The sequence below is a fragment of the Cibotium barometz genome, chromosome 11 (assembly GCF_041138505.1).
Source record: "Cibotium barometz isolate CiBa-2024 chromosome 11, ASM4113850v1, whole genome shotgun sequence".
NCBI lineage: Eukaryota > Viridiplantae > Streptophyta > Polypodiopsida > Cyatheales > Cibotiaceae > Cibotium > Cibotium barometz.
In genome coordinates, this window is record NC_141056.1 from 16,426,492 (window position 1) to 16,498,580 (window position 72,089).

The 72,089-nt window shown below is 42.2% G+C and overlaps 1 protein-coding gene across 2 annotated transcripts; it reads left to right on the forward strand.

Moving 5' to 3' along the window:
- Window positions 1-10,640: 10,640 nt before the first annotated feature.
- LOC147633830 (ATP-dependent DNA helicase Q-like 4A) lies at window positions 10,641-48,509 on the forward strand. 2 transcript variants are annotated; one of them, XM_086804885.1, is made up of 25 exons: window positions 10,641-11,409; window positions 11,542-11,721; window positions 40,981-41,035; window positions 41,167-41,733; window positions 41,894-42,085; window positions 42,183-42,313; window positions 42,394-42,811; window positions 42,905-43,036; window positions 43,889-43,975; window positions 44,096-44,223; window positions 44,365-44,485; window positions 44,589-44,740; window positions 44,812-44,947; window positions 45,056-45,179; window positions 45,268-45,338; window positions 45,436-45,504; window positions 45,614-45,751; window positions 45,859-46,017; window positions 46,153-46,233; window positions 46,331-46,492; window positions 46,589-46,641; window positions 46,901-47,030; window positions 47,133-47,227; window positions 47,329-47,406; window positions 47,552-48,509. In XM_086804885.1, exons 1-25 carry the CDS (start codon window positions 11,387-11,389, stop codon window positions 48,084-48,086), a joined length of 4,017 nt encoding a protein of 1,338 aa, XP_086661011.1. In that variant the 5' UTR covers window positions 10,641-11,386; the 3' UTR covers window positions 48,087-48,509. The 2 variants fall into 2 exon arrangements, with proteins under 2 accessions (XP_086661011.1, XP_086661012.1); XM_086804886.1 differs by lacking the exons at window positions 10,641-11,409; window positions 40,981-41,035 and having other exon boundaries at window positions 11,592-11,721.
- The last annotated feature ends 23,580 nt before the right edge of the window (window positions 48,510-72,089 follow it).

Below are 72,089 nucleotides of genomic sequence, written 5' to 3' on the forward strand. Positions count from 1 at the left end.
AGGAGAAGGGTGAGGTGTTCACTCACTTTCAGAATTTCAGAGTTATGGTTGAAAAGCAAACAAGGAAGTATGTAAAGTGCCTAAGGTCAGATGGAGTGGGAGAGTACTTCTCCAATGAGTTCTCTAAATTTTTGAAGAAGAATGGTATTCGAAGCCCAAGGACTTAGTGAGTCTCATCCAACACAAGAGCACTCACATACGGCCTCAATGACTCATACAAAAATACGACAGTACAAATTCTTAAAATTATGGTTAATATGACGAAACAACAGACCCTGTTTAATTCATTCAAATGTTTGAACAGAGATGTGAAGCCTTTAGAAATCCCAAGTGTCCCACCAAGGTACATGTATTGAACCTATGCTTAGAGGGAAAAGCTAGTCGAGGGTTCATCACATTGATGCCTGCGCGATCAAGACCAACTTCAAAACCTTGAAATCAACCTTTATACATGGCTTTTCCAGACAAGGTGATCGATGGAGTGCAGCAATAGAACTCTATTCAATTGAGTGTCAACCAAATGAATCCATTATAGATTTTATCCTTAGAATAAAAGTCTTAAATGATGTTCAATTGAAGAGATGTTTCATGATGGGCTTGAAGAATAACAGCTTACACAACTTGATCATTGTATCCAATCTGGAAACATTCGATCAATGTTGTAAAGAAGCAATATGTTTAGATGACAACATGCTAGAAGATGATCATGCTATGAGGTGTTCCTCATCTAAACACCAAGTGAAGAAATGGCAAAAGAAAGATCGATCTTGGAATTGACATTTCCAGAATTTTATGCAGCTTTGCTTAAAACCTTACAGCCAACATCTTTAAGAGAGGATGAAAACCTTCAAAACCAGACATCCTTAATGCCTCTAAAAGAGAGGAATGAAATGCCTTGTGATGAGTGCAATCACTACGACCATCCTAATCCTCATTGTACATACAAGGCACATGTTCTTCTATACTGCATTAATTGTAAAACCTTTGACCATGATACTAAAAAGTGTCCTACTTCATCCACAATGGACTCAAAATCTCCATCTCCCGTGCACCAAACAGAAACAGTTCGAAGGGTAGAAACTGCTCAAGAAGTAGTTAATCGAACACTTCAGTGTTTCTATTGTCGTGGACCTCACAAGGTGGTAGACTACACAGTTTGGAATACTTCCATGCCCATAGTCACTGACACCTTGCAACTAATGTGTGAACAATGTGGCATTGAACATATGTTCCAAGATTGCCCAAGACGAGATGCGTCAATGCAATTCGTCTCACAAAATACAACTCTTAACATCTTAAGTGTACAAAATGGGCAATTGTCCACGGTGCCCTTGAATATGCTTACACGCTTACAAGCCAAGGCACGAGAAACAATAAAAAAAGAATGTAAAAGACGACACCTCAACATGGGTAGAAGAACATGCTTTAAAACAGAACCCAAAAGAGAAAACAAAACCTTCTAAACCCAAGAAAGACAAGGGACAACAAACTATCGAAACCAATGTCGAATTAAAAGTCAAGGAAAAGGAGCCTGTAGAGGACATAAACCCAACAGGGGACATAAACACAAAAGAGCCAAAAGCTATACATGATGCAGAAACATCAACCTCAAAGACCACCACACAAACCTCAACGCCCATATGTGTGACACAGGATACAAAAACCCAAAAGAAAATTTGATCTCGTTGCATGGGTAAACATAATGAAAAACTAACAAACCAAAGAAAGTCAGAGAATGAAACAAATTCTAGTACATCACTAAGTGAAAATGAAACAAGTTTACTCTTCGCTTAGTGCACCTCATAGACCAATCAAGAAACTAGAACCCACCCAACCACCCCAAATGGATAATAATGATCACATGACATATGGAGAACGCAAAAAGCAATGCTTAGCTTGGTTGAATGTCTTACAGGGTCACCGGTTGTGATTGAGCCTCATAATGCCAATCCTAAAACAGCAACCAAAATACAAAGCCTAGAGGAGAGTACCGCTTCCCCTTTTAAGAGGAAGACATACTCTCTACAAAAGAGTCATTTGGAACAGATTGTACAAACTATACGCTTGAGAAAGCACGTGAGGAATTCGATAATTCCCTTATAAGATTAAAACAGTCTCTCAAAACCTCATTCGGAGGAATGCTCTTCTCTCATGATAAAGCCAGCATCACATCAGCACTTGCACCTTTAAGGGCTCGACTTGAGTTATACCAAGACATAAAGAACTCCATAAAACAAGACTGTAAGGATTCGCAAGTTTCCAAACTGACCTTATTAAGAATTGTCAGAGGGCCAAGTGTGCTAGTGTACGCATCAATTGGGTACTCTTGCAAAAGTTGAAAGCCAAAACGAGAATGAAAGTGAATAGGAGTATGAAACAGAAACGAGATCTAAAGCCAAAACAATAACTGAAAAACCCATGGTTCCTTTGGAAGATTCTATCATGGTATGGTTAGATTTCCCTACAGGCAATGATGTTAAGCACAAACGCGCATTGATTAGCCCTCAAGCTAGTCATAACATCATGAGACAATAGACACTTAGGTGTCATTGGGACAACTTAAACTCATCCCTACAAGCAATAGGAGGGCCCCAAACCTTCCACATCAACCCAAAAGAAAACTCCACCAAGACTACCACAATCACGATATCTTAATAGTATCAAAATGTGGGTGGAGAAGCAGCTACTTGTAGCTTAAGGCTACTATGAAGGTGCCAATCAAATTTGGATGCCTCGACAGTCAAAACCTCTTCCTCAATGTAGCACTCGGAGGCAAAGGAAAAAGAAAAGTACTCCACAACACAGTCCACAAAAGCCTATGCGAGTTTCTCAAAAATCTCCACCAAGTCATCAAGTGTGGGTACCAAAAACACTGCTCTACAGGCACAAGGGTAATACCAAAGAAAAACCAACGCTTGGGTCCCCAAGCGCATCACAAAGTCCCCTAAGCTTACACATAGAAGGAAGCCTCAGTCCCAAGCACATCACCCACACCAGTTTACAATGTTCATCAAATATGGGTGCCTGTGCATGTGCTTCAACAACAAGGATACTATGATGGTAATTCCATCATATGGTTGCCAAAATCGAACAATGTGAAGAAAACCTCACCATCGACTTCAACCCGAACAACTTCACCTGAAGTTCGACAAGAATGGAGGCCCAAGCAACGACAAGCAAATCACTCAACAGCTCTCGTGCATTCAGCACCAACACAAGAGCTTGTGTGTTCAAGCAAACAATCAACATTTTTCCTTACTACCTCGACAACATCCGAGCAACAAACTCAAGAATCAATACCCACATCTGCAACAACAGAGACTTATGAGCACATCGAGGACAAAATAACAATGCTCTTGTCACCCCTCTCGATGTGAGAAATAAGTGCATAAGATGCTGTTGCTCAAGTCATGACCTAGCTGACCCATAATTTTTTTAAAAAAAACTATCGAGGTCAAAACCTGTAACTTCATCGAATTAGGCCATCTCACAGAATAACCCTTCACGGTCAAAAAACATGCAATCTCACGAGTTCAGGTTCTCACAAATTATAGTCTCACGGCTTAAGAGCCTGCACTTTCACGATTAAGCCACATCTCACGGATTAAGCCATATCACGCATTAACACTTTCCCAACGATCTTCAATAGCCATTATATATATGTTAAGCTTATTGCTTACTATTCTTTTGGCTAAATTAATGTAGCAGCTACTCCATGAGTACATATCCATACTCATGCAGTGGAGAACATTTGCACCAAAGCCTCACCCTCAACAACTTCTAGGTACCGCTGTGGGTGGGGGGGCTATGGTGGCCGAAAGCGTGGTCAATGGTACAACCCATCGCCTGAAATTTCCCTTCAAATTACCAACCTCTCCAAACGACGCCCCCATCTTCACAAATCAATGATCTTCAATCCTTAGTGAAGATATCTATATTAGCCTCACAAGTCGACGTAATTCTTCCAATCCTCACCAACAAATGGCTACTTCAACACAGAGCAATTCAATAAGAGTCTATATAGCTCAATTCTTGTACTTCATGTAAATATGCTTTATAAGAGCACTTAAATATACATAAAAACATAAAAAGCACATGGCAGGAACAAGTCCTACTCAACAACATTTGACAAGAATCCTGCCACACAAAGGGTCATCATCGAAGGCCAATTTCTTCAAATGATGAATGTCGCTTCAAATGAATCAAATGAGGAATTGAGAATCACCATCTTGTTCTGATGATTACGTCTACGTTCCTTCGGATCCTTCCCTCTCTTCTCTCCCATTATTAACATCTCTTAGTGTCCCCACTAACAAAAATCACATGTAACCTTACCGATGATTGGCAAAAATAAATTGAGCAACAAAAAAGGGCTCACACAAATATAAAAATGTAATCATTCATAAAAAAAACCCCACCCCCACCCCGTTAGGAATTACTAATACACTACTAACCTCTTCATTTATTAACTACCTTTTCTTATTTCTTCTGGAGGAATAAAGACCATTGAATGTCACTCAACATTAAAGCCATCAACAAACTTATTCATTCTCTCTACATAAAGGTCTTCAACGCGATTACGAGGACGTGATTGCCATCAAGAAGGGGGGATGTTAATCCAATTCTAGGATTAACAAGAGCTACTGCCATTATCTTACATCAAAGATTCATGGTAGATACACCAAAGGGTCATACATTCAAGATATGAAGCAATAGTGTCCAAAGCTACAACTTGGACGGGCGCCCGTATGGTGTGACATAATATTTATGGCGATTCCTACTTTAAGAGCATGTGGTAGCAAGCAAGGATTAAGTCCTAAGTGATGTATTTCATGGATATATTATGAGAGTAGTCACTATAATTGCATTAGGCCTCTTATGAGCCTAAAGTGCCCGGCCGGCCATAGTTAAAGTGAGTGTGAACACTTATGGCTATGTTTATAAGTGAATATCTCTCATAATACAACAGACTCTCCCATTGTGCAATTGAGTCTTGCTCTTGCTAATCCTCTTACTAATCTCTCTCCCTAATGCATGCTAGTGAGTGTGTGTGAGTGAAGTGAGGTGAGAGGAGGGACGAGTACCCATAGTGCAACGTGGCGGTGTGACAACGCTCATGGGAGGCGCTGGGATCGCTTCTCAAGGAGTTGTAGAGCTTTGAGACCTCAAGGGTTATGAGTTCGGCCATTGGAAAGATCCTCACGACAGTTGCGGTTCACTAGGTAATCTCTTTTTAGATATGTTTCAAGGAGGGTTACGGTGAGCCATAACATTAAGTCAAGTTAGTTTTATTCTAGCTAGTCTTATAAGTGTAGTTAGACTAGTTAGCATTAGTTTAGTTTTAGCTAGGTTAAGTCAAGTTAGTTTTAGCTAGTTTAAGTTTTTGTTTTAGTTAGTGTTTAGCAGTTGACTAACCTGACTAAAAGTAGTTTTTGTTACCTAGTTTAGTTTTAGTTAATGTTTAGCAATTAACTAACCTTGCTATGACGAACTTTACTAAAACTAGTGTTTAGAAGTTAGTTTAAGTTTTTGTCCATTTTAAATTTTTAGTTTAGTTTAAGTTGATGTTAGCTATCAATTACTAGTTACTATGTAGTTAAATTTTAGTCTAGAGTGGAAGTCAAGTAGTTTAGTTATATCCTCATAAATGTAGTCAATCTAGTTAGCATGTAGCTAGTGCAAGTCAAGTTAATCTAACTATATCCTCATAAGTGTAGTTAGTCTAGCTAGCATGTAGCAAGTGGAAGTCACGTAGTCTAGTTATTCTTGTAAGTGTAGTTAGTTTAGTTAGTATTAATTAGGTTGGTTTTACTATTAGTTAGAAAGTTTTACAATTGGTCTAGTTAGACTAGTTAGTTATTTAGTTAGAGTAGTTAGACTAGTTAGTTAGGTTTTATTTAGCTTTAGTCTTAATATTCATCTTATATTAGTTTAGTTAGTCTACTTATGCTTAGTATTTTTGCTTAACAATTCTATTTTTATCTTATTATTGGTGTTTCAATTAGTATTATGCAATCAATACAAAGAATAATATTTAATGAGGCTGACCTTACATGGAAAGGAGATATTGCACATAAGGACTTTTTAATTGAGTTTTAACTATTGATCGCCGTGATGCTAGGCAGCTGAGCAATGTGTCAATGGATTCAGATTCAAGGTAATTTTCCTGCTTATTCTTTATGGTCTTTTTTTTGTGAAACATACCATTACCTATGTTCATTAGTGTTAACCACTTCATAGGTCAACATGATTTTGCTCAACCTACCGTAAGGTGCTTTGCTATCTTACAGGCACCTATCTTTTATAACACGGCATTGGAACTTATAAAGATCCTTACTATAAGCTTTAAATGCCAAATAAGGAAGTCACTAACTTTGTGTACATATTTGCTTTTGACGACTCGAACTAGTGGCCCGATACTATTTTTCAGTTTTATTCGGCCTAGTGTGAAAGTTAGTCACTTGTATATAAGTCATTTTTGCCATTAACATAAAATTATTCCCTTGCAATAGAATACGTGTGAGCTCTCCTTCTCCTCCCAATCCTGTTGCTTATGTTCTATTGAATCTTGCTTGTTTGTAGGCTTCTCCCTCTCATTATCTTCTTCTCCACCCACCTTTTATGAGAGAGAACCACCACAAAGGATATCGCCTTCTTGCATGCATCTAGTTGAAGGAAGCTCTACCCTCACTCCCTTAGCAAAGCAGCACCCGTGTGTGTTGACAATGGTGTGAGGATATAACAGATGAGCTTGTGCACCCACACAAGAAGTTGCATATTTGTGGCTCTATTGTAAATTACCAAAAAACACTTGATTCAACAAGGCTAAGGTAAGCTCTTGACATGAACATATTTGGCATTTATCAACAGGGAAATTCATAGGGCTTAGCTCCATTTTTCCATCCATTCTAAGGTATTAGAATCACCCAACATTGCTTGATGTTTATTAGGAGATAAAACTTTGAAAAAAAATATAGTTTTTTAGAGTCTTGGATGTGTTTAGTTTGCTGTTTTTTATTTTGTTTTTACATTAGGGTATTCTACTTGCATTACGGCATACCTTGCAAGGGGAAAACCCTAATTTCTTGGTGTTTACATGATTTTGAAGCCAACAAGACTTAGAATTCATTGCATTGAATCAAGAAATAGCTTAGCATGTGATTGTAAGTGGAATAAAAAACAAAAGCATTCAGCTCCCTTAGGTGTGGATTACTCAATGTGGACAGCACTGCTTTATTTGGTAAACAAGCCCTACACCACAGGAGACATCACTAGATGGTTGCTCATTCTGTTGAAATTTGATTTCACCATCACCATGCGAAAGGGATAAGTGCATGGATGGATATGCATTGATCATTTTTCTAAAATTCCAAATAGAGGACCCCCTCTAGCAGTGGAAGATGATAATCTTCCTGATGCTCCATTATTCCACATTGATCATTTCGCTGGAATGAAGTGAAGACATCACCCACTTCTTGGCCAATAGATTCCCAATTGTCTGTCCCATCAAGAAGGACAGAGCCAGATTCCTCATCAAGAAGTCAACCCCCTATCAATTGATTCAACGGGAATACTTCACAAGAAGAATCAAGACGGCGTCATGAGGAAATGTGTTCATGAAGATGACTGTTGTCATTCTTGATAGCAAGTCCATCATGGCATTGGTGGTGGACACTTTACTAAGGACACAACAACTCGCAAGGTTCTCTGGGCCGGACTATGGTGGCTACACTCTTTGGAAACGTAGTAGACTTTGTCAAATGCTACGATGAATGGTAAAGGTTTACCATGGTCCAAGAGAAGGATCGTATGCTCCTAACCCCCATAATTTTGGAACAACCATTTGAAAAAAGGGGCTTAGATTTTTTGGATCCCATTAGCCTAATGTGAAGGGAACCTAGGCATGTTTTAGCATAGTCACCAACCGAGTACTTCATGAATTGGGCTAAGGCCAAAGCTATATTACAAAATGCTGACACAAGATTTACTATCTTCATGAAATATTTTTTTAACTCGTTTTGGTTGCCCACTAGAGATACTTGGTACAAATTTTATCAACAAAGTGATGGAGTCCTTACTTAAAGGATTCCTTGTAGTGCACAAAAAGTTAATACCTTATTACCCATTACTTACATTGAAAAAAAGGCCAAAACATGCCCAAGCATAATCCCTTAAAAAGGTTCACCTCACTTATACACATGAACAACACCCTTACCATGTATCCATCCGCTCACATCTTTTTACACGGGACTTTGGGGTTATGTCCCCTACCTAACAAGAAAAGCATAGAATACATCTATGCTTCAAGAACAAAAGCAAACACTACCCTTGAAATTGTAAATTAATTTTAAATAAACGTACATTATGATTAAGTTCTCAACCCTTTAGATTTTTTAAAATTTTAAAGCAATTGAAGATGGTAGACATGCTTTTTGGGGTTGCCCTACTACTAGGGGGCTGTGGGGCACGATTGAAAAATGGGTATTATCTTTCGTAAGGGTCAAGGAGACTTGGGGGGACTAGTTGTTTGGGAGATTGACTGAAGCTGAAGGGGCTATTAATTTAGCCTTTAGTCTTATTAGATATTGATGTCTCTGGGTTATTTGGAACTCCAAGAATTGGCAGGTGTTTCAAAAAGGTTCAAGGCAGGGGCTAGATGTGATAGAGCTGATGTATAGACGTGTGCATCAATGTTGGTATGTATATTACGTAAATAAGACGAATGATAATTCTTATGTTGAGATAGTGCAGGCCTTACATGTTGGGATAGGTTGAGTTGCCTTCAGGTTGTTGAGATGTTGGTGCATACTAGGGCAGCCTAACAAATTATGGCATGTGGCAAGGTTATACAGGGAAAGAATTGAAGAAAAGTTGGCTGAAGTTTGAACCTAAAACTAGAAGATGGTATTTGAAGGAGAAGCAGCCGGTTTACACATTTGTGGCCTTGATAGAGAACCCTATTGGCATAAGATCCAATGTGAAGATATGGACCAAGGAGGACTATATGGAGGATCAGACTCCCAAAGGATGTACTAGTGAGTCCTTGCTTGTGGTATGTATGCAGTTGGGATATCATATCTCTTGGGAACACTCATCTTTTGTTTGGGAGTGAGATCAAATTTGTAACCTTCTTAATAGTGATTGGAAGTTGGATGTGAGTGACAGTTGTAAGAAGAGGACTTTTGTATATGGCTGTACTTATAAGTTAAATATAATTATATTTATGTTCCCAAAATTTTGGCTGTATATGGTTGTTGTAAAAAAACAACTTTTATACATGGTTGTACTTATTATACTTCTATATATGGTTGTACTTATTAGATAAATAGAGGACTTTTGTATATGGCTATACTTATCAGATAAATATAAATATATTTATGTTTCCAAATTTTGTAAAAAACTATCCCTACCTACCTTAGTGATGCAATCTACTAACACATTCACAAATCCACATTAGCTCACATCACATTTCACTTCCTACCATGGATACAAGGAGGAACCATACATCCTCTACATTCTCGAAAAGTTGGGGCTCCTTAATGCTAGTTTGAAAGTGACAAGTCCTACTAGCCAAGGTGGATCACCATGTGGAAAACAACGACCCTTAGTGCCATGTTATTAGATTTCCTATTGACCCTACAAAATCAGAAAGATGAACCTTACAAAATAAAAAAGATGAACCTTACACCAGAAAGTGTTAGGCATTGGTTTCACACAATTGCCATCGCTTCCTTATGGGAATCCATGAACAACGTGGTGTTTAGAAGCACAAGTAGAAAATGTGCTTAAAATTGAGCGGATTTAAGTGAAATTTTAAGAGTTCATGACCCACAATCCAATCATGTTAGCTAGCAAGTTAGATAACTCCACAACGCTCACCTTTAGAATGACACAAACCTTGAGTATGATATCTTTATACTCTCATATAATTTTTGGTAATCAGGAAAAAAAAATCTTATCTTGTTTTCCTAGTAGTATTTATTGTATACATGATTTTTTGTGAATATAGATTTCATTTCCTATATGTGTATATTCTTTTAAGATGGATATATTGAACATCCTTACTTCTTACTTTAAATAAAAGATATTGGTAAATAAATTGAAGTAACTCTCAGCCAAAGCCAGTGAATGAAATAAAGTTTTCCACCCAGATGGTAACAAACGTTCAATTTTCTTGTTGGTAGAACTGTGGGGTTCCATGATGGGGACCTGGGCTCGATGCATGGCAGCTACACGACGAATGGAACAAACGTTCTATTTTCAAGCTACAGGGTAGTATAAGTGAGCAAGAATTAGTGCCCAAGGGGCTCTAAGGTTAACCCTTAGGTTGAACGTTGCATGTCAGCCTCCTGCTCCTGTATTGTGGGTGTGCAACACCATGGCTGTAGCTGAGAGAGAGAGAGAGAGAGAGCAGTCCAGTTTCTTTTTCTTACTAGGAAGCCATTGCTAGTTCTAGAATGGCCTAGCCGAGATAGATATGAGAAGGTATCACAACAATTGCTCATTGAAAAGCCTCAGCAAGCCTGTGATGATCCTGCTGAACAGGAAACAAGAGTGCCTGTGTGTGTGTGTGAGAGAGAGAGAGAGAGAGACACACACACACCTATCTAACTTCAAAAAATTCAAAACCTTGTACGTAGGCGGACGTTTTTATGCAAACCGGCAGCCCTCGTCTGAATCCCCCTAAGTTAGAGACGCCCCAGGCTTACTCTCTACTTTTTTCCCGCCTCGCGCCATTTTGTTTGAGAGCGCAAAGCTAACTCGCTCTCTCGCAAACTACTGTCGAGCTCCTCATCGGGTCGCTTGTTTTAAGAGATTCCTGGCAATGGAAAGGCGCATTTTTGTACATGGATCTGGTCCTCGATGAAGCATGGCATCTCCCATAGAATTTCGGCAACTAAAGGTACACCTGATCTTCGCAGATTAGGGTTAGGGTTTCGCATATCATGTGACAGAAGCTCCTGGTGCCAGTGTCTTATGGTTCAAAGGAGCTTGTTTTTCTCGACAAACAGCTTGTTTTGGAACCATCGCTCGTGCCCATCATACAACAACCATCAACCCATGATACGATAGTGCCCAAAAACCCTTGCGATTCATCTTTTGAGAAATGGCTGTGCATTCCGAAAAGAAGTAGCAATTTTGTGATCGGCGGTCGTCTAAGTCATAAAAAGGAAACTGTGCACCTGGCAGGCATGGGTTATGCAGATACCTGGGAGATAGCCATACAAGTAGGGTTGCATTCTGTCAATAAAAATCGTAGTAAATGATGTTGTGAGCTTGAAGTGCTCAGGAATTTTGGCTTTGTTGCAACCTGCTTTATCATGTTTGGTGGTAGCATCTCGGGCTTAGACTGACCAAGAAAAGTCCTCAAAGGCTATGGTGACCCATGAATAACAGTACTCTCAAAAGGTAATTGGCTATGGCTTCTACCATGTATATGCAAAAATCGAATCTCTTGCTTCTGTCAAAATGCAGTTACCTTGTATTATGACGATCTGTTTTCTCATAAGAGGTGCGAATGCTCTTCTACCTTTTGCACAGAGGTAATGTCTCGATTAAACAGGCCAAGGCAGATGACAAGTCGCCACTTACAAACTGGGACCAGCATATCAAAGTCCTGGAGAGTTTGTCGGAGAAGAAGAAGTTATTGAGTTCAGGCTTCTTGTACTCCCTTACAGGTCAAAATCCTAGTGCTGCCAGCGATACTAGTCCACAAATCAGGTGTGCTATGGAATTTATAATTAATTCTGAAGATAAAACCCTTGTTTTTGCAATTCTGTAGACCTTCTTGCAGGATAGGCAAGTTCACCACTCTTCATTCAGAGCAGAGATAAATGCCAAATTTCTTAATGCTTGAATGTCTGTTAGCACTGGGCTGTGATTGACAATGGCCAGTAGGGCATAGAATGGATGTCGTAATACTATGCCTAATGGAGTTGATAGTTATATAGTCTTGTGGGTTGACTACCATGAGTATATAACATGCACGTTCCTAAAAGGTGAATTTGGGCATGTTCTTGGATTCATCTAGGTATATATATATAGGCTTTAGTTCCATCAGGCAAGTGGCCACATATAGGCAGCTGTCTAGGAATGCACTAGTTGTGGGCGCACTTGTGGGCACCCACAATCTGGACAGCCTGGTTGTTGTAGGAATGACATGTTCACTACAAATGCAAGCCGACCATATGGGCTTTCTTGCATGCCGCCTTTGCCTCGGACCGTTACACTAGATGCTGTGTAACATGCAGTGGAATTATGCGTAGATGAAGGATCTTGTCACACAAAGTCTCACACCGCCTTCTGTATCCTGAGTTTCGTGAGTCCTTACCAATCCACTTTATCACTTCAAACTCTAAGAGAGAAAGAGAGAGAGAGATAGAGATCTCTACACCTTATTGGGTTCCAAATTACCCATTGAAGGGCCCCCCCCCCCTATTGCTAGGAGTATTTGCTTTATTTCTTTGAAGAGAATGACTGTAGGACTAACTTTGGGACTGTAGATAAGCCAAATGCAAGACCTTCGGAGGACCAAACGATGGGCTAATTGCACACTGCTGTAGAAGCACCGATGATGACCAATCTCGATGCCAATGCACTCTTCCAAGGGGCTGTAGGAGGACTGCAATCTATGGCTGAGAGAAGGGCTGAATTGGGGATTATTTCTAGGCGGTGAGATGCTGAATATGCAAGCGATGGCTGGCTGAATATGTAGGTTGGGATGTGCTACATTTTCTGCAAGGAAGGAGCAGAGGGATGATGCGCTTCAGCTTGGATGGTGATCGCTTGACTCGATTATTGAATGCTTGAATGATGAAATCGCTTGGTATTTATATGCGTAAATAGGGCTGGTCGGCTGGCTGAAGTAGGTCGGCTGCTTGGCTAAAGCTACATGACTTGAATAAATATAATATATATGCTGAATATAAAGTTTTAATGCTGGCCGACTGAATGGTATGCTGTCAACTGGACTAATGCTTGGATAATAAAGGCTAAGGCTTATGAAATGGATTAAAGGCTATGGCTAAAGGGTAGAGCATAGTCACAAGGGATGGGGGACGGTGACGGGGGACGGGGACGGGGACGGGACGGGGGACGGCCATAAGTAGGGAACGGGGACGGGGGAGGGAACGACACTCAAAAAATACTTTTTTTTTAAATTTTTCTACTCTACACTTATTCTACTTTGGAAGTACATCAAAATGAGCACAAATTTACACTAAAATGGTAAGCTTTTGAGTCATATTAATAATTAAGTAGATACAAAATGAGTCATGACTCAAGAGTCAGGAGTCAGGACTAAGCCTTAAGGAGGCAGAATACATGGACGGACTCAAATGAGTCAATGAGAAAAAAGTGCTGAAGACTAGAGGCTAGAGGCTAGAGCTAAGTAGTAAGGCCCATGAATCATGATCCATGAATGATCATCCACGTGAAGTGCTCGCCTCATGGTCATGGGTAGCGTGTGTCAAAGAAGCATCAAGCTCATCCTCAGTCTCATCCTCACTGGCATGCTGCTCCTGCACCTCATCCGCTTGTTGCTCTTCTTGTTGACTCATCTCCCACTCGGTGAAGGAATCTGCCTTCTTGGTCACGCTCTTGCAAAGCATTCGCAAGTTCGCGCTGACGAAGACAAGGTCATTGGCATGCTCTACCCCGAGTCGGTTCCTCTTCCTAGAGGCAATGTGGCTGTAAGGTACTCCAAAGTTGCTCCAAGCAAGAGGAGCTGACGGCCTGGCTAAGTATGCGGATGGCAAGCTGCTGTGCAGCTCCGGTCCATCTGAACCAAAGTCCTCCCACCATAGAGCAGCACCAACTTTGGAGCGGTTGTCAGAATACGCAGCGGAGATGATGACCAGATCTGGGAACACAAGAGCAAAAGCAAAAACGCAGGCAGAAAAACAGCACAAGAGAGAGAGAGATGTAGGCGTGTAACTCTGCTCTGATATACACAAGAAGATCCCGAGGAATGATACAAATGAGGTATGGGGGCTGGGGTCCTATATATACCTCCCATAGAGGGCAGTCGGCCAGCAGAAGGAATGCCCACGACTGATGAAAAGACCCACGACTGCATAAATGCAGTCGGCCAGCAAAACAGGTGCCCATGACTGATCAAATCCAGTCGGCCAGCAGCCGTGAAGCCCACGACTGATGTAGATCCAGTCGGCCAGCAATAGGGTGCTCCTGGCATCACCTGGCAGCCCTCCCAAGCCTCAGAAAAATGGAAAAAAATAGGGGAAAAATGCGGAGAGTGGGGAAAAATGAGAAAACACCTCATAAGGGCGGGCACACCCACAACAAAGGCCCTGGTGTATGAAACTAGACAGGAGATGACTTCTAACACCCCCTCTCAGCTCCTGGCTGTGTGACCAACCACTGGGAGCTGGGGTGCCGCCTAAGCAAATCCTGAGAGAGCGACTTCGTGAAGAGGTCCACCGTACTGTCCTCCGTCGAACAGAACTCCAGCAAGATGTCATCAGCAACGATCTGTTCACGAACAAAGTGCCTCGGGATGACCATGGGTTCCTCCAGTGGAAGCCCAACCTGCCATGTAACCTCCTCCTGCTCCGTAAAACTGCTCCTGGGCCATAAGTAGATCTCCTCGTGTCCGGATCTCCTCCCCAAACCGAGTCACTCCAACCGTGGAGTCGGACTCCATCCAACAATCCCCCTCCTGTGTACAAGAGTCCATGATCCTTCGCATGCCGCAGAAACCACAGGAAACGCGATCCTGCCTCACAAAGAGACATCTGCAACCAAGAGCTCAACTGCCTCATTAGGAAGCTCCCGTCCAATCCGGTGTCCATCAACCAGATCAATGAACCATACAGCTTCTGAGTCACAGAGACATCACACTGCTCACAAGGATCAACACCTGTTACGGTGCACAAGCAAGTCCTGGAAACCTTATGAAGACCACGCAAGGCCTTCTGAAACCTGTCAACCACCCCCTCTGAATCCGGAACCACAAAGCCTGGAGAAACCACCTCCTTCTGCAAGTAAGCACCTGCCACCTGCCTGGCTTTCCGAAAGGTCCCCGTGGAAAGAACATCCTTAACTACTGGAAGTTCTATGTCCCGAACACGACGAGACATCAGAGCATAAGTGACCTGTTCAGCTTCCTCTGACTCATGAACACAAGAACTACCAACATCAGTACTGGAAAGTTTCTGCCAACTGCTGCCATCTACTGGCAAGCTATCCACCACCTGGTCTCGGAAAGCCCGCACCTGCAGCGTATCCACACCTGATTAGCCATTACCACACTGCCTCTCATCACAATCCTGAGGACCTGGGAGAGAGAGTGATGAAAGCCTGTAGACTCCATTCTCCACTCCACCTTCCCAAACCACTTGGCCTGTTGCTTTGTCCCGGAGAGCAACAAAATGCTCATCAAACTCCACCCGTATGCCAGTCTTGCAAACCTGATGCACTGACAACAGATGAAAACCAAGTGCTGGAACATAAAACACCTGGGAGGAATGCTTCCCCCCTCTGCCATCGGAAACTATCTCCATCCTGCCCTCACTGTGAACTGGGATAGTGGACGTATCCCCAGTAAGAATATGGCCAAAAAGCCTGCAGAGATCCTGTAAACCGGAACGGGAAGGAGTCATGTGCCTGGAAGCACCACTATCGAGAATCCACTCCCGAGTATCCGTTGTAGAGAGTCCTCCAATCTCCTCCCTGCCTGAAGAAAATGAAGCATCGGTGTCCATCATCTCCAGGTGCACAAAAGCCGGAGTCTTCATGATTGCTGAGGAGTCTTCACCCTTCTCGGTCTTCCGTTTGGGACACTGTCTCAAGTAGTGGCCTTTCTCGCCACAATCATTACAGGTCCTCTCTGCCTTCAGTTTCTCGCGGTCAGCGTCGGACTTCTTCTCAGAAGACTTCTCCGATGAAGCCTTTCCTTTGCCCGAATTACGGCCTTTCGATCGTTGGCCAGTAAAGGCCTCCGAATCTCCACCCTGAGGAGGGTTCGTAAATCGTTCCTCCTGGTCCAGGACCATGGGCACAAGCTCCTCCCACGTGATGGTGCTGAGCCTGCCACCACTGGTAATCAAAGACGAGTAAAATGCTGAGTACGAAGAGGGCAAATGTGACAGCAACGTTATGGCCATGTCCTCTGACGATATCTCCTTCCCAGCCTGAAGAACCTCCTGCTGAAGAGCCTGCAGCTTGTTAATATGCTCCTGCATCGTCGACGACTTTGCAGGGCTCATAACCCGTATCTGTACTTCCAAGGAAATCCTCTTCATGGGCGATACCCTGTTGTAAAGTGAGGCCAAATGCTGCCATATACCTCTGGCCAGCGTCATATGCTTTACATGATTGATTACCTCTGGTGTGCAGTTGAGGAAAATAAACGAACGGACCCTGGCGTTGACACGATCCCACATCTGTGTCTGGGCCTCCCGGTCCTTCTGGATCGACGGTAACTCCCCTTCCTCTACGGCCGTGGAACACCAACAACGACGAAATCGGCGAGATCGTAGGACTCCAGAACGGATTCCATCATCACCTTCCATATGCCGTAGTTGCTCCCGTCCAACTGACGGTCCACCGGGAACGTGGGGAGTGTCGGGATCTTCACATGTCTCTCGGCCATCTCAAACAGATCTGCCATAGCGGGGATGTACTCTGAAAAGGGTGGGTGGGTGGGAACAAAGAAGAACTGATACTTGCAAGTGGCTGTCTAGCAAATCAGCCCGCCTTCCTCTTGCTTCTCCTCTTCCCGAACAGTCCAAAACAGTCCACCAATCAGCCACAAAACAGCCCCCTCTTGCTCACACAAATCCCAAGACCTATCTAGAGCCTAGGGCTCTGATACCATGTCAGAATACGCAGCGGAGATGATGACCAGATCTGGGAACACAAGAGCAAAAGCAAAAACGCAGGCAGAAAAACAGCACAAGAGAGAGAGAGATGTAGGCGTGTAACTCTGCTCTGATATACACAAGAAGATCCCGAGGAATGATACAAATGAGGTATGGGGGCTGGGGTCCTATATATACCTCCCATAGAGGGCAGTCGGCCAGCAGAAGGAATGCCCACGACTGATGAAAAGACCCACGACTGCATAAATGCAGTCTGCCAGCAAAACAGGTGCCCACGACGGATCAAATCTAGTCGGCCAGCAGCCCTGAAGCCCACGACTGATGTAGATCCAGTCGGCCAGCAATAGGGTGCTCCTGGCATCACCTGGCAGCCCTCCCAAGCCTCAGAAAAATGGGAAAAAATAGGGAAAAAATGCGGAGAGTGGGGAAAAATGGGAAAACACCTCATAAGGGCGGGCACACCCACAACAAAGGCCCTGGTGTATGAAACTAGACAGGAGATGACTTCTAACAGCGGTCAATAGTTTCAAGTTGATGAGAAGAAAGGTATATCTGATTCCACTACATGTCTAGAATTAACCCTTCCACTTTCTGGTTATTGTGCCACTTTCTATATTTTTACAGACTGGGAAGCGTAAGGAGGAGACAACCATGGTCTCAGAATCATGGCAAATGGGGGACCTTGAATTTTCAATAGCAAGGTGCATAGCCCTACCAACACATAGTAGGCATGTGGAAGAGCTTGAAGATGAACTAGGTATATGGGAAAATAGCCTCTGTTCTGATGCACGTGAGGGGCAAGAGTTTCAGGATCGAGGTGAAGGCAATGACGAGCTTTCAAGTCAACAAGGAGATGGAGATCAACACGAAGTAAATGTCACAAGAGAGGCAAAAAATGAAGACATTATAACAATTTTAGATTAGATGACATGCTTGTAATTTCATAGCAGGCTCTTTTTTAACCAATCTTTTTTTTAGATGACGTGCTTGTAATTTTATAGCAGGCTCTTTTTTAACCAATCTTTATTTAATTGAAATCTTAATATTTTTGCGAACTGTGATTTTTTCTTAGCGGTCTAGTGTGAGTGAAAAGACCAAACTTTAAATTTTAACTATATAAATAGCCAAAGGTGCCTTCTTTCTCATTTTCACGCGATAGAAACCAAGCACGAGCTCACACTATCATTTTGCATTCACATGGCTACCCACTTTGAAAACTTTTGTGAGTTCCTCTCCACCACCCTGTGGGCGGGTAAGAGCGAGCTCTTTGTCATGTTCGCTCATGAAGTCGACTTTGAAAAGTCGCTCGTCCTTGCGTCCCAAAATTCTCTTATATACATACAAGTGGATACACCCTGACTCAACAAGATTGGAGGACAAAATAATAAAATGCCTGAAAGACAAAATACTAAAGTGTCAACCACCACGTAAGCTGGTGTTCCCACATGAGATGCAATAATTCTAACATCCCCTCTATAGCTCATGGTAGGCATAGATGAGTGGGCTAAGCCGATGTCGATACAACCATGAACACTCCAGCATTGCAAATATTGGATACACCTTAGAAAACGCACCAATCAACCTGTCTCCACGAGATAATGCCATCTAGAGCTTTAACTGCCACATAGAACAATGAACTGTAGACACCTCCATGTCCATGATTCCCCATTCATTGACGAACACATCACGTCCAAAAAATCTTCTAACAATGAACTTGGAATACATCCTGTCCATGGTCTGCTAACAATGAACTGTGAACACATCACGTCCATAGTGTTGTCAAGTTGTTCCGTGCTAGATGCATGTGCCTTGAACTCCAACACACGGGTCCAAATCACCTCATGGGAGCTTAGATTAGTCCCCTCTCACGCTCACGTGCCTCTCTGGTTGAAGCATGTGTAACTGCTCGGGGCTCCCTATAGGAGGCCTACAAATCGGAAGACAAAATACACATTTTTTAGATCACTTAACTAATTCTAACAATGGACATTATTAACAACATTAAAATTGTAAATGACTAAGAACACTTGACACCAACACTGGGGCCGGAAAGGACCGGCCCCCCTCTCAATACAGTTTGAATTTCTTGGAGTATTTGTATGTTAGTAATGCTTTCCCATGGCTGCGAGGGAATAGGCAATGGCCAAAGCAAACCTGGAGACTTTTGCCTATCAAATTTTACCTTTTGGCAAGTAATACATGCGCGTACATATGCCTCAATGTCTTTACGCATGCTTGGCCAAAAGAAATATCTTTCGATCAAGCGTGTCGTAGGTAAAATACCTCTATGACCAGCATAAGGTGGAGCGTGACATTCCTCCATAACCTTTGGACGTATATCCTTCACCACACATTAGCAGTTATCCTTCATAAAATAACCCTCTTTGATCACATAAGAGGCATGCGAGTGACCAATCATCAAATCAGTCCATATATGGGAAAAATCAGCATCCAAATGATACAAATCAGGCATGGCAGATAAGTCCCCATGAGAGGCCACTGAAACTGTAGCTATATAAGGCTTCCTGGACAAAGCATCTACTGTCAAATTCTTTTTTTCCGAAGTGTGTACAATCTGAAAATGAGGAGTAGATGCATGGCGAGAAGTGACTGATACCTCTTCCTTGTGTATAAAAGACCTCAGCCGTTGAGATGCTGGGTCTCCCTGCTTCAAACAAGGTGGATTCTTGAATACTAACTCTCCATCCTCTCCTTCCTTGAGACCACCCTTGCGGATGAGATAAGAGAGTGCCAACTCCCTTGGCTTCTTGTCCACTTCACGAGCCATGGACTCAAAGGTCATATCCACCATAGCATCAACTTTCCTTGCTTCAACGACACTTTGTACATGGGGATCTTCATGCAGAAATTTCAGCTCTTGCTCCTTTGCCTGCAAAAGCTTCTTCATGTGCTCCAATTCAGCCCTCAATGCATTGGGCTCATCCTCATGCATAGGCTCTTTTTCACGGGATGGTTGTCCCATGAATGCACTGTCATAACCTCTCTCAAGAGGTTTGTGCCTTCCAAGCAATGCATCGGAATCACGTGAAGCACTTGATTGACCTCTTGAATTTGGCACTTCCAAAGGATTGCCTTGGTTGTCCATTGAGTCAAGTGTCTGTGTATGCTTCCAATCTCAAAAGACCATGTCTCCTCTTGAGAAAGAGGGATGAACGGGCTTTGATACCAATGTCCTACAAATCGGAAGACAACATACACATTTTTAGATCACTTAACTAATTCCAACAATGGACATTATTAACAACATAAAAATTGTAAATGACCAAGAACACTTGACACCAACACTGGGGCCGGAAAGAGCTGCCCCCTCCCTCAATACAGTTTGTATTTCTTCGAGTATTTGTATGTACAAGTGTGCATGGGCCTCATGGCCAGATTCCTCCATGACATGGAGTGAGAACAATGAAATACAACAAGATTTTTGTCAATGAAGAATCAACTATCGTAGTAGACCAAATCACAGGCAGTCTCCCACCTTCATTGGGTGAATACCTGCCCTCATTGGTCTTCTGGGACTGTGCACCAACAGGCACGCTTGTACTAACGCTTGGCAAGGTGAAACACTGTGGTGGGAGGTGCTCCTAAGTCAGTTTTGCTTCCTGTTTTTCCTCATATCCACATGACCTTCACTGGCTCCTCTAAAGGTGAGGGCGCGGTCAAGGCAATCATGGGAAAATCTTCATCCCAATGGCCTTCTAAGGTGTAGGCAGTTGGAGGTGAAGCTTGCCTACACAAAGCTTGTAATAACAATATTTAACTTTAATTTTAATCGGAATTTGAAATAAAATATAGAAACAAATACCTGGCAAAGGTTTTAATTCAAATCTCAGCAGAGAAGATCATTCCCTTTTTGTTGTACTCCTAATGGGTGCAAACAACAGGTCCAAATAGGTACAGCGGGTACAGCAAGTACAGTTGGTGTTGCTGGTACAGGTGCAGGTATAGCAAGTACAGTTAGTACTGCTAGTATAGATGTAGGTACAAGTATTGCAGGCACAGTTCAGCATGTACAGATGCATGTACAACATGCTGGTACAGCTCTGCAGGCAGGTACAGGTGCAGGTACAATAGGCGTGTACAGCTTTGTAGGCAGGTACAGGTGCAGGTACAGTAGGCGGGTGCAGTACATCAGGTAGGTACAAATGCAGGTACAGTAGGTGGGTGCTGTACAGCAGGCAGGTACATCAGGCGGGTGCAGCACAGGGGGCGGGTACAGATCTGGTACATCAGGCGGGTGCAGCACAGAAGGCGGGTACATATCTGGTACAACAGGCGATTGCAGCACAGGAGGCGAGTACAAAAACAGCTCCCAAAAATCAACTTCTGTCCCAAATTCTGTAGTTGCCTCCCTTTCATCAACCACCCCCTTCAATATCTTCCATGTGTGGGGAAAGAGAAGTTGCCCATGCAATAGATACTTTAAATATTATTAAACTTTAATCAAAGGTTAGCTCATGGGCACCCACACTAGAAAGTGTCTGGACAAAATTTTAAATGTGTGAACATCCCAATGGCCTTCTAAGGTGTAGGCAGCTGGAGGTGAAGCTTGCCTACACAAAGCTTGTAATAACAATATTTAACTTTAATTTTTATCTGAATTTGAAATAAAATATAGAAACAAATACTTGGCAAAGGTTTTAATTCAAATCTCAACAGAGAAGATCATTCCCTTTTTGTTGTACTCCTAATGGGTGCAAACAACAGGTACAAATAGGTACAGCAAGTATAGTTGGTATAGGTGCAGGTACAGCAAGTACAATTAATATTGCTCGTATAGATGCAGGTACAACACGTATTGCAGGTACAGTTCATTATGTAGAGATGCAAGTACAACATGTTGGTAGTACAGCTTTGCAGGTAGGTACAGGTGCAAGTACAGCAGGCGTGTACAGCTTTGCAGGCAGGTACAGGTGCAAGTACAGTAGGCGGGTGCTATACAGCAGGCAGGTACAGTTGCAGGTACAACATGCGGGTGCTGTACAACAGGTGGGTGCAGCACAGGGGACGGGTACAGATCTGGTACAGCAGCCGGGTGCAGCACAGAAGGCGGGTACAGATCTGGTACAGCAGGCGGGTGCAGCACAGGAGGCGGGTACAAAAACAGCTCCCAAAAATCAACTTCTGTCCCAAATTCTGTAGTTGCTTCCCTTTCATCAACCACCCCCCTCAATATCTTCCATGTGTGGGGAAAGAGAAGTTGCCCATGCAATAGATACTTTAAATATTATTAAACTTTAATCAAAGGTTAGCTCATGGGCACCCACACTAGAAAGTGTCTGGACAAAATTTTAAATGTGTGTGAACATCCAACCTTATAAACATTAAGGTTTACAAGACTTTATGAATTTTACGTTTGAAAAGGCCAACAAGGGCAATACTTACCACTTGTTCACACGCCACAACAACTCGTTAACGAACAACACACCCACGGTACACTGGGGGCGTTCTTGTCCAATGTACTGGCACATCATAGGAGGCAAACACACAAAAACAAGTTTATGCATACAAACATAAATGCATGTGCACATGTAATGGACGAAATCTCCTTTCATGAAACTTGTACAAGGATTTCTTGTCGGGCACAAAACTGGTATGACAGAAATGTGAAGTCTTGGTTTTCCTATGAAGCGACAGTCCCATAGGCAAAACACACATCTTGGCACGGGCCTTCCTATGGAGTGACAATCCCATAGACAAGGTCAGCACAAATATCAGTCCTACGAGTGACAGTCCCATGGATAAGACGCAATCCTAGTTATACACGGGTGGCATCAAACAGGCTCCTTTCTATATGGCACAATACTGGTAACACACGGGTGGCACAAAACTGGTTCCCGTCCATGTGACACAAGATAATTGACCCTTTCACATGTGGTAGTGGCCTGGCCACATGTGAACATGGTACAAATCTGGCCGCTCTATGGAGTGACAATCCCATAGAAGTGGCTCTAGAAATGGAGATGGACCAAATGGTAACAGCATGTGATGGGACTCTGCCTTTATGGCTATATCAAACCTCCCGATCCCCCTTTGTTGCACTAGCCCAAAGGAGATTAGGAGTGTCACTGCACCAAGAATATGGGAACCGTGGTCCATATGACCTGCCGTATGTCTATAGCACATAACGCATCCATGCTCTCCGAGATGACCAGAACGTTATGAAAACTGTCCTTTGTGAACTGAAAACTGCCCGAGCATGATGATCATGGTCCTTGGATCCAAATCTCGGAACCAAATCAACATCGCCATGGCTTTGTTGTCCTCTTGTCCACTGGTACGGACATATGGATCCCCTTTCCACCAATTCATATACTTTGCTCATGCATGGAGAGACCATCGCAAATGTGGCTAGGAAACACCCTCCAAAATTCATCAATGCATTCGGCTTTGCTTGTCCTTGTTGAGCACTTGTTTGAAGAGGGAAAAGTGGCCAAAGTTAAATTGCCGCAGCACTTGCGTGGGAACGGGAGTTTGGTAAGAAAAGGAAAGATTTTAAACTTAAAGCTTTGACCTTTAAAAATTGAACCAAAAAAATAACGCACGGTTACATCCAAACAAAAATGACATGTGACGTTGCTCTCTGCACGTTGAAAGCGCCACATTTCTCTTCGCCTTGCTTTGGTCGCCTTCCTCGAGCAGCTCAAAACGCAGGTCTGATGGTGCGCTTCTAATTGAGAAAACACAAGTGCTTCTGCTGCCCGGCACTAGCTGCAAAATGCAGATGCTCCTCTCTTCCACCTATCCCTTCGCCCTTGCTCGGCTGGGCTGGCCACACGAAGCACACGACCTTTAGCACCCAAAAATAAAACGCAGATCGCCTTGTCTTTGTCTTCTCCTTCGCCACGCCGAGATCAAAGAGCCTTGAGTTTTGGTACCATGTCAGAGATGGTCGCGGAAGCACACGGGGGGCAGCGTAGGAGAGAGACGAACAATCTTGACTTGATTAGCAATGATGAGCGATGACAAAGGGTCTCTTATATACATACAAGTGGGTACTGCCTGACTCAACAAGATTGGAAGACAAAATAATAAAATGCCTAAAAGACAATACTAAAGTGCCAACCACCACGTAAGCTGGTGTTCCCACATGAGATGCAATAATTCTAACAGAATAAACATCACGTCTCATTTTTGGCCAATAAAAGGACCTTTCTAATTTCTCTAGGATATTGTTGATATCTCTATGGTCTCCAACTAAGGAGTCATGGCCATCATGGAGAAGAGTTGATCACTTTTCTCGAAGGACACAGAGACGGTCCTTATAGAACCAACCAACCGTTTTGTACTGAATAATGGCTTGGCTCAGAATTAAGGGCCAAACTGTATTGAGTACCAAACTTTGCGGAATCGACACATTGATCTTTCATGCTATCCAAGTCTTTTCGAGAGATCTCGAGAATGGTAGACTCTTGCATGGTTAGGATGCTGGTCTTTCTACGAAGATTCGCAATTGGGTTATGCTTACTTGGGATGTACTCGATCATTTCTCCAAACTGTTGGAAGATTTGACTCCATTTGGCTTGCTGATCACTCCATTGCATCGTCTGGAGCCACTTAAGTGCTTGGTGGTCTATTTTGACTGTGAAAACCTGTCCATAAAGAAAAGGCTTCCAATGTTTGAGCGCCATGATCACACCCAAAAGCTCTCTGTCATAAACCGAATAATTCCTTTCGGCAACATCCAACTTGTGACCGTAGTAGGCCACGGGTCTATTGTTGCTTCTGAGGCCACTTTTTGGAGTGCACGGAATGCATCAAGCCCCTTGAGCAAGTCGGTTAGAGGTGTTGCAAGGTTGGAAAATTGGTTAACATCATGTGTATTGAAGGCCTAGCAAAGACCCATGAATGAATGGATCTCTTGGGCGGTTTAGGAATGTCCTAATCCAAGATCTCTTGAACCTTCATGGAGTCCAATCGAATCCCGGGGGAACCAATGATATAGCCCAAGTATTGAATCTCTGTAACGTCGAAGATAGACTTTTTGGCATTGATGTAGAGCCCATTATCTCACAAAAGTTGCAAGACTTTCTCCACATCTTTCTTATGCTGCACTGCAGTTACGGAAAATAAAAGTATGTCGTCAAAGAAATATGAAAATACACTTACCAATGAGTACTGTGAAATTTTGGACATCATTTTATTGAAGGTTGCTAGTGTGTTGGTAAGCCCAAACGGCATGACTACAAACTCATAGTGGCCACACTTTGTCCAAAAAGCAGTTTTTGGAATGTTAGCTTAAAAAATGCGGACTTGATGGTAACCACTTTTGAGACCTATTCTAGTGAAAAATTTTGCACCGTCTAAACGCTCCAAAATGTACTCAATCCTAGGCATAGGAAACTTATTCTTGATGGTGAGTTTGTTTAATGCCGTGTAATCTACACAAAGGCGTGCAGATTTGTCCTTCTTTTGGACAAATAGGATGGGTGTAGCAAATGGTGAGGAAGATGACCGAACGAATCTGACTCAGAGGAGTACGGATAACTGCTTTTTCTAGCTTGTCCTCTAAAGTCTTGGAAATATTATAGGGAGATTGTCCTTAAGCATAATGTCCTGATGTCGAGAAAGGAGGTCTGTCAACTGAGGGACCGAAGATGAAGATGAGACAGCCGCTATTGATAAGGTAGAAGTTGTCTAAGCTGAATATAAATCAATGCTCTTTTCGTTCCCTTGCAGATAGCTCGTGAAACTGGCCTCTGATAGAAACCAGAGTGCGGTAGACTAGCAGTCACCCGTCCACTTGTAGTCTAGATGTGAAAGTAAAATAGATTGGAGCTAGAGTGCCCAAATCTGAAAACAAAGCTACACCTGTTGGCCCCAAAGCTTGGCGCCCCTTGCGGTATTTCTTTATTCAATTTCAAAAGTATGAAAGGCTGAGTACACCAAAATCAGCCAAGAGAGTACACCTGTATGTCCAATCTGACAGCCCACAATACCTCTTAGCACAGAGGATTCACACACACAGATCTGTGTCTCAAAACAACACACTGTGCCTCCCTCTGATCAGCCGAGACCACTAAGCAGGGCAGCCATGAGCATACATCTGGCATATCTCAAGCACATGATTCAACATCTCAGCTCATACATACATTCACTGTTCAACCTCAGTCTCCACCCTTTTCAATCTGCCATACTCCTCCTCTCACAAGGGGCCAGATAGATCAAATCTGCAACAGACATAAGGCAATAGAAAGAGAGATAGATGAACAGATGCGGAGCTTACCAAAATCAGCTCGTGGATCTGCACATGAGGAAGTAGTTGTACCAGTCTGTACTTGCATACTTGTTTCAACAACTTTGCATCACACGTGTGGGAGTACCTGTCTGTACCTTCATCTCAGCATCCACTTTAGTGTTGTACCCAACTGTGCAGACCTGAAAATCTGTACTGCATCAATCCGTACAGCCTCTGCACACGTGTCAGAATCTGTCCGTACAGAACTGTACGGCCAGTTCTGCTGTCGCCTGAGTGAACTGATGCGCTTGCTCCCAGCTGTACCCGACTGTACTTGCTGTACAGCTCTGTACTTGCAGTACAGCCACCAGACAGTAGTCGTACGGCTGTACGTGTTGTACGGCTTCTGTCAGAACAACCTGCAGCTCCTGTACTTGCTTAGCAATTTAGTGCCGCCTGCACCAACACAGAGAAATCTGCAGCAAAGTACATCAGCCGTGCTGTACTTGCAGTCGTACAGGGCTGTACGGACTGCACACGTGGACTGTACGATTGGATTTGCACAGAAAAACAGCAGCAGCACACACCCTTCAGCAGTCGACTTCTTTCCTTCTTGCTTTTCCACGCTTCCTTCTTGCACGTATGCTTCACGATTTCCCAAAAAGAAGAGAGAGAGAGAGAAGAGAGAGGCATACACTCCAAAAGTGGAGTTGCCCCCTTCCCATAATAATCCTAGGGCCCCAACTTTAATTGTTATTAAAGTTCCCTAGGGGCCACTAAGGCCTAGGGGCAACTTTCAATAAAACATTAAAATTCTAATGTTCTAGTTCCCCCCTTCACACCTAGGGATGTCCACATATCATTAACTCTGTCCCGGCACCCCCCATGTGAATCATTCAATATTTTGACTCAACAACCACCATGCCCACACTTGTGCTGTTCCATTTTCACAGGGCCATGACATACCCCCCTCTTGAAAAATGGCAAGCGTCCTCGATTGCATTCTGGTGATACAGCAAAATATCCAAAGTGAAATATACAATATGGCAAGATCAGCGTCCCAATCTCTAAGCCATGCACATGTATCAACATTCACTGCAAACCAATGGCGTAGTAATAGTCCAAGTTGTATACCACTGTGAACCATACATATCCACAAAATCCCATGTGACTAGTACACATATATCATAGAAGTCCCATAAACAGATGTACTGTCAGCCTCAGTACTTTCGAGTGAGATAAAAACTGCACCAAGCGACCTCTAGATGTCATCTGAGCCTGTCTGTATCAAGGGAGTGGAGGTGCTACCCCCCTCTTGAGCATCAGGTAATGCTCCAGACCCATGCTCTGCTGAACCTGAATGAGCCACAATAAGAGTCGGCTCTAACTCAAAGGCATCGAGATAAAGCTGCAAAACCTGAGGTGAATCTGTTAAGTCACCTTTCTCCATCCACTTCGCATCCATCGGTGAATAGTTCTTGAACTTCACAAGATAGCGACGGGAAACTTTACCTCGTACCTTCCTTTCTTTATGTGCCAGTATCTGCTCTGGAATCAGAACCTCATCAAGTTCCTCAACTTCCGACTGAGCCTCATCTGATACATCCTCAGGCACATCCCCACGGAAAGGTCTAAGGAGACTCACGTGAAAAGCATTGTGAATCCTCCAGTGATCTGGTAGCTTCAAGCGATAGGCTACCTCACCAATCTTTTCCAATACCTGAAAAGGCCCATAATAACGCATGCTCAATTTAGGGAATAAGCGCTCTTTACCCTTCATCTTCTTGAGTCTAGTCTTTTCAAAGCGCAAAAGAATCCAATCACCCAATGCAAAACTGTAAATCACGTTTGTGATGGTCTGCGGCTTTCTTTTGCTTCTGCTGAGTTTTCTGGAGTGCCAACTTAACCCTCCGATAAGCTTCATCCAAACTTTCCACATACTGATCAGCCTCAAAGATCTTATCCTTTGTATGCAAAATGGGTGGTACCTTCTTCCCTCCTTCTACAATCTCAAAAGGCGCCTTGCCTGTCGAGGTATGTACAGTGTTGTTATATGCAAACTCCACCAAAGGAAGATACTTTTCCCATTGTTGCTTGTGCTCTGACACATAACACTTGAGAAGATCCAACACTGTCGAGTTAGCCTCTTCTGACTGACCATCTGTTTGTGGATGAAATGACGATGAAAATTTGAGAGTTGTACCCATGTTGTCAAACAACCCTCTCCAGAACAAACTCGTCATCCGTGGATCACGGTCACTAATGATAGACGTAGGCAAGCCATGATACTTGAAGATGTTCGCCATGAACAACTTCACCATATGATCCACTTTAATCGTCTTATGCACGGGAATGAAATGAGCCTGCTTACTGAACCTGCATATGATAGTCCAGATGCCATCATTTCCCGTTTGTGTCTGTGGAAGATCAAATATAAAATCCATGGCAATGCTCTCCCAAGGTCTATCTGGAATAGGTAAAGGCTGTAATAACCTTGGTGTCTTTTGACGGTCAAACTTTACCTTCTGACATACGATGCATTGTCTCACAAAGGCATCAACATCTCTTCTCAAGGTTGGCCAATAAAAGAAAGTCTCCACTGCTTTGACCATGGCGTCAATACCTCTATGACCTGCATACGGTGGAGCATGACTTTCAATCATAACCTTGAGTCGCAATGGCCTGGTAACACACAGTCTGCCATGCATCAATAAAAACCCATCCCTGAGAGTATAGTGCTCATGCCGCTGACCCTCAGACATCTGATCATACAACCTTTCAAAGTCCGCATCATGGGCATACTGCTCTTTCATTTCATCAAGCTCATGATGCTAAGCAAGTGAAACTGCAGAGACCTGTGGCTTGCGTGACAAAGCATCTGCCTCTACATGCTTTTTGCCTTCCACATGCACAATCTGGAAGTGAAACATTGACAAAAAGTTTGCCCAACGCATATGCTTCTCTGAAAGCTTAGTCTGCGTGAGGAAATAGCGCAAGGTCTGATGATCTGTTTGCACAGTGAAATCAGCCCCAAGCAAGTAGTGTTTCCATGTAGAAAGAGCGTGAATTACAGCCAACATCTCTTTCTCATAAACCTGTAAATGCTTCTCGGCATCTTGCAATATTCTACTCTCATAGGCTATCACATGTTCCTCTTGCATGAGAACTGCCCCAATGCTACTTCCACATGCATCACACTGGACAACAAAAGCCTTTCGGAGGTCCGGTAACACCAATACTGGGTCCGAAGTAAGCTTTTCTTTGAGCTTTTTGAATGCTGTAATTTCCTGATCAGCCCATCTAAACGGAGTTGCCTTCTTTGTCAAGGCATGAAGAGGCGAAGCAATTTCAGCAAAGTACCGTATGTAATGCCTGTAATAGGAACACAATCCTAGAAAGCTGCGTACATCATGCACGGTCCTCAAAGCTGGCCAATTAAGAATCGCTTCCACCTTTGCTGGATCCATACGGACTCCATGCTTAGACACAATATGCCCCAAGAAATGTATCTCCTGCAAAAAGAACTCACTCTTCTTGCCATTAACAACGAGCCTATGGTTTCTGAGTTCGCCAAACACAATGGCCAAATGCCTTCTATGCTCTTCCTCAGTTTGTGAATGCACAATCATATCATCAAAGAATGTGCCCACAAACTCTCTATGAGGCCTGAAAATCCTATCCATCATTCTGTTAAATGTGGCAGGCGCATTTGTCAAACCAAAGGGCATAACCAAGAACTCATACAACCCAAACGTGGTTCGGAATGCTGTCTTATGCACATCCTCGGGTCTAATGCGTATCTGATGATACCCGCTTTTCAAGTCAATGCGACTAAAGACTGTGGAGCCCTGTAAGCGATCCAAAATGTCATCGATCCTCGGTATGGGGAATCGATTCTTGATGGTATTCTTGTTCAGTGCCCTGTAATCAATACACATGCGCCAAGAAAGGTGAGCAAAAGGGTGATGAGCTAGGGTGTATCAACCCTTTATTCAAAAGCTCTTGCACCTGACTCATAATCTCTTCTTGTTGGGCTGCACTAACATGGTACAACGGTCTATTCGGTGGAGTACTACCAGGAATCAAATCAATGGCATGATCTTCTGGCCTCTCAGGTGGAAGTTCTTCTGGCAATGACTCGGAAAAACAATCTTGAAACCCACATAAGAAATCAGTCCTGTCCTTATCTAACATAGACAAATTAGACTTAGACTACATAAATCAAGTACGCGGAAAGATGCTTTTTCATTACTGATGAAATCGCTGAAGCGGATACAATAGGAACAGATTTCCCTTTGAGTTTTACATCCAATACATGTTCTTTCTCTCTATGAGTCAGTGATTTTCCTATTGTAAGTATCCACCACCGCATGTACTCTGTGGCACCATGGCATCCCCAACAAAACATCACAGCCATCAAGTGGCATGATAAAGAACTCTTCGTTGTCCACATAACCCTGCAAATGAAGCCGAAGCTTCCCAATGATAGGAGTAACGGGTTTTGCATACCCTGGACAAGCCATGTTAGCCTCATGTAACGGCCCCATCTCCTCTGCGCGAATCCCCAATCGGCCAGCCAAATCTGGTGAAATGAAGTTGGCTCTAGCACCTATGTCAAAGAATATCAAGGCATTCTGATCTCTCACTTTGCCCCATGCCCTGCACAACTCTGTCTCTTCACCACCTGGTTGTTCCCCGACAAGATCAGGAACTAACCCCGCAGAAGGCTTTGGTTTCTTTGACTTGGGCTCTCCTTTATTGTCAGAGTCCTTTTGGGACTTTCTCTTGGGACAATTGAATGACATATGCTCCTCTTCAGTACAGTAAAAAAACTTCCGAGCATCTCTCAAAGCCTGTCTTTCCTCAGAAGTTCTCTTGGGCATTGGCAACTTCTTATACTTCGTCTCTGAAGACCCTTGAGAAGCATGCCCAGATTTTTCAGCTTTCTTGCTCAAGTTCTTACTGCCTTTAAATCCAGATGATCCTCCAGTGAGTAACGCATTAGTTGTCATAGCATTTTCAATCATCTGTGACATGTTCGTTACTCTTGTCTTGATACAATAATCTCGCACCTCTTTGGGCAGCCCACAACAATACTTCTCTACCTGCTCAGACAATGGCACTGCACGGTAAGAAGTCATTGGGAGTAAAGCTTCCCAAAACTTCTTATTGTAATCTTCCAAATTTTCACATTTTGAAGCATCCAACTTGTGCCATGTGGTCATAACATCCACCTCAAATGTAGATGTGAGCCATACGGAAGAGAAAACCTGTTTAAATTGTACCCAAGTGGTGGGTGCTATGCCCTGCAAAAGAAGAGTAGACCACTACTGCAAATCATTGCCCTTGAGAAAAGTGGCAGCTTTCCTCACCTTAGAGGACTCTGTGTAATTTCCACCAGAAAAAGCAGCATCAAACTGCTGTAAAAAGGTGAGTGCTTTAAGTTTATCTTTGGCCCCATTGAATGTATCAAACTTCACTGCAGCTCTCCCTTCCTTGTAATCCTTCGCCTTTCCCATAGGCGTTAGATTATCATATGGAAGTGGCTTCGCAAGATTGCTGCCCCCAACATTCATGCCCATCATTGGGTCAACATTTCCCATTCCCACACCAGGCATACCATACATTCCAGCCATGTTTCCAAACATTCCATTATGCATACCTGGCTGCATACCACCAAACATATTGCCTTGCATTCCAGGTTGCATGCCCCCAAACATATTTCCTTGCATACCGGACTGCATACCACCATACATATTCCCCTGCATACCAGGCTGAAAATTAGCTCCAAAAGGCCCATGCATACCCATGCCTCCCTGAGGATAACCCCCAGTCATAGATTGGAACACCGAGCCACCACCAAAATAACCTGGATGCATATTCTGCTGAGGAATTGATGGCTGTCCAAAGAAGGAACTCTGTGAGTTTGCTCCATAAGCATGCTGCATGTTCGGAAACTGGCCAAGAGGAGTACCTGTCTGTACCTTCATCTCAGCATCCACTTCAGTGTTGTACCCAACTGTGCAGACCTGAAAATCTGCACTGCATCAATCCGTACAGCCTCTGCACACGTGTCAAAATCTGTCCGTACAGAACTGTACGGCCAGTTCTGTTGTCGCCCGAGTGAACTGATGCGCCTGCTCCCAGCTGTACCCGACTGTACCTGTTGTACAGCTCTGTACCTGCAGTACAGCCACAGACAGCAGTCGTACGGCTGTACTTGCTGTACGGCTTCTGTCAGAACCTGTAGCTCTTGTACTTGCTCAGCAATTCAGCACCGCCTGCACCAACAGAGAAATCTGCAGCAAAGTACAGCAGTCGTACTGTACTTGCAGTCGTACAGGGCTGTACGGACTGCACACATGGACTGTACGACTGGATTTGCACAGAAAAACAGCAGCAGCATACACCCTTCAGCAGTCGACTTCTTCCCTTCTTGCTTTTCCACGCTTCCTTCTTGCACGTATGCTTCATGATTTCCCAAAAAGAAGAGAGAGAGAGAAGAGAGAGGCATACACTCCAAAAGTGGAGTTGCCCCCTCCCCATAATAATCCTAGGGCCCCAACTTTAATTGTTATTAAAGTTCCCTAGGGGCCACTAAGGCCTAGGGGCAACTTTCAATAAAACATTAAAATTCTAATGTTCTAGTTCCCCCCTTCACACCTAGGGATGTCCACGCATCATTAACTCTGTCCGGGCACCCCCCATGTGAATCATTCAATATTTTGACTCAGCAACCACCATGCCCACACTTGTGCTGTTCCATTTTCACAGGGCCATGACAGCTCGTCGGGCCTAGAGATGAGAAATCAAAGGAATACCAAGAATGCTCCTATTCCCATGAATCATGACAGGCTCAGGAAAACCTTTACTGATAGTAAAAGTGTTCTGCCCTCAATTGGGAGTGGGTTCATACGGGTGAAACCACTGGATTTCTAAGATCATATCACACCCCAATAGAGGAATGGGTTCATACCGGTGAAACCATTGGATTCCTAAGATGATGTCACAAACCCCAAGAATGCTTCTATCCCCACGAATTATGACAGGCTTAGGAAAACCTTTACAGATAGTAAAAGTGTCTTGCCCTCAATTGGGAATGGGTTCATACCGGTGAAACCATTGGATTCCTAAGATCATGTCACATCCCAAAAGAGACAAGACAATGAAACCTCGTTGGAATGAGGTCTTTTGAACCTAAAAAGACAACTGTTGTGTCTTTTGAGATATGTGGGTGCGGAGACCAGGTGTGAACCCGTCCACATTCACTAATGTATAGCTCATTTTGGTAGCAGGAGGGATGGCGTCCTTAGAACTGCCATGTCAAAAAAGACTACAAATTGGCGGCCCTTGGCAAAGCCATAAGCTCGGATCAGGCTTTTTTGTGCAATCTCAGCCTCAGCCTCAGCCTCAGCCTCAGCCTTAGCCTCACCCTCCTGCTTAGCATCAAATACCACGGATGGCATAGGATGCATAGAAGGTAAGAGTTGAACTGCGTTGGTGGAGGTAGGCGGTGCTGGAGGAGCGGGAGATGCTATGGCAAGTGTGGAAGAAGGCTTCTTGGAGGGTTGCTCCGTATGCCATTTCTGACAATCCTTCTTTTCATACCCCAATGTATGACAGAAGAAACAATGTTTCTCTGTCTGGTACTTTCTTTGCTCTTCTGGAGGAAGATAGTCTCTAGTGATGCTTGCTTTAGCCTTTTTCTCAAGGGTTTTCTTAGGTTTGGATTCCTTATCCTTCTTACCCCTTGAACTAGAGTTAGAACTGCTGTCCTTCTTAATGTCTTTAGAAGACGGAGTACCCTTTCCCGGTTGCGAAGAAGAGTGTTGTTGGGTTTTGGTACTAGACTGCGATTGTTTTGGCTTGCCTTCGTTCATCTTCATTTCTTCATTTTGAACAAGAGTCAAAGCCCAGTCATATGTGTTGGGTTCAAAGTTGCGAACTGTGAACCGAATGTTATCCAATCCACGAATGAATTGATTCATCTTGGTCCGCTCAGATAACCCTAACTCTTGTGCTAAAGTGATAACCTTATTGGAAAACTGAAGGACGAGCGACCCGTTCTGTTTGAGTCCATAGAACTCATTTGCTAGGCTGGTCATATATTGGGGAGGGAGAAATCTAGTCTTTAGGTTATGGACGAAGGTGTCCTAGTGAAAAGCTGTGACACTTGTGGTCGGGTTTGTATGCAAACTAGACCAGTGCTGCCACCAAGTGACTGCCTCACCTGTAAGGTGGGGAGCCGCTACGTGGACTTTATCTTGCGGATCTGTCAGCTTAGCCAAAGGAAAATATGCATTAAATTGATGAATAAATTGATTGACAGTTGCATGATCACACTTACCGTCATACTTACTAGAATTTGGTTGAGCCTTGATGACAGTCATTGATGCTGCAGGAGTCTGGCTGATGGCACCTATGGGCAGAGAGAATGAAGAGGGGGTATGTTGAAACTGCAGATGCATGGCCTCCCTTTCTCGCTTGTGTTAGAGTAACAGTCGCTCATGATCGAGCTTCGTTGGTGCTCCCAAGCTGTGAGGTCAGCATGACGTCGGCCTTCTTCAAGCTTGTGTTGAGCTTCCTCATGGTCTCGTCTTTTTGCTTTTTCTTGTTGCTTTCTTGCTTTTGCATCAGCTTTCTCTTCGTGCCGTCTGGCCTTATCTTATCGTCTTTGTTGTTCCATTTGAAAGAAAAGTGAGATGAAGTTGGGGGTAGCTGGTAGAGTGGGTTTTGCTGCGGTGGCCTCCAAGAGTCGGAGACACTCCATGAGAAGTTGGTTCTGAGCTCTGAGTAGAGCTATGGTATCTTTTGTTGGAGGAAGAGTATGGTCTCCTTCGAGGGAAACGTCTTCCTGATGACTTGTACTCTCCTTTGTAGACATTTTTTTTGAAGTCGGTGGTTGTGTGGAGCAAAGTTTAACCATCCAAGGATGCTCTTACACTAGGATGCGGTGTGTGTGGACAAGCTGAATGTGTTACCAATGTAACATGCAACAGAATTATGCGTAGATGAAGGATCTTGTCACACAAAGTCTCACACAAAGACTATGGCTAAAGGGTAGAGATGCTAAAGGAAGGTTCACATGCACATGAGATGAATGCTATGCAATGTAGACCATGACCTAATGCAAACCCTAAGGCTTGTACGGAATTCTACACCTAATGCAAACCGTAAGACTTCTACGTGCACATCTTATTGGTGTACAAGTGACATGGCATTTTTAGCAATCATAATCATTAAGCAGAGAATTAAACAAGACATTCAAGCATTAATCCATGTATCACAGCATTTACAAGTGTAGGGTGAAGGAGAAAGCACAGGCGGAAGCATAAAAAGTAAACATATGAGAGAGTGCAAAGGAGATTGAGGGAGTTGGACAAGATCACCTTTTATAACAGTAGTAAAGCTTTACAATGGCAATGGCTAGCAACTGAGTGTTGAACTATGTGCAAGGGAAGTGGATGAAAGAGTGAATAATGGGGAACTCCTTATATAGTGCAAGAGGAAACTGGCCGACTGTCCCTGGACAAATAAATAGGAGAAAAATCCAATAAAATACTAGATAAATGGTAAAGCCCCAGAACACTGAGATGCACAATTCTAACACCCTCTGTAGCTCATAGTGTGCAAGAGTCGGAAGAAGATAAGTCGATGATGATGCAACCATGGACCCTAGAGCACCGCGAATATTGGAATCACCTCGGAGAGAGCATCCACCAACTTGTTTCCTCGAAACAAGATGCCACCACGAACAGCAAGGAACTTTGCTTGGCCACGAATTCCCACACAAGTGTGCAGTGAACTCCAAGAATAGATGATGAGCTGCTGGTCACGCTGTGCCCATAATCCCCAACAGTGGACGGAACACATCACGTCCCAAAAGCCTTGAACAATGTACTTGGAACAGATCTAGTTCATAATCTTTGCCGTACCAAAGATAACCATGTCCTGCCAGATGTCTAATGCTTGGAACTCTAAATCACGGTCTCCATGCACCAGTAAGTGGAGCTGTAATCAGTCCCCTCACCCGCCCACAAGCCCCTTCTGGCTAAAAGCACATGGGGGGAAACGCATGTGTACTAGAGAAGCACACCATCTGGGGTCTCCTGAGCTGGAAGCGCCTTGGGAGCCCTAGAAGTGGTACTAGAATCTGTATCACTATCCTGTGTCGTGTCTTTGCCTTTTCTTTGAGATGAAGCCTTGCTCTTGGTCTTGTCCTTCTTCTTGGACAAACAATCCTTGGACAGATGTTCTCTTTTCCCGCAAGAGAAACAGCGACTCCGACCTTTCATTTGAACCGAGGAAAGTGCCCGGTCAGAACTGTTGATGACTGACACCTTCAACTTACCCTGTGAGATGAGAATGGACTCCTCCAAAAGTAGGGAGCTAAGATCATCAAAATCCAACTGAGTGGATGTGACCTGGCACCACAAAGATTGAGAAATAACATCATAGTTTGGAGGAAGCTTGGTGAGGATAAGAGCAGCCAGTTGAGAAGAGGACAAAGCAGCACCCATAGCCAGTAATTGGTCATGGATAACCTTGGCCTTCATGAGAAATACTGGTGGATGGAATTGCCTTCAAGAAATAACAAGCCATAGAGCTGCCCTTGCAAGGTAACTGCCCTCATCGATGAACCCTGTGCAAAGAGATCCTCCAATTTTGACCATACTTGATGAGCACTGGTGAGAGTTTGCATTGCCAGTGAGACCTCCTCGGTGATGGTCCGCACAAGCACAGAATGCGCCTTCGAGTCCTGATTCTCCCAGTCTTGTAATTCCACATCAAATTCATCCTCTTGATCTTAAGTCCACCGCCTAAAGTTTTGAGGACGCTCGGGCTTCCTTTCAGTGCCTTGAACAATGTCCCACAAACCCTTGTGGATGAACCAGACCCGCATCTGAAGCTTCCAATGAGCGTAGTTGGGTCCTTTCAACTTGTCATCTTTGTTCGTACAGGGGGGGAGCTATATCGACAGCAGCAAAGAACAAATCTCAGCTCTCAAACACTTCTCTCAAGTGCTTTCCAACGAAGCGAGGCACCAGGAACAATCAGCCCCCTCTCAAACCGTAGAGAGAAAGAGGCGGGACAACAACAAAACAGTCCAAGATCCACCAGGAACTGCCTACCGGAAGGGCAGGGACTCATGGAGGAAGAAGATAGTGAAGAGCGACTTGTCTGGCAGCACCACGAGCAAGAAACGCACCACCAACAGACGTTAGTAGAAAACGCAGCCAAAACACTTCAAAATCTGGCTCTGAAGAGCAAAACACAGCTGTAGGGCTGGCCGACAGCAACCAGAAGAGGGCTGGACCAGAAACGCAGCAATGTACTGAAAACGCAGCTACTGCATGGATTGATCTGCAGAGCCGGAGAAGTGATGGAAGCAAAACGCACAACAAGGTAGGTAGATTTGCAGAGTTTGGAGCAGCCTGGACCTAAGCATATGATACCATGAAGGAGAAAGCACAGGCGGAAGCATAAACAGTAAACATATGAGAGAGTGCAAAGGAGATTGAGGGAGTTGGACACATAGTAGCAACGGGAACGGGAACGGAACGAAAGCCCCATAAGGGGAACGGGAACGGGCCACAGGGGGAATGGAAACGAGGGGGAACGGTAAGGGGGAATGAGAGAGAGAGAGAGGGAAAAGTAAGTAACCTTGTTGCCTTGCCTTGGAAAGTAGGAGTCGAAGTCTAAAGAGACTCGAGATAGGAGCCCACTCATGACTCAGAGAGCTGTCAAGCACGCACACCGCACGGGCCTAGGAAGTATGCGGGCAGGCGACAATAGGGTACGTCTTTCAAGGGTATCCACAGGCGGCTCGCGACAGCAGGTACACTTTTTTTTTTCCTTGGCCAAACATAAAAAACGTTCCATGTAACCGTTCCCCTACATTCCCTTGGCCGTTCCCATGCCAAATCGTTCCCCCATGCACGTTCCACCCGGTTTAGGCATCTTAGCCTTGGGGGAACACGTTCCACCGTCTTCCCAAGGGGTGGAAACGGCCTTCCCATGCTACTATGGTTGGACAAGATCACCTTTTATAACAACAGTAAAGCTTTACAATGGCAATGGCCAGCAACTGAGTGTTGAACTATGTGCAAGGGAAGTGGATGAAAGAGTGAATAATGGGGAACTCCTTATATAGTGCAGGTGGAAAACTGGTTGACTGTCTCTAGGGCTGGCCGACTGCCCCTGGACAAACAAATAGGAGAAAAATCCAATGAAATACCAAATAAATGGTAAAGCCCCAGAACACTGAGATGCACAATTCTAACATAAGGGGGCTTCTACAGCACCCACAGCAGCACGTAAAGCATCATAGGCATTTAGAGCATTTAACCATATCAGCTCATGGACTGTGGAGCTAGCCAACAGCATTATTAGGGCATTTAATGAAGTCGTGAGGCATTTAATGAAGTCGTGAGGGCTCAGATGGCTGGCTGACAACAGTACTGAGCAACCAACCAGCAGCATAACTCATATAAAAGGTAGCGCATCATTCTTTCAAAAGATCGTCTCAGCATTGGGCATCCTCTCAGAAGTCGTGAGGTCTCAGATGGCTGGCTGACAACAGTACTGAGCAACCGACCAGCAGCATAACTCATATAAAAGGTAGCACATCATTCATTCAGAAGATCGTCTCAGCATCGGGCATCCTCTCAGCGTTTCCTTCCTAGGGCGCAAGGGGAGTCAACCAGTTCAGCATTCAGCGTCACCATCAGCATATTCAGCAGACAGTAAGCATTCAGTTCAGGCATCTCTTGCCCCCTACATAGAGGAAAGCTAGCATTCCAAGGGTGGACCTCAGCATTGGAGAAGGGAACAGTCATTCATCATCAGCATTCAGCTTCTCTCTCTCTTCCTGAGATAGATACTCATCTAGGAACAACATAGATCTATTTATAGATCTTCGTTGTAACTCATCCATTTAATATAGCTGCATTGCATTGCATTGATTAAGTGTAATTAAGTATAGTTTAGTTAAGCCTAAGGTTGTTTTATTACGATCAATCCCCCGCATGTCGCAAATGCGGGGGATTGTCTATCTCTTAAGTGTAATTAAGTATAGTTTAGTTAAGCCTAAGGTTGTTTTATTACGATCAATCCCCCGCATGTCGCAAATGCTAAGGGAAGGTTCACATCCACATGAGATGAATGCTATGCAATGCAGACCATGACCTAATGCAAACCCTAAGGCTTCTACGGACTTCTATATGCATGCATGATTCTCTTCAAGTGGGTTAAGGGACTTGACTGACTGACTGACACTCTATGGCTGAGGAAAAACCTACATAGCTCGTGCATGACATATCCTGGATTGGGGCTTACAATGGGGCCACGACATACGACAAAATTGTATCCTAAAGGGTCCTACTGGTGTACAATGATGCACTGATGACGAGCCATCTTGTCATCATGCACTACAGTGTAGAGTACATGTGACGTGCTGTAAGTAAAACCTCCCCTGCTCTTCCTACTCATAGATTTCTCCCATCTTTCTACACCTCTAATTATTGCAAGCAAAGCCCCATCCTTGTGATTTCTGGCATTCCATTTCTCCTTTAGCACATATGACACATCTCACTAGTTAACCTCTGAACTTTAGGAGATAGTGTCTTTGCAGGAGTATTCTCTCTGCAAGTGCCATTGTGGAGATGGACATGAATATTTGCTCTGAATGCGAGGATGGTATCATTTTGGACAACAGGGATAAAGTGGTTCCCAGAAGGCATCAAGTGTAGTAATCTTTAGGAGCTCTCAATATCTGCAGCACAAGCCAACTTGTCCAGCCGGTTGTGAGGTGAGAGGAAGTAAATTGAAATTTGCATAACTGGATATAATGGCCAAATCACCTGTAATGTATGATGTGCCAAACATATGCAAGCGAGCAAGCAGCAGGATGCATTTTCCACTCTAGGCCAACTTCGGCTCATGCTGCAGATAACTATGAGAAGATGAAGCTGAAAGCTTTGGGCTGTGCACATTGTTTCCTTGATTCATGGATGAATTTTTTGGGGAGGTGTTAAGGAAAAGTTGAGGCATTTGGCATAACCAAAGTGTGGCTAGATATGGTTCAGAATGAGACTGCTACAAAACTGAGGAAGTTTAGGACAGACCCAACAGGGGGGAAGGTTACTAGCCTTCACAAAGCCTGATTCATGAGGACTATAAGTAGCATGGGTCAACTGATAGATACTTGGTAAAGTGCGGAAGAAAATGGCAATCTACATGACCCAACTAGAGAGAATCTTTGGGCACACTCGATACCAAACTAGTTCAGAGTCAGTATATGCTTGAAATGAACAGCATATGCCCAAGTGGATTCGTTGCAGCATGAGCAAAGGCTTGTGGGCAGCATAGAGGGGTTGGTTCAGCAAGAAAAGAAAGGTTGGTTCAGTTAGAAAAAGTGCTCAAATAGCAGCAGCCTCCTCACAAACCTCAGTGCAGAAGACAGAAGCCCTTTTTCAAGCACAATTCAGCAGTTTTACTCCAACATGCTGCAGGCCCAGTGGTCACAGCTTCACATAGATTGTAGCAAAATATAGTAGCAGCTTGTCTGTTTCCGGTTCTTGCCTTTGAAGTTCTTAATAGCTTGTGCCTTTCTCCTTTGCTCCAGATAACTAAAGCAAGTACTCAAAGTTTGCTCCATGCCAATTGTGTTCATCCAGTGGTGACCTATTTCTTGTAGTGAAGAGCAATGCACGCAGTATTAAATTGCAATGCATACATGCTTCCATCTGGCCTAATCATTCCGAGCATTCTGTCACAAGCTTTTTGATGAGTCAAGAATGAGTGCCGGCAGCAACATCTTTTCGACCACGCTAAATGGTGCATGTGTAGGATGAGAGTAAATAACGTCATGCTATAATTCCGTACGATGATGATGTTCATGAAATGTACAGGGTTTTAACGGGGGCATGTTGTATCTTTCAGGTCCATGGCTTGTGTAATCTCACCTAGTGGTGAGCAAGAGCTATTAGCTCGCAAGGTTCCTCTCGATCTACTATGAGTCTGCATGCTGTTTCTTTTTTACAGTCTTACTGACTGAATTATGTGCATTTAAAATCTAGTTTTGTAACACATTAATTAGAGCAGGCTAAGACGAGTTTTGCTTCACAGGCTTGGAAGAAGTTGGAAAGCTGCAAGAGGTCTGATTACATAAGACCAGGTGTAAGTGCGCCTGTCAAGGATGTGCAAGGTTTTTTTAAAATGCAAAAAGGGGCAACTTGTGCATTTGATGCAAAGTCGGGCTTCAATACAGCCTTCGATAATACAAATGACCAGCTTTTCAGGATTCCGAGGCCTGCGGATTCTCAGGTTCAAGCAAGCAAGTTCTACAGAACTCAGGTGGGACGACCCCAGGGAATTGGGACCATTGAAAGTCCTCAAAACTCAATGCCTTCCAATGGGTCAGGCAATAACCCAAGAACAGTGATTGACACGGTGTCTCCTCCCACTGATTCAGTAACGCATGTCAGTGACTCCTTACAGCACATCTCCATGAGTGTGAGAAGCTCAAATAGCATTTCAAGACCTGGAGCAAGTGTTCATGCTTCTTCAAGGGATTGCATGACCAAAATTGTGAATGGCAATGCATTATCTGAGATGTGTGTAAACTCTGCCAAACTTGATGTGCAGCAAAACAATCATATCGTAAATCTGGAAGATGACGATGAACTTCTCCAGGTGCTTGAAATCTTCTCTACTCTCAATATCATCTACAAAGCTGGAGTTGTGATACGAAAACACTGTTTTTGTTAGCATGTTAAGCCTCTAGTCTTGAATTGAAATGTCCACGGTGCTTTGACAGGCCATTGATATTGAAATGTGCATGGTGCTTTGACAGGCCATTGATATTGATCAGATTGTTTCGGAACACTACGAGAAAGGGGGCACTCAAATGTCTACCCCGAGTTTTCTTAAAAAATCTGCCACATGCATGCCTTCCGGATGTAGGATTGATTTTACTTCACCTTTCTTGTCTCCAGAAACTCCTGAAGCTTCAAACAAAGAAACATTATGTAGGCATGGTGTGAAGGTATGCCAGACATGGTACCTAACCATTATGTGGGTATGTACCCTATACCATTGAGTGCAAATCTTCAGCTATCTTCATAGTGTTTGCATTATTGCAGGTCTATTTTTGCAAGGAGGCAAAGGTGCATCTTCAAGAGATGAAGGACAAATTGATACAGGTGTCAAATGAGCTTCTTGACAATGCTGCTGAGTTGACTCCTGAGCGATCAGAGGAGCTTCGTGTGGAAAGGCGAGTAGTTCTAGACAATTCATTCTAAAGATAGTACTTTGGTATTAGCTGTACAAACATTGTTTTTATGACGATGGCAGGCTAGGTTTGAATAATGAGATTCAGCTGGTAGAACAACATTTGCAATCATCTGTACTTGATGATGAGAGACGCAGTTCACATTTCTCAGCATGTGTTTCACCTATCAATGGAGTCTCAGATTTTAGAGGTGTTGGACGACAAACTCCACTGGTGACTCCTACTAGGACCAGTGTAGACTACTCTAATCTGCCAGAAAGCCTGGGTGCACAATCTTTGAACCGCCCAAGAGAGTCCATGTCTTCTGGGCTACGAACTGAGGCTGTATTTGGAAATTTGGAGCATTTCAAGACTCCTTCACCATCCTTTTGCAGCCCTCAACCTCCACCAAGAGTGCAAGTTGAGAGTGTAAATTACAGTGAAGGTTCTGGAGACATGCAATGGAGCAAAAGGGATTTCCCTTGGACGCGAGAGCTGGAGGTTTGTTTCTAATGTTCGTTTGAATTAAGACCCCCTCCCTTCCCCACTCTTCTTCCTGAAAGGTGTTGTTTTTTTATTTTCTTTTTTCTCTAGATAAACAATAGGAGATATTTTGGCAACCATTCGTTCCGACCGAATCAACGTGAGATCATAAATGCAACAATGAGTGGCAATGATGTTTTTGTATTGATGCCAACAGGTGGTGGAAAGAGCCTCACATATCAGGTACTATTTTTTTTTGTTGAACAATGTTGTATGGGCTGTTTTGGTAGAAGACTAGTACTCTAGCAGACCAGCACTTGCAGCTTTCTTTGCTTCACCAGCAGCCTTGCAGCCCTGCTTGTGCTTCCATACCTCTTCAAATGTTTCTGTGCTTCTCACTGTTGTCTTAAGTGATAGATGAACTTTTGTTGGGATACATGGTGCTGATTTTTCCTAGGTTTATGCAACTGCTTTTGTTTATGCATAGGTACAAAGATAAGATGGAATAAATCATAGACAAATGTTACTTGGACCTGGTGTTGATCTACAAGCAGTAAGGTCAAGAAATGTAGGGTGCATAGATAAGAATGTTTGTGGTGGCGGGGCAATATTTAGGGTGGGCTCTAGTGACAAAACACTGGTTTTGGATCACACAATAACAGCATTGTTACTTGGGGAGCGTAGTAATTGCCTTTGGGGCAAGCGTTCCACGCGGTGGTTGAAAAGCTAGTTTGTGCTCGTTAAAATCATATGCAATGTAATATTTTCTTAAATTAGTACGGGACTATGCATTTTAAGCATTTCTGGTTGGACGCTGAGGAGCAGGGGTTCAAGCCTGTGTACCAGTTGCTAGATGTTCCTCTCAGGTGGACACCAGGTCTTGGGAAAGGCATTGAGGGCCACCACCTGAATGGCAGATGAGATAGAATCTGGGTAAAGAATGACGAACTTTTGCATCTGTTGATGGGAGGCAGCTTGATCTGTTCATGAGCACTTGATAAAATGACATACTGAAAACCAAAGCACCAGGCTGCTGTATCACTTTCGATAAACTCATCTGATATCAGTTCATAACCTTAACTTCTTTTTTGGCAGCTTCCTGCTGTTTGTGGTCCAGGTGTTACTCTGGTTGTATCACCACTGGTTTCTCTCATACAAGATCAAATCATGCATCTGTCACAAGTAAATATTCTAGAAACCTGGTTTTCTGAGTACCGTGGTTTCCTTTATTCGTCATGTACACAAGACACAGGTTGTAGGGGCTGGGTGCACCATGTTTTGAAATACATGTGAATTGTCCAGGTCAACATTCCTGCAGCATACCTTAGTGGAAGTATGGAGTGGCAAGAACAACAGCAGATATTGAATGAGCTCAACTCAGCATATTGTAAATATAAAATGCTGTATGTAACACCTGAGAAAATTGCTAGGTAGGCCCATGCTTGATGGAATAATTTGCAAGCTGACTGCCTGTCAATGCTGGCTGGTTTTTACTTGTTATCAGAACTGTGGATGCATAGGAAATGCAGCATGCCATACAACCTGAATGGTGAGGTCTATTGTGGCTGCAGGAGTGACAATCTATGCCGGCATCTAGACAGTTTGCATAGAAGAGGATCTCTCGCGAGGATTGTGATAGATGAAGCTCATTGTGTCAGTCAATGGGGCCATGATTTCCGACCTGACTATCAGGTAGGTGCTGTAAGTCCACCTTGTTTTGAGATATATATGAAGGCAAGGCTATCTTATTAGCTTCAGCATGGGCTGACTTGCCATGAGAGTGCCTTCTAAACAGGGTCTGGGAGTACTGAAGCAAAAATTCCCTACTGTACCATTGATGGCCCTCACAGCCACAGCAACTCTGAGTGTTAAAGAAGACGTAGTCCGTGCCCTTGGACTCGTAAACTGCATTGTATTTAGACAGACATTTAACAGACCAAACTTGAGGTGGGTTCATCATATTCCTCTGAAGTGTTCACTTGCTGCATACATGGTGGTTAACTCTGCATTTGGCACAGGTATGCTGTGATTACCAAAACGAAGAATTGCTTGGATGACATTGACAAGTTCATCAAAGCGAATTATCCCAATGAATCTGGGATCGTTTATTGCCTTTCCCGAATGGACTGTGAAAGAGTCTCAGAAAGGCTAAAGGTAAGGATAGTTGCATACATTGGTGCTAAGAGTTTGACATGCTTGGGGTGTTGATTATGGTAAGTAATGCTGCCATTGTTCACCATTGCATTTGTGCACTTTCTGCAGGAATATGGCCATAATGCTGGTTTTTACCATGGCAACATGGAGCCTGATGAACGAGCTCATGTGCAACGCCAATGGAGCAAGGATGCAATCAACATCATATGTGCCACAGTAGCATTTGGAATGGGTGTGTGCGCGTGTTTGCTTATGGTCTGTGCAAGGTGCTAACAGAACTTAGTAATCCCAAAACATCTTATTTGGCTGTCTTTGTGCAGGGATAAACAAGCCCGATGTTCGATTTGTTATCCATCATTCAATCCCCAAATCAATTGAATCTTATCATCAGGTGCTGGTTTTAAGTAGTAGAATTAACATGCCTGTAGAAGGTCAAGAAACTCTAAACCTAAACTCTGTGACTGATTGACCTTAGCTGTCTGTGGCAGGAATCTGGTCGTGCTGGCAGAGACAACCTCCCTGCATCATGCCTTATGTACTACAACTATGGTGATTATGTAAGTACGAGTTCACAATACTTGGAGACCCTGTCCGTAAGGAGAGACTGCTCCCACGTGCATGTGGTTTTTAATGCATCATTTTGCACGGTATATTTTCCCTTGGCAGATTAGATTAAAGCATATGTTGACTCAAGGGGCAGCAGAATGCACTCCATCAAACCAAGGGAATAACCGTAGCTGGAACTCGCCATCCAACAGCTCCAGCACCCAACTTACTACCAATATTGAAAACCTTTTGCGAATGGTACATCATGTGGATAAAGATGCGCTTTGAAAGTCCACGCACACACCTTGCATAGTCTTTATTTCTCATGAAACCCAAACAGTAAATGCTTGAACGCCCACATGCAGGTTGGCTACTGTGAGAACGATGTGGATTGCCGAAGATCAGTGCAGCTTGCTCACTTTGGTGAGAAATTTGATGGCTCTAGCTGCAAAGGCACTTGTGATAATTGCTCTAAAGCTGTGGTTGCAGTTGAAGAGGACGTTTCTGAGACGGCAAAACAGCTTGTATGAAACCTTACCTTCACAGGGATCACCTCTTCTACTTAAACACGTTCTGTGGCTACTTGTTCGAGTAGCAGCATTAACTTTAAATTCATACCATCTAACTTACCAGTGGTACCTGTTTACTTGATGCAATAGGTCCAGTTGGTCATGGCAATGGGTCAGCGCTTTTCCCTGTCTCATGTGCTGGATGTGTTTCGTGGCTCCATGAGTCAGCAGGTTTGTTTTGGTATGCTTGGCCTTCAATTTATCTTGCTTTGACATAGCTTTGCTGGCATAGTGGCATTGGATGTCAATATATTTCTTGGTCATGCAGGTTAAGAAACACATGCATGAGAGGCTGGAATTCCATGGAACAGGGAAGAGTCTTAGCAAGGGAGCTGTGGAGCGTATATTGCATCGAATGGTGTTTGAAGGGATACTAAGGGAAGATATCAATAAGAGTGACATGTTTGGCTCGATATCATCAGTCCTGAAGGTTACAGCTGACTCACTTGTATCCGGTTCTGACCTTGTCATCTGGTTGCCAAACACATTACATTATGTCTAATGTTGTGCTTTGGTGCTTGTTTAGGTTAATGATTTGAAGTCAAAAGAGCTCTTTTCTGGACACAAGCTCATCATGAGGTCTCTCTCTCTCTCTCTCTCTCTCTCTCTCTCTGCTATCAGGTTTGTTGATTGAAGCTGTTACCACATGATCACAGTTCTTCATAATGTAAGGTAAAGCTCACATCTTGAGCTTGGTGCAGTCTACATGAATTTGGAATGCTGGTCTCCTTGTATGCACCTAGGAGATGGTGTGCACAAGCTAGTCTGTATGCATTTATCTATACACCATTGCATGACTTTGAATGCATGTGTCTCACTAAGCTAATTGATAAACCAGGTTCCCTGCATCGAAAAGAACTGAAAACCTGGAGAGAGTGGAATCCTCAAAGAAGAGTCTGCAAACGTCCACAGTAAAGATCAACTCTCCAGAAGAAAGCTTGAGCCAAGCTCAAGCATGGGTGGATCCTGTAAGCTGCTTTTCTTCTCAGGCACACATCTCTATGTGTCTGCCTTGAAAATATATTTTCCAAAGAGCTAAGGGTATTCACAGAAAAAGTGTTGTTATGCAGGCACTCTCTTCCAGAATCTATACCAACTTACAGAAACTTCGTCTGGACTTGGTCAATGAAGCAGGCGGTAACCTCATGCCGTACCATATCATGGGGTAATATCTCGTATAAATCAATAAGTTTGTCATTATATTTTTGCTCATTTTTGAGGCTTAGTGAGGGTTGTAATGCAATTTGTTAATGTAATCATTTGCAGGAACTCAGAGCTTCAGCAAATAAGTAAAAAGCTACCAAAAACTATTGAGGAGCTGCTGGAAGTGAATGGCATTGGGAAGTATGTAATCACTTACTTGTCTGTAGGCATGTGTGTATGTATGCAAGCGTGCATGTATATGTGGGTGTATGTATGCATGCAGGTATATACGTTATGTATGTGTGAGGATTGCTGCTCAGCTAACCTGGGCAATTAAAACCAACAGGGTGAAGAGCAACAAGTATGGTGCACGCATACTTGATGTAGTTGCCAGGGCTATTGAAGGACATCAAAGCACATATAAAGGCAGCAATGAGAATGTTGAACCAGTTTTGAAGCCAAGAAAAGACAATGAGGGTGGCCAAAAAGTAAAAAGTGGGGCCAAAACAGGGTCAAGCATGAAGGGCATTGAAGAGGATTTCAAAGATGGGAGAAAAACAAAAGCAAAGAAGACCACAAAAAAGAATGAAAACTCTTCTGCATTGGCATGGGGTTCCCAAGCTCCACCAAGCCAGCCCTCATCTGTATCAAAGATGAGAAATGGGGTCCAAGAGGACACCATGTACATACCAGAGGGATTTCTACCTACCGACGATGATCTAGACTGTGTTCCTCCACAAGCACTCAAACAGAAGGCTGCCAGATCTCTACCACCTCCTCTCAACTCAAGTAAGAGGGTGGCGGATGACCTTACTGCTGGCAACTACCATGATGCTGCAAACTTTGCTGACTTTGCATTCAAGAGAATACATAGACCCTAAGGACTTTGCTGACTTTGCATTCAAGAAAATACAAAGACCTGTTTAGGGTCTCATTGGCCTCCATAGTGATATAATTACTGATCTTGATGACGACAAGTTCTCTTGAAATTTGTAAACCCAAACATGACCTATGGTTTTGTTGTATACTACCAAGCCTCACACATGTAGTCCACCATTGAAGCCAACTGCAACAGAGCACCTTGTTTGAGTGAATCTAGTACAGAATTGCAAGCTGTGAAAGTAGCAAGAGAAGTAAAGTGAAGGCGTACCTTTCTAGCAAATTGTCACTACGAACTGCCGTGATCTAAGAAGCATTCTAACTGTATAGTTTTTGGTGGTGAAGAAAAGCTATGCTGTTGGACATATTGTTTAGTGCATGCAGCACTGTAATCTTCAAAGAATTCTATATTTATCATTGAAAAATGGAGATCTTACATGCCTGTCCCCTCATTGGCGGTGCCTCTCCCCTGTTCAACCCTGGCTGTCAACGGGAGGGGATTTGTCTGTAAAGACCCTTACTCTCATTAGGTGCAAAGGGTGATCAGAGACCCTCCAAAAGATAGGGTGGGGTAAAGCTTATGTTAAGTTGGCCTTGATGGCCGCAACACAAAATCTAAGGTTGATGTCCTCACTCTAGTCTGTCAGAGCAAATCTTTCAGCTGCATTGATTGGGCATACCTTCATATCAGAGACTTAAGTAGTGCCACTCTATGAATCAATGCTTGTTACAAAAGATCGCCCAAGACCTTTTTGACTTTCTTTATGGTTGCCTCTATCGATTTTGCCAGATTCTTTGGACAAACAACATTAGAAGACTTAATAAGGAAAGATGTTACAAAAGAATGTGAATGAGAGAGAAAGAGAGAGCACTGTTTTATAAGGCCCAAAACGTACATGTTGCCCGCATCTCTATTGGATATATCCTTCACGTCCTCTATGGAACATACCCTGCGCGTCCTCTTCAGCTCACATCTCTTCCCATGAGAGCTGAGCGCCATGGCCATGACTATGGAACCCCTCTGCATAGGAAAAATGTGGTTTTGTCTTTTCCATAAATCAAATATTGTCACTGATATTGAGAAGAAGTGAGATGCACCTTGGGAGAGGGTAGATTCGAATCCAACACCACTCGTCTGAGACTCACTTTCTTGGAGGGTGACCTCCTTTTTAGATTCTCTTCTTGCTGCATAAAAAGCTCTTCTTTCACTCTCATAGCCATGAAATATTTTTGTGTCACAATTGGAGTGAGGATACTACGGACGAACTAATGTACAAGTTGTATTCGTAGTTCGAAAAATAAGACCCAATGACATTCAAAATAAGACCCAATGACACTCGATTTGGTAAGGCTTTATAAGGTAAGCTTTTTGACTTGATATATTTGACACGAATTAGCATTCTTTCGTTCACTTAAGAAAAATACAGTGATATGTTTAGTTTATTGTTTTTATTTGGTTTTGAAATTGTTTGCATTCTAGTTACATGTCTTGGAAAGGAAAACTTTGATTTTGGTTGTCGCTTTTTTGCATGATTTGAAGTCCACAAGGCTTTGATCTTGTTGTACTAAGCCAAGGAATAGTTTAGCAATTGTAATTTCAGAGTGAAATCCAATCCAAAAGCATAATCTTTGAGTTTCATTAGATGTGGATTATTAGAGTGAAAGAGTTAAATTTTGTTTATGTATATTATATTTTTTCATGCATTGTTGGAATTGGTAGCTTAGAAGAATGCAACACCAACCAAAAATAATAATAAAATACTTAATCACTTGCATAAACTTCTTAAATTAGAATTATAAATCTTAATCACTCTCCATTAAGTTCATGAATTCTCAAAAAACTACAAAACCATGTCAAACCATCCACTCGAACCAAGAGATAAGGGATTGCATCATCAAGTCTCAATGGCTAAGAGTGTCCAACTAACACTAGCAAGAGTCCTAGTTAAGGACATGAACATGGATAAGTTGGCAGAAAATATCCAACAGTGGCAAGGCCAATCCCAAGTGTAACCTCGAGAGGCAAACTCTAGCGATTTTCGTAAGTTGGATATCCACACTTATTTCCATGGAGAGATATGGTTTTGTAGTGTAATTTGCAGCCAAAACGATACAAGTACGAGTTGCTGAGGCCTAGACAATAGCAGTTTTATGCTCATTGTTGCTAGTACCATCACAAGGTCCAATAGTGGCAAAGGCCAGTCCCAAGGGAATCCTCAAGGCCAACCTTAACTAGTTCCTCAAGTTGGATACCCACATATATTTTCACGGAGAGATATGGTTTGGTGGTGTAATTTGTGGCCAAAACCATATAAGTATAGAGTGTCCATTTGCTAAGGCCTAGATAGTAGCAGCTTTATGCTCACTACCCCCAATGCCATCACAAAATCCATGATACAACTCATTACATTGGCACCAAGGAAACCTATCAGGGTGGCTCCAACACCACAATGGTGGATGCTCCCATGCCAAGGTAGCCATTAGCTCTACCAACTTGATAAGTCACTCTTAAGTTGGCACAAGCTCTAGTACCTGCCTATCATAACCCCTTATCGAGAGGTATGTATGGACTTATCGAGAGGTATGTATGGACAGATCTTTGCAATTGCCATATCTACCTCCAATATTACCACCTCTCAACCGGTTCCTCCAGGAATCACACCAGTACAACATTACTCACAGTGACTCTACCTACAGAAAAGAAAACTTAGAAATAAGGAATAATAAGACAAGCAACACAACATCATCAGAGCATTAGCATTCCTATGGCTATTCTGAATAAGCTCCAACTATAGAGACTAGGACTCTTTGTTCAAAGCCATGGTGCAACAAAGAGTGAGAACCTCACTGTACTACAGAGTGTCCTTACAAGGACCTTGTATCAAATTCTCCCTCACAAGGACACTACACCAACAAAGAGCGAGAGACCTCAACAATATGGCACATAGGCCACCACCGATGCAATGTTTTCATTACAAAGACCCACACCCTAGTATAGAGTGTCCTCACAAGGATCCTGTACCAATAAGGACCCTTCACCAAATCCCTTGGAGTGCTTCAAGCACTCCGAATCCCGTGCTAAATCTCAATGTTATTCCTTAGGGAGGCACATGTTACAAGTGTAAATTTGACCATGCTTACATAGATTATCCCAATAGACTGCTAATCACTCTAGTGGCAAAAGCATTAGTTACCGTGTCGAATAAGTCTTAACTTGTTTAGTGTACAAGGAGGAGTTCTTCATACACAGTCCCCCTTAATGCCATCACTAGCTTCAAAATTAAGATGAGGACAATAAACAAGGGAATATCCAAGGCTACTAATAAGCACAAAACTCAAGATTTAATCTCAAAGCAAGCAACTAAAGATCCTGAGGCACAAGTCCAAAATGCTGTAGTAGCCCCTAAGGTGAATGAGCTAGAACTAGAGGTCCAAAAGAAGACCTCAAAGAGCATGCAAAATGCCATGCGAAAATACAATGCACAAATATTTGTCAAGGATAACGACATCGTGACTATCGAAAGTGGTTATCTCTAAAGTTGCATCCATTATGTGTGGAAATAACGAGCGATCTCCTGCTCAAACAACCTCTTCCCAAAGAAAAGAAGCCGATTAATTATGTAAAACTTTTCAAAGAAACTCAAAGAGTATCCTAACCTAGTGTTGAAGGAACGAATGAAACAGCCCAAGAGCTTGTAAGGAAGGTGTAGGCTGAATTAGAGCCTATACTTAAGCAAGTGGTCGAGTACGAACCATTGACTCTGCTTAAGCGTATCATTCCCAAACATCATACCAGAGCAAGTCATAGAGCCTATGAGGGAACCTTAGAGCGGGCTAAAGGCCTTGACCTAACCTGTGAGACCAACCCCAAGAGGTTATAGAAATAGAGCCAATTTTGGAGACTTTGCTTCTAGAACCAATTTACCTAGATCTCAAATTGCCAGATGCAATGAAGGAGGACTCAATGGGAGGCGAAAGTTTGCCTTCCATGGTGTCATCATAGTCATCACAACATTTTCTCAGAGGTGATTGGCAATGACTTCATATCATCCCCTTCAGATAGCATCAGCTCCTAGGGAAGATTCAACGTGCATCCCTTACATGTTAGCAAGTCCAACCAAGTAAGTGTGAGTATTACATGCGGCGGGGAACATAGTATGCCTCACAATCTTCGTGTCCTTAAAAGATCAAGTCTCGATATAAGGAAATTCTCAACTTTGGAGAGAATTATCCGTATGGATGAATGGGAAGCTAAGAACCCACATAACTGATGAACCATATTAAGCACTCTCTCCATACTCAAAACCAAAGGATAACCAAAAATGTCCATGAACAAGGTGGTGTGACACTATGCATGATGAAATAAACCCCTTGTTACTTGCCATTTATAAAGGAACGATGGTCTCTGCAATTGAGGATGGTGGTGTTAGTTTCAGCGTAATCATGGAAGGCCCGAGGAAGCCCCCAACTTGTAGGCATATGCCTCGTGGTCAAGCTTGCTAACGGGAACACAACCAAGCCACTAGGCATCCTCCAAGATGCAAAGATTAAGACCTTTAGGTTATTGAGTTTCCACCATCCATTCACGGTGATGGATTTCGAGAAGAGGGTCATACATTATGATCCTCAAAAGGTTTTACATAAGAGATGCAAGGCTAGTTCATGATTGGGAAATCAATCACATTTACATCCACAAAAGCAATCGGCCCTTGAAGATAGACTTAAAAACATGGAAGACAAATCACATCCTATGGGATGAGGCATTCTTGCCAATGAGTTTGACCGTTTATAAGACTAGATGGGATGAAAATGACCTCCCTATTCATGCTTAGTGCAACATTCTTTTGGGAGCAAACAACAACTTTGAACTAGGAGTAGCTAGCTAGTAACTTCTGTATTGTCCATAGTCATGCAATCAAGAAGGAGAAAATCACATAGAAAATTTAAGAAGTATCTTATTCTCATGGAGATGGATCTTCATTGGTTTCGCTATGTTAAGGTCATGGATTCACGTGAGACCTACTCTAGACAGTGGGAAGCTGACCTAAACAAGATCATCCTTTAAGCCAAGAGAGGGGCTAATAAAGAAGTGATGAGGATCCCGCAAGAGTAAGATAACTGTGTTGAGCCGCCAGAAGTATCTCAATAGAGAGGCAGAGAAAGAAGCTAAACTTAAAGTGCTCGTCGAGCCTCGGAAGATCTAAGGCAAGTGTTCGAGTACTTTAAGTTCTATAACATGGAGGGCAGAGTGGTACAGGTGAGAAGACTCAAAGAATCTCAGGAAGAGAACCTCATGCTTTATATGATGGCCTTGTCGAGGTCATAGAAGTAAACCTCACCAGCCCTAGTGATGAACCCAACCTATTTTTTATTACCGAAGATCCCACCGCTAAGCAAGAAGACAAATTATTAACCTTGCTGAAAGAATTTTAGGATGTTTTTGCGTGGAAATACATTGACATGAAGGGGTTTTCTTCGAAAGACACACCATCTTCCTAAGCAAGAAGCTTAAATAATTTTAGGATGTTTTCACCTGAAAGTACACTAACATGAAGAGAATTCCTTCGAAAGTGGTAAAACATACCATCCCTCTCCATGAAGATGCAAAACCATCCAAACAAAGAGCTTACCACATGAATCCCAAGTACGAAAAAATTGTCAACAAACAGTTAGGCAGACAAGATCATCAAGGCAGGGAGATGTGTGTATGAAATTGAGCACATTGAGTGGGTGTTGCCACGGATTGTGATCATTCCCAAAAGTAATAAAAAGCCTAGAGTGTGTGTCAACCTTAAAAAAGATAAATGTCGCTATACGATTTGTGATCATTGTCCTTTACCTTAAGTTGACCACATGTCACTTAATAGAAGCTAGCAACTTCTTAGATGGCTTCTTCGGTTAAAACCAAGTGACAATTGACCTAGCTAAACAATATATAAGACATCATTTTCTATGGAATGGGGAACCTACGCTTATCGCATCACACCATTCAGCTTGCTTGATGTGTACAACTTTCAAAGATCTCATTCGGAAGATCTTAGAGATATTTATTGATGACCTTTGTGTGCATTCAAATTGGAAGGAAAATCTTGCCCATCTTAAGCTTTCTTTTGAGAGATGCTAGCTATGCTACATCTCATTGAACCTTCTCAAATTCCTATTTTAGGTTAAATACAGTGTCATTCTTAGACACATTGCAAACGACATCTCTACAGATGAGAACGAGATCCACGTGATCTTGGAATTGCCACCACCCATCAACAATTGCAAGGAAGTGTAGAGATTCATAGGGCACATAGGGTATTAGAGAACATTCATTCTTATATACCGTATATACCAGACTCTTGTATAAACCGTTGATATCTTCGAATGGATAGACTAATGCCAATGGGCATATGAAAAACTAAAGAAGGCATTAGTGAATGCATCCATCTTTAGATTCCTCAATTGGAATCTAATTTTCCATGTGTATATTTGTTATTAGATGTTTGTTAGCATAGCCGAGGGAGCACAACATATGGACTTCCATGTGATCTTTTTTAGCCGTCAACTCAATGACACTGAACATAATTATACCGCCATTATGAGGGAGGGATTAGCCATGGTGCTTTTTGTAAAATAAGTGTAGACATTATGGCTACAAGTTAGTTTTCTTTGTCGATTGACTCAAGCACTGCTTTATTTGGTGATGAATAAGCCTTTCACCATGGGGTGCACCATGGGTACAAAGTTTATTTTCTTTGTCAACTACATCTCAAGCAATGCTTTATTTGGTGAATATGCCTTGAACCATGGGGTGCATCCCCAAATGGTTGCTCAGTCTTTTAGAATTTAATTTCACCACCATCATCATGTGAATTGGGTATCCATGCCAAACAACTTTCCAGAATTCCAAACAGAGAACCCCCTGTAGGAGTGAAAAGATGATCTTCTTCATGACATTCCATTGTTCCACATTGACCGTGTATGAGAATGGAGTGAAGACATTTCCCTTTTCTTGACCAATGGATTCCCATATAATTATCCCATCAATGATAGAGCCAAACACCTCATCAAGAAGATTGCCCCCCCATTACAGGAATGCTTTTACAAGGAGGGTCAAGAATACATGGTGAGGAAATGTGTTCATGAAAACAACTTTGTTACCATTCTTGGAGCAAGATCATTTGGGCATAGGTGGAGGACACTTTACTGGGGACACGACAACCTCCAAGCTTCTCTATGCCAGATTATGGCGGCCTACACTCTTTGGAGACGTAGCTAAATTTATCAAGCACTACAATGAATGCTTAACTCTTTTTTGTACACCTAAAATCCCCACCTCTAGCTTCAATTGTATTTGCATTATGTATAGGTCGTGGACCACTCATGTAATGAAGCTTTCCCATAGCCACAAACCTTATGTATATGGATAGAAATAGGAATTGGGCACCCACTTAATTTAGATGAACGAGCAAAGCCCTCTTGTATATGTACAACTTTTGATAATGTGGAGGATTTTTATCATTTCTTAAGTGCAAAACTTTCTTCTTCTCTTGAGGTCTTGACTTTTTTTCTTTTTTGATTAAGTGTGCATTCTTGTGTGTGTGTGTTGATGGTGTGTATGGAGTGGGCATGCTTGCTTGTTTGAGTGTAATAGTGATTGAGCATGCTTATAGAAGAAGAGGGTGGTTAAGGCTTCCTACCATAATCATTACCTTTTGGAAGGATTGCTTAGTTGGTTAGAGAATAGAGGAAGGGCTTAAACAAGAGGGATTGACACACCTCTTGGCTTCTTTAGCCTCTCTAAAGGGACTTTCATGATCCAAGACAAGTGGTCTAACCCCTTGCACTACTATTCCTTGTTAAAGAGTAAGAAGGATCTTGACATGAACAAATGGTGCTGTTGTCAAGGGATCAAACTAGTCTTGACATATTCATGAGGGAAATCTAATAGATGACACCATCTAAGAAATAGACGATTACACTAGTGGATCATTACACTCCTATGATACTCAGTTTAGAGCCGAGAGCTCAATATTTGCATGACCCATAAAGCGGTAGAGGATGAGGAAGGGGAGTATTAACCTTGGTAAGATTTGGTCAAAGACCAAATATAGGTGGTCTTCCAAAGCCACATCACATTGCTAAATTAATGCAAAAGATGTATGGGTGATGGGGATCCAATCCAACACATATAAATCTTTGTAGTGACATGAGCAACATGTGGTCCACTACATGACTTCATAAAAATTCATTCTTTTTCCCTAACATTAGATGGACAAATGGTACAAAACATTAAAGAAAATAAAATTAATTTCACTCATGACTTAAAAATGTGTTTGCTTTAAGTTTTGTATAAAGTGGTGAGACAAACAGAGCCAAATGACACACATCTCCATAATAATGTTAAGCAACATGAGCATAAGTCGATGAAAGATTGTCTCATAATTAAATCATTTAAACTCTTGGTGGCTACTTTGGGAGAGGTTAAATAACGATCAATTATTGTCATATTTTCATAAGGGAGTACGAGACCCAAAGATGCATGATTATGAGCTTTTATCCAGAGCTTTTGTCTAGACCAACTTTGTTAGATAGTTGTTGCAAAAATTGTCATAAAATTTGAAGACATGCTAGAATTATACTATCTAGATGGTATAAAGTCCTAATCATTGGTGGTTACACCATCTAGATGACTCTAGAGTTCGAGAAACTAAGTAAACAACATGAGCTAAGCACGCCCATATAAGACAAGTTAAAGCTAAGAGAGATAAGAGAATCACTAACTAATGCACATCTACACCCATACCATGAAGAGAGCTAATATGATGTTCAATATGTATGCAAATATGCAAATGTGTATGTAGATAAAACCACACAAGCATTTAGTGCTCACATCAACAACCTAGAAAAATGCTTTACTATGAACATATTAGTCATAACCTTTATGGGGATTCCCATTATTTTTTGGGATATTTTATTTTGGATACACATTTTATATCATCTATCAAGATTAAGATGAAGGCAATGATTGAGTGGCAGATTATGTGTTAATCCGTGGGTGGAACATGTGTTGGGGACCACTATGGGATATTTTGGAAAACATGTGAACACCTTTTATTGTTTCATATTTAGGCATCAATATTTTTGGCTAAGGCCTTATACCTTTGTATATACCAAATAGTATTTGATACTTTTGGTAGGCCCAAGACTTTATACTAATTCTTGCTATATTTTTTTGAAGATTGCGCACTCATAAACTTAAAAGCACTTGTGCTTTGTTTTTGGAAAGCAAGTGATTTTTCTAATACATATAAATATGGGTGAGTGGTACAAGGACCACACTCATTCTAGGGGAGATTCAACCCAATCTTGTGTCAACGGTGACCTCTAATCTATTCTTCATATCTCTTGTTTATTTTATTTTGTTTATTAAGGTTTATTCTTCTAGTTTATGCAAGCATATGTTATGCTTTAATTTTTGTGTTGAGAAATTAGAGTTTCCTTGTCCAAGTGTCTTAAGATCCTAGCAAGACCTTTAGGGACCACTCTCACGGAGAAGGATTTTTGAAGAAAATTTAAAAATTAAGGTTTACGTAATTTACTTGGTGCAAAGAAGGCCAAAGGTTTAATTTTTAGAAATTACTAAAGCTTTAACAAATCAAAGGAGAATTATCACTTGAAAAAGAAAGGCGTGCAAAAGTTGCAACAAGGGTACAAATGATTGGACAAAGAGAGGATATCATAAAAAATCCAAAGGATAAAGAGAAGAAGGCCATAAAAACCTTTGGGCAAAGGTTGGTTGAATTATGGAAATGTTCTGAGTCATTGGATCAAGAACAAGATCAAGGGCTAGAGTACCATATCAACTTTTTTAATACCACCTCTGCAAAAACCAAAACTACTCCTCTTTTGGCAAAATCACCTTCCTCAATTCTCAATCCCTCCAGACTCAAGCCTTATGGATATGATCAGCATGCCAAGAGCTTTAACCCCCTAATGTTTGAATTGCTAAACACATTACAAGGAAGAATTGCATATTCAAGGGCCCATAATCTCTCCCCATTGTTTTTTTTAAAGGAGAAAAGAAAAGATTTTTGTCGTGCACTGCCCGCCGAATCCTTTATCTTCAATTTATTTTTCTTTTTTGTGCACAACCACCATCATCCACTTCTTCTCTCTCCTCAGTTTGCACCCTAGGCCGCCCCGCTGATCATTCGGTTGGTTGCCAAATTGTCATCACCTTTTTTTTAAAAGCGTTGTGCACTGTGCTACTGATTTTAAGCTTACTATAAAGCTTTGTAAAAGCTCCAAGCTTTAAAGCTTATTGCTTAAATCTTTAAAGTAATAAAGCTTAATATCAAAGCCTCAAAGCTTCATTACAGTAAAATCCCAAGCTTTATTACAGTAAATCCCAAGCTTTTAAAAGCCTCTAACAAAAGCTTAATATTACAAGGTAGGCCCAAGACTTTATATTAATGCTTGCTAAATTTTTGTAGAGCTTCCATGCTCTTAAAATCAAAGCACTTGTGCTTTATTTTGGGAATTATCTTTTTTGGAAAGCAAGTGCTTTTTCTAATACATGTAAATATGGATGAGAGTGGTACAAGGGCCACACTCATTCCAAGGGAGATTCAACCCAATCTTGTGTCAACGGTGACCTCTACTCTATTCTCCATCTCTTTTTTATTTTATTTTGTTTATTAAGGTTTATACTTTTAATTTGTGCAAACATATGTTATGCTTTAATTTTTGTGTTGAGATATTAGGGTTTCCTTTTCCAAGTGTCTTAAGGTCCTAATAGGGTCCTTAGATATAAATACAGGTTTTATCTAAGGTAATGGCCTGGATTTGTTAAGGTTTTCCGAGGCTTCGAATTTGCCAACTGTGCCGAAATCTAGAAATATAGATAATTCTTTAGGGCCACATTGAGGCCATCTATGGGATGATGTTCGTTGCCCTATAACCATAATGCTAAACTAGTGAAGTTGCAACGCAGTTTGATTGTGTCCTTAGCATAATCAAGAAAGAGATCTAGAGCTAGTCAGGTGTCTGATGAAGGATCGTCACACCATGCTCATTATTATGTTCATTTATCACTAACTCTTAGCTATACATAGGAATGTGAAAACTCTTAGTTTCCCTCACATTGAAGCCAAATAAGATAAAAAGACTATATAAAGGCGAGATGTGAGTAAATACATGGAATATAAATAGAGATTATAATTATTTCTTAATGATTGTAATTTTTATAGAACTCCCGTCTCTTGTCTATTCTACCCTCCAACAACAAAGTCATGTTTGTAGAACTCCTATCTCTTGTTTATTCTACCCCCCCTGCCCCCACAACAAAACGGATTATGTTCAAATTCATGTCTACATGAAAATTAATATTTAATTTATATCTTCTTCTTTTTTTGTCAGTCAAAGTAAACCATTGGAAACAACTTAGTCCCCACTTTAGATAAGAATAGGTTCTCCAAATATCACTGTCAGGACTATGGTCCTACGGAAGTCAAACCCTAGCATAAGTTAATAGCTTTCGGAGTCTCGAGAGTATTATTAGTGCTAGCGGGGTTCAGGGGTTAATGGGCGTTAGGGTTTGGTCGATGTGTGTACACATCTAAGTTAGCACGGCTCTTAAGCAAGATGGGCGGCCGGGCTAGGAGGTGTGGACACAGGCCAGGGTTTTGGTATAAAACCCAACGAGAAACCCTAACTCGTCATTATATGGTTGGGAGGTGAACCGACTTCCACCCTCTCTTCTTCCTCAAGCCGCCTAGCCTAGGCGTGGAGAAGAAGAGAGGGTGGAAGTCGGTTCACCTCCCAACCATATAATGACGAGTTAGGGTTTCTCGTTGGGTTTTATACCAAAACCCTGGCCTGTGTCCACACCTCCTAGCCCGGCCGCCCATCTTACTTAAGAGCCGTGCTAACTTAGATGTGTACACACATCGACCAAACCCTAACGCCCATTAACCCCTGAACCCCGCTAGCACTAATAATACTCTCGAGACTCCGAAAGCTATTAACTTATGCTAGGGTTCGACTTCCGTAGGACCATAGTCCTGACAATCACACTACCTCATATATGTTTTTTTGTAAGATCCCCCATTTGAATAAGGATAAGCTGCATCAGCTTTTCCAGCTAGCTCCACCTTTCTAATTAATAGCGAGACAGCTGAATAAGATAGTGAGACATCAGAATAAGGATAAGATACATCAACTTTTCTAGCTATCTCCACCTTTCTAATTAATTAAAGGATTTGGATTAATTGTGCAACTAATTGCACCATCCAATGGGTAACATTCCTAATGGGTAGATAAAACTGCTCAACTAAGAAGGGAAGGTGACATAGTCACAGTGCCACTATGGAGCCCCAACGAATAATGTCATCACATACTTCGTAAGACACCTGCTTCTCCCTAGCCCACAAGATGGTCAAAGTGAATAGAAGGAAACTACAAACAAGGTGCTCCATAGAGGAGAAATTAATAAATGAACTAATGAACCAATACTCCTTAAGTCAATGACTCAATCAAGTAGACAACAATGGGTTAGAAAATATCTTCTAAACTTAAGGGAGGAAAATAAATCATGCTAAAAAGTAATATACTTATTGCTAGCACCACTATCAAAATACGAGACATGTTGATCTATCACTATGTAAGGTTTCTCCCTTCCACAAATAGGGGAAACGCTTAAGATAGTCCACTAAGTCTTATCTTGGAGAAAATTTCCTACTCATCGACACCTTGACCATGCAGAGATTCAAGGATACGATTCATAGGTAAGACCTAGTTCTATCCCGCAGGGGGAGCGTGGTCTTCTAAAAGTAAAATCACCTATAGGATAATTTATCATAAATTGGGCAACTACTAGACTTGATTTCTAGAGGCAATGCTTTTTTCCTCATCCATGCAAGGCACAGCCGCTGACCTAGTCTTCTAGAATAGAGTTACCCAAGAACCTAATTATCTAGCGTAGGGCTTTCACTTAATCTGTTGGAAAGCTACCCGACTAATCGGGTCCACCCATCCGTAGGATGGTGCCGTCGGGGCATTCCATCCTCCCACTTTCCACCCTACTCACGCGTCAATTTGTTTTTTAATTAATCCTACCACACTGTTTGACATAAACAAACATGTTCCTTAATTAAGACCCTTTTCACAAGGTTTGTTAAAACAACCTTTTCTACAATACAATCATGCCAAAGACAAGATATATATAAAAAAAGTTCATACATGAATCAATTCCATACAAGCCAAACCGGCTCTCTTAATCTTTTCATTTATACCACCGATGATCTAGAATTCGGCCTTCCAGCCTCTACATACTGGGCAAAACCCTACGGGACCATACACCTCATCGTCGGCCGCTAGCGAGGACTCAAGCCGGCCTGTCGCCCTCTCAGGCTCCATCGCTTGATCCTCCCGCCCCTCAGAGGGATGTCTGCACACTAGGGTGGGCTAATTTACCGCACTAGCCTGGGCCCTCAGAACTAGGCAGCATCACAATCACTCGCCTCAATCGGCGAACCTCATTCTCCCAATGGTATGAGGGATACCATGGGCCAACTCCGGGCCTTACTAACGTCTCCGCCGTCCGGCTATACAAGCACAAGAACGGGGCAGCGTCAAGGCAGGGAGAAGTTGTACCTGTACCTTAATTTAACCAAGATAACAATCCATTTACTCACTAAACCATAGGACTAGGATCCATGTTACCTTCTTAAGAAAACAATCCTTTTCACAAAGATTTTTGTATTTCAACTTGAGATTGCAATAAGACATTCTTTATTAAGGCTATGCTATTGTTTAAAAGAATACAAACTTTAAATAGTAAATCAATCAAATAAATCATTATTAACAATCAATAGAGAAGCCGGGGCCATACCTCAACCCCTAAGAATGATATATAATTGAAAAACAAAATATGTATATACCTTATAGAAATTTGTCGTTTATCATTGCCTTTCCTTGTTAACAAGAGCTTTAGAACTTGACATAAGAGAATGGAGTCTTCTAATACCTTGTCTTACGATTGAAATCATCCAATTATCCCCAAGCTTTATCTCCTCTTACTCGTACTGTGACTCTTCTCTCTTTCTAAGGTCTATGGCAAAATAGCCTTCTCTTACAAGACTACGGCATACTATTCTTTCTCTAAAAGAAAAGCTATGGAGTTTTGGTCTCTTCCTCTGAAGGACCATAGCAATCTAAGCTTATTTTTTGAGATATTAGATAAGAATGAAGGGATATATGCATCTCAAGCTCTAGGATTACCTTGAGACTACTTGCTGTCTTCTCACAGTTTTCTCTGTGTAGAGACCCTGACACAAACAGCAATTTGTTTCGGCCATAACTCTTTGATAAAAACTCAGAATATGGTTGTATAACCAGTCAAAAGAACGGGAAGGCATCTGGTCTACAAGCTAGCGTGGGCAGAATAGGCAAAAACGTCTGTATATAGCCACAAACGTGCCATCTTTAGAAACGCGTTATTTTTTCACATTTTTAGTATGCATGGACTCTAAATGTGTAAAAACACTCTAAATATGACCTCTTATCACCTAAACTCGAAATTCTATTTTTGGGAATACTTATCTCTTAATAGAACTATTCTTATGTTCTTATTTCTTTTAGGATTTTTGGAGCTAATATTTTTATTCTAACACTTTCCTAATGTTTCTAGCCTTATTATCTCACTCTTCTCTAATTACACTCTCTTTCCTTATTGTCTCACTCTTCTCTAATTACACTCTCTTTCCTTATTGAAATCTATATTAAAACAGACACATACATACATGGCTTAGGAGGGACCTTACACACTAACATCCACAAATCATGGATATAAGTGTCATAACTATAGTACACAATAAATGCCCAATCTTCTTATGCATAGCTCATTGAGTCTTGTCCACATGATGACTTTTCCCTAAAGAGTTACGGGCATCAAAGCATGATGTTGTACCTTCCAATGTTGTAAGTTCTATTGGGTTTCGTAGTCTACCTTATGTCCATCATAGTTCATCGAGTGTATGCCCTTTATGTACGTGTATGTGTTCCTCCTAAATGACAAGAAAGTAAACCATGTCAAATAAGTGTGCCTTTAGCTAAGCAGTGATGTCAGCACCTCATAGGTATATATTATCTCCTATGATTTAGGCCTTTAAATTAGCCAAAGATAACAAGCCTATAAAAAGGACACTTATACTTGCATTTCAACTTAATCAAGGAAGTACTCGTGCCAATCATTCTTACCCTTTTAACTCTCACACACTCACTTTGAGTTGCTATCACACTCTGCACAGTCTCCGATTCCTGCACACCAAGTGAGCTCCAAGGCTCTAACATGGTATCAGAGCTAGGTTCCCACACTAGTGCAATTGCCACAAGCTTATGGGATGCCCACCATGCCTAGAACAAGTGCCCAAGGACCAAGCCGTGATGGTCCCAATCCATCTGCGTACTGATGGTGTAAGCACGTTTACCTGGCCCTTTGCTTGGCACCGAAACTTCCTGTGAGCTTCGCCCATCACGCACAATAGCTACCCTAGCCCTGCACCTTATGCGCATTGTTTACCTATGTGTGCCATTTTTTGCTATTCACCTAGAGCTCCATCAGAGCATTGAGCCACTTCTGCATGAGCACCCATGCTCTCCTAATCATCAATCTCCTAGCCACTTCTACACGAGCACCCATGCTCTCTTGGTGGTAATCAATCACCGAAACCGCCTGTGAGCTCTGCCCATCTCAACAGCTACCTTGGTCTATACCTTATGCACATTGTTTACCTATGCGCGCCATTTTTTGCTATTCACCTAGAGCTCCATCAGAGCATTGAGCCACTTCTACACGAGCACCCATGCTCTCCTGGTCATAAATCTCCTAGCCTCACCATCTTCTAGCTGTACAGATCTATGCCATCTTAGATTTGCAGTTGTACTGCTCAATATTAGCACTACACAACTACTACGTTAGCTATGCTTTGCACTACTGCCATGTCAGCCTGCCTGCTGCTGTCAGCACACAATTTAGCTTGGCGAGCACATTAGCAGATCAACCTCATTCGGCATTTTGCATTCTACCTATGGCCGTCAAAGTTTGACATTTGGGTTATAGCTTTTCTGACTTGCAGATGCCACGTTAGCTTTTGACTTGGTGATGCCACGTCAGCTTTCAACCTCATGATGCCATATCAGCTTCTGACCTACTGATGCCACATCAGTTTTGACCTACAGAGTCAGCTACCGGAGTCAACAGTCTAAATCAGCCATCTGATTTAGATGTCGGAGTTAGCTGTTAAAGTCAGATGTCAAAGGCTGCCTTCTGAATCAGATATCTGACTCAGCTACTATCAAACTCAGCCCCATTAAAATCCACTATCGAAGTCAGCTAATCAAAATAAACTTATAAGCAAGAGCATTATAGTTCATCCTATCCATTAAGCACTCTTTCATGGATTCTTCCAAAGCTTTGGAAAAGCTTCTTTCTCTACAAAATTCTCTAGAACAAATTTCCCTACTTGTTAGCAGACAAAGATAAGACTTCTTCTCATGCGAGATAGGGCCTGGGGGTTGTCAATAGAAATGAAGAAAAACTCGAAGGCACACTATCGTCACCTCTGCAATAAAGTCCTAGAACGAGTGCAATGACAAGGCACTTGCTCACATTGGGCTTGGTCTTGCAAATACTCTTATCCATCATCTTGATTTGGAAGAAACAATAAAAGAGGTATGGGATAAGCTTGAGAATCTATTTGGTAACAAAATTAACAATTCGAAAGTTTTTCTCAAATAAAAATACTAAAATTAGAAAATGAAAGAGCATCAAACTCTTCAAAAACATATTAGCAACATCGGCTCTCTCCTACAACAACAACTTGGTGCATTAAATGCACATCTCGACGAGGATGACAATAAAGTTTTACTGTTCTCCAACTTAGAAGAAATCAAGAAGTACAAAGAACGTTGTACTATTCTCCAGCTTAGAAGAAATCAAGAAGTACAAAGAAACATTTTCTTCACTTTGAGTGTCCCGTGAAATGCTATATGAAAGTATGGTAGCTATTCTCATTGATGAAGACAGGAGACTTCAGGGAGAAGAAGTGGTTGTTCTTGATTTAGAGAAATCTTTCCTCTCTAAAACAACTTTTCCAAAGAGAAAGGGCAAAGGCAAGGCCATAAAATGCACATTTTGCAAAAAGCTTGGTCACACGGAGGACATATGTTTTAAGAAGATGACAAAACAACAGGAAAAGGACCATGTTTTAAGAAGATGACACAACAACAGGAAAAGGACCATGCCAACTTGGTTGTAGAGGAAGATGAAGATCCTGAAGATGTTCTAGAAGCTTCCCCATCCCCAACACAGAATGCTTTATACTTTATGTTTTTTCTATTTAGGTCAATAATGGTCCTCTACCTGGGTAGTCCACCCAAAATGTGTATTTCTTTGTTAGCCTGTGTGTGTTTCCACTATGATGTCAAGATACTCTCTGTATAGAGTAAGGGTAAGCTAGTTCTGGAAGTTGAGGGATTTCATCTGTATAGAGTAAGGGGGGGCTAGTTCTGGGAGGTTTGTTGGGTTTCATAGTCCACCTTGTGTCTACCACAGTCCGTCAAGTGTCTGCCCTTTATGTATGTGTATGTGTTCCTCCTAAATAACAAGAAAGTAAACCATGTTGAGTAAGTGTGCCTTTAACTAAGCAATGATGTCATCACCTCTTATAGGTAGATATTCTCTCCTATGATTTAGGCCTTTAAATTAGCCTCCACCCAAGATAAGACAAGCCTATAAAAAGGGTCCTTGTGTTTTCATTTCAACTTTTAACTCTCACACACTCACTTACTTGGAGTCACTATCACACTCTGCACAATCTCACACACTCACTTACTTGGAGTCACTATCACACTCTGCACAATCTCCAACTCCTGCACACCATGTGAGCTCCAAGAAGTTCTACACTAGGTACATGATTTAAGGCAAGCACTTATGGAGGCTCTATCATCATGGAAAATTTTATGAGACATTGATTCCATACAAGAAATCCACTTTTAAAGCCAAAGCTCATATTTAAGGCTTAAATGGAAATAACACCTTTCAGGTAACCAAGATTTTTTGAGAAACTTACACCACCACAGAGAAGAAGCCATGGATGCCATATCCAATAAAAGCACCCTCCATGCCAAATGTGATAAGAACATAAATTGATGGTGGCAGGTGAAGGGACACTTTGGGAAAATGTGGACAAGCACACCAGGTTAGTTGTAAGGTCCCTCCATCTCCATATCTGATGACCTCAATCATTTTCTTTAACTATGCTCCCATGTTGTAAAAATTAAAGTTGTGAATTTTACCTCGGAAGCTAGCTAGAAAATATCTTAAGTTGCTCATTATAATGAGATATAAAATTACTTTTTAATTTTGAGACTTGGAGATAGATAAGAATAGCTATTATATAAATTTTACAAGGGTAATAATGTGGTAAATATTAGACAAGTTACTGGCCTATAGATGGGTGGGCTGGATGAGTCCAGTGCTTTCCTTTTTGTAGATTTTATGATGATCAACCTTTCAAAAGAACCTATAATTAATAGCATACTTGCATTATGGTTTGATTTTTTGTACTCATTATATTCATTTCTGTTGAGAATGAATGAAAATCAATGCTATTTGAGTTTTGAAATTTGTGCCATGTAGGTTCGTATGCTATGTGATTAGACCCAAGGGCAAGTAAGTAGGGGCCTTACTGATGGTATCAGAGTAAACCCATAGATATAATGATAATTTGGAAAGAAAGATATAACTAAGATTATTGATTGTTACCTTTTAGGAATTATGGCTAGAAGGCCCAATGACATTTTTATTATGATGGCCTTTACAATGAATGGGTCAATGATTTACGAGCAAGGGAGTGCATTTGCACCATCTGACAAATTTTGGAGCATGAAGCAAAAATACTTTGGGATAGAGGGTGCACTAGTTGGACCCGAATTTGGGATGAGACAACACCTCTGAGAAGACATCTTTTGTAGAGAAATTACTAAGCTCAAACTTCCTACTGCCTATAAACTAGTTATCCTAGAAAAGATTAGGAGGCTTTAAGGTCTTGGGGACTTTTAAGAGGACTTGGGGAAAGGAAATCCTTGTATATAAATAAGATTTTTAAACTTTTTGAATGGTGTACATAATTTTCATGTATAAAGGCTTTCTCTATGAGAATTTGTTCTTTTTAAGGACTATTAAGTTAGCTAAGGAGTTATGTATATATATTTTTAATCAGAATCATGCCTCATCAAGCTAGTAGAGTTTTCCAAAGGGTTGTTCACGATCTTTGAGATCTCTTACATGGAGCCCAATCTAGGATATTCTCAAGCAAACGCCCAAATGTACGGGAGACCTTGAGTGAATGGATATACTCCATAAACAATTACTTTGCCATGGTTGGTTATAATGAAACTAGTAAACAAATCATGGTTAGTCTAAATCTTTATGGCCTGGCCTTGGTGGAAGCCTGCATGCCAAACACAACTTATTAATGAAAATAATCTTAATTGGGAGCAAATCAAAGCTATTCTTAAAGAGAGACATTGTCTTGTCGACTTTGAATTAAAGAAGCCCACATGAACACAACTTATTAATGAAAATAACCTTAATTGGGAGCAAATCAAAGCTATTCTTAATGAGAGAAATTTTCCTGTCGACTTTGAATTAAAGAAAATAGATAGGTTCTTAGAATATCAAAAAGAAGAGGTAGGTTCTTAGAAAATAGATAGGTTCTTAGAATATCAAAGAAGAGGTAGGCCTATGGATATGTACCATTCAAGTTTATCCAACTTTCTAAGTATGCACCTTCTTGATCAAGGCACATCGACTAAGGTGGTTTGTCGCTAGCTTGGGTCATTGACTAAATTTTAAATTTGAACCTCTTTAACCAACATCTTTGCTCCAATCCGAGGCCAAAGAAGAAGTCGGGTGGAGCCAAGGAAGCCTCATGAGTGAGATTCGTAAAGAAGGGAGAGTACTCCACATCTTAAGCCGAGGAGCCTTGAATCCCTTGCCAACAATGTTGAGGTGGAGGAGGATGCTTTCTTTTCATAGGGTAAGAGTGACTTGAGGCTTAACTTGACTAGTTTATCACCTTAGAAAGCACCCATTCTCCTCTAAAAGAAAAAAGATGGTAATTGACACAATCTAATACATTGTGTGTTGTGTGCATTCTTCTTTCTTCTTCTCCAAGCTTTGTGTGCTTTCCTGCAACCCTAATTCCAACAATTGGTATCAGAGCAGGCATCGGCTCCCAGGGCTACGCCGCCAGCACCTTCTGACTCACGTTCTCCAATTGAGGTGAGCTTTCACGATCGCTTGCAGGTCCCTATACTCTACAAATAGGCCCGTAGGGCTTTGCGTTCTCAAAAATCGCATCTGAGGTCGTTTCGGGCTCCGTTTTTGCATTGTAAGTTCTGCACAGGTGTTCGTCATTTTCTGCAGAAATTTCGACAGTGCAGTTTTCTGCAAAACAGGCATACGTATTCTATTGTGGACCATGCTACATAGCACGAGTTATTTTCTGTTCAGTCTTTGCTTCATTACAGGTAGCTTTTGCATCAGTTTCAGTCAGTGGTGGCCATGGCTGATAACAACAATGATGTATTTCGCATGTTGTCTGCTGAAGACAAACTGGATGGAGACGGCAACTACCCACTTTGGGCATACATGATGCAGCATGTTTTGGTTGCAAAAGGAGTGTGAAACATTGTGCAGGGTATGGATGTACGTCTAGGTTCTGTGGATGTAGGATCTGTTAAGGATGTTGCAGGTTCTAGCAGCTCTACCGTTGCTGCTGTTTTACCCACTGCTGAACAAGCTCGTTGGGATGGTAAAGATACGCAGGCTCATGCCTTGATTGCACTTTCTGTCAAACGTAACATCACCCCACATATTCGTTCAGCTAAAACAGTAAAATAGGCTTGGGATATTCTAGCTGGTTTGTACGTAGGTCGTAACGAGGCAAAAATCTCTTACCTGCGTAAAGAGCTAGAATTGAAGATTATGCAGGAAGATGATGACATGAATGTTTTTCTTGCTGAGATTAAAGATCTCAAAGAACAGTTGATTTTTGCAGGTGAGATTATTCCTGAATCATTCTCTTGTGCAGACTGTTCTTGATGCTTTACCTGAGACATATCAGACTTTTGCTTCCACGTGGAGACTTCTTACTGAGGACAGACATGATGCTGTTAAGTATGATACTTTAGTTAACAAGCTCTTGCAAGAAGCGCAGTCCAGGCAAAACGGGGCCAAGCAGCGTGCAGTTGATCAAGCATTTATTTTGCTGCCCAGTAGCAGAGAAGAAGTGGTAAGGCAGCCCCTTCCACTGTTTCTTCTCCTATTAGTAGGTCTGCAACTTCTTCTCCTTCCACAGGTAGCAACAATAAGTCTGAGAAGGCTCTTGATAAAGGCAAGAAAAAGACCAGGTGCAACTATTGTAAGGCAAATGATCATGTCATTAAGAATTGCCCTAAGCTAAAGGCTAAAGAGGCAAATAAGAAAGAGTCAAATGCAGCCACAATAGCGGATGCTTCTACAAATGCAAATTCTGCAAATGTTGTGCAGGATATAGAATGGGCATTAGCGTGTATTGCCAGTATGAGCCATCTGTACATGATGCATGTTGGCAGTTTCTGTTGACTCTAATGTATAGTATTTTTGACAGTGGTGCTACAAAGCACATTACCTCACATCGTGGTCTGTTCACTTGTCTTGAGGCTATCTCTAATGGGAATACTGTCACATGTGCCAATAATGCTTCTTACCTAGTGAAGGGCGTTGGTAAAATTATGCTTATTGCTGTAAATGGCAGCGCTTTCACACTTTCAGATGCTTTGTATGTGCCAGGGATAAAGAAGAATCTATTGTCTGTCTCTGCGCTTGCTAGACTTGGATTTGTAGTCAAATTTGTGGATGACAGATGTACTATTCATGATTTGACTTCTGGTGATACGATTATTGCATCTGGCACCTTGTTTCATGGGCTGTATAGGCTCAATTCTTATGACAAGTGTGTGGAAGATTCAGCAAATGCAGTTTCTGATGAAAAGGCAGTTTCAGATGCAAAACTATGGCATGCTCGTTTTGGTCATCTGAACTTTGCTAGTTTGCTGCGTTTGCAGAAATTTGATATGGTTGCTTCATTGCCCCCTCTTGAGGCACCATTGAAACATGTTTGTGAAGGCTGTATTTGGGCAAAATGCAGCGTTCTGCATTTCCAAAGGATGGTTCTGTGTGGGCCACTCGCAAATTACAACTTGTACATAGTGATGTATGTGGGCCTATGCAAACTCCGTCATTTGGTAAACACTTGTACTTCGTGACTTTCATTGATGATTACTCAAGGCATGCATGGGTATATCCACTGAAGGCAAAGTCCGAAGTGTTTTTGTGCTTCAAACAATTTTTTCTTATGGTTGAAAATGTATCCAATTGTACTGTGGGCACCCTCCGGTTCTAATCGAGGGGGGGGAGTACTTGTCTAAAGAGTTTGATGCATTTCTGGCTAGTCATGGGATAAAACACCAATGTACAGTGCCGTATACCCCTCAGTAAAATGGTGTTGCTGAGAGGAAAAACAGGTCACTTATGGAGATGGCACGATGTATGGTCAAGAGTCAAGCTTTGCCACATGCGTTTTGGCTTGAGGCTGTCATGTGTACTGCATATGTACTCAATAGGTGTCCCACTAAGGCCTTGCAGTCTATTACTCCATACGAAGCTTGGCATGGCAGGAAGCCTTCTATTGGTCACTTGTGTGTCTTTGGTTGTTTGGCCTATGCTTTAGTGCCTATGCAACAACGCAGAAAATTGGATGATAAGGCTGTCAAATGCATTTTTGTTGGTTACAGTGCTGAGAGCAAGGGTTACAGATTGTATCATCCGCAATCAAAGCGTATCTTGATTAGTCAAGATGTTGTTTTTGTGGAAGATGATGTGCAGCCTTTGTTATCATGTACCAAAGAGACAGGTGTGAGCTCACGGGATGTATTTGATACATTGTTGCCTCTGTTTACAGGTGGGAATTCAAATGTAAGTCCTAATGAGATAAATATTCAGCCTATGCAGATATCAAACGACATCATAGATCAGCCCATTTCTGATGCAGATTTACAGGATGTAATTTCTGAGGATAGGGCTGAAAATGAGCAGGCTAGAGGTATGCCTAAATGGTTGGTGCAAACCTTGCGTGATAGTAAAATTGATGCACCTATATTTAGTCGTACTCGTTCAGGTTTTCAGCACACCACTTGCCTATCCCCTAGCCATGTGTCCACCATACCTCCTTTCCAAAGGATTGGATTCTTCTCACCTTACCTCTCACCATTTCCTTTCCTTATGTGACCACCACCACCATATTCCTGTTGAATTTGGGTTGACTGGAGAGAATTCTTCACTCTACTTCCAAGCTAAAAAATTTGCCTACTTCACGTGGCATTGTGAGTTGTTTTTTTTTTAAATTTCTCTCCCTCTTGCTACCTTGTTCCTCGTACCACTACCCCCTCCACTCTCAGGTGATATTCGAGTAGTTTCTGGAGCTAGAAGTCAGCTCTCTCAAAGTCAAGCCAAGAGTTTTTTAAGTAATGTTTTAGTTTTTATCAAAATTTTTAGTGATTAATCCTTCCCTAGGGCTTAATTATGTTGCTAATGTGTTATGGAGTGTTGCTAATGTGTTATGGAGTGTTACTAATGTGTTATTGAGTGCTATATAGTGCCTCGGGTGACCCTTCTTGTAGTTTTCCACTCTTATCTATCTTTTTTGCTCTCGATTCAATAATTAGAGAGCTCTTTCTCACAAATTAAGTTAGCCATAATAATGGAAAACATAGGCTTATGATTGCGCTTTGGGCCTATCTCATATCTTACAAAGTTACAACTAGATATGCATGTTTTGATTAACATATGGAATCCATGCCCATGTAATGTTTAGTGCAAAGCCTGAGATTTACCACTAGTTCATGAATGT

What these genes read in the sequence shown, in the direction of transcription:
- LOC147633830 (XM_086804885.1), top strand. Translation starts at nt 11,387, where the DNA reads ATGAATAACAGTACTCTCAAAAG. An exon ending in AAATCATGCATCTGTCACAA is followed by an intron (nt 43,976 to 44,095) that starts GTAAATATTCTA and finishes TGAATTGTCCAG; the next exon opens with GTCAACATTCCTGCAGCATA. An exon ending in GAGTCTCAGAAAGGCTAAAG is followed by an intron (nt 44,948 to 45,055) that starts GTAAGGATAGTT and finishes CACTTTCTGCAG; the next exon opens with GAATATGGCCATAATGCTGG.